At 43.0% G+C, this 72,089-nt stretch overlaps 2 protein-coding genes across 2 annotated transcripts; one reads left to right on the top strand and one right to left on the bottom strand.

Moving 5' to 3' along the window:
- Positions 1-4,679: 4,679 nt before the first annotated feature.
- Positions 4,680-9,858, bottom strand: ap5m1 (adaptor related protein complex 5 subunit mu 1). The gene is made up of 8 exons (XM_083792205.1): positions 9,656-9,858; positions 8,818-9,478; positions 8,282-8,509; positions 7,941-8,080; positions 7,460-7,545; positions 6,765-6,877; positions 6,081-6,177; positions 4,680-5,974 (listed from the first exon to the last, which is right to left on the bottom strand). The coding sequence occupies exons 1-8, from the start codon at positions 9,721-9,723 to the stop codon at positions 5,892-5,894; spliced, it is 1,476 nt and encodes a 491-aa protein (XP_083648331.1). The 5' UTR covers positions 9,724-9,858; the 3' UTR covers positions 4,680-5,891.
- Positions 9,859-10,189: 331 nt separating this feature from the next.
- exoc5 (exocyst complex component 5) lies at positions 10,190-31,578 on the top strand. Its single transcript, XM_083792875.1, has 18 exons — positions 10,190-10,360; positions 10,816-10,910; positions 14,930-15,077; positions 15,412-15,606; positions 17,199-17,263; positions 17,427-17,455; positions 17,579-17,688; positions 19,206-19,250; positions 19,359-19,499; positions 19,589-19,671; positions 20,035-20,244; positions 21,377-21,524; positions 22,083-22,191; positions 22,917-23,037; positions 23,142-23,228; positions 23,905-24,010; positions 25,936-26,151; positions 30,425-31,578. The coding sequence occupies exons 1-18, from the start codon at positions 10,334-10,336 to the stop codon at positions 30,611-30,613; spliced, it is 2,124 nt and encodes a 707-aa protein (XP_083649001.1). The 5' UTR covers positions 10,190-10,333; the 3' UTR covers positions 30,614-31,578.
- The last annotated feature ends 40,511 nt before the right edge of the window (positions 31,579-72,089 follow it).

Consider the following 72,089-nt stretch of genomic DNA (forward strand, 5'->3'; position numbering starts at 1 on the left):
GAAATAAGGCTAAACTGTACAGGAAAGAAAGACCCCCACACACAAAGGAAGCAGCAAGTGAACTTACTGTAGAAGTGGGGGCGGGGTGGGGGGTAGTTTAGAATCTGCTATAAGATGTACTACATATATACATCAGCATTATCAGCATTAGAACCCCTTTTGCAACTATCCTTCCCCTGTCTTTAATCTTCTGCTCTGCAATGTGGAGCTTTTCTAGCCAACTTCAAAATCTTGCAGTTCTCCAATCAGTCTCTTTTCCACAGTGGGCTTTGCAGGCATCCCCGTCCTGAAGAACTCTTGTTTCCTGATGCTCATCCACCCAAATAATCTCCTTGAATATCAGCTGTGTTTGAGCCATCCTCTTTTGAGCCATCTGTTCCCGGAATTTCTCTTCCATTGCTCTTGCTCTAGCATCCTAAAATAGTTTTCCTTCAAGATGGATGTTTCCTTCAACAACTTCACATTTAATGAGTCAGTCTCTTGCAGTTCCTGGAACTCATTCTCTGCTCTTTTCACCTGTTCCTCCATGTCTTCAATCTTCTGCTCTGCAATATGGAGCTTTCCAGCCAAAGCCTGTAGTTCTTCAAGCATTTCCCTTCTCTCCTTCTCCCAGTTCAGCCCCTTTGTAGCCATCTCTTCCCTGGCACTGTCCAGTCGGTACAGGAGTCCTCTATTCTCCTCTGTGATGTTCCTGTATAATCTCTGGTTTTCCATTTGAATGCAAACAGTCTCTCTAAGGTTGACAATCTCCTCATCTTTCTTTTTCTTCTCTTCTACCATTTCCTCCATTACCTTTTGGTTTAAGAGGTGAGTCTGTTGCATTACCTGGAACTCATTCCCTGCTGTTCTCAGATGCTCCTCTGTGTCTTTAATCTTATGCTCTGCAACACAGAGCCTTACAGTCCAAGCTTGCTGTTCTCCAATAAGTTCCTTTTTCTCCTCATCCCACTTCACCTCTTTTGTAGCCATCTCTGTCCTGAAGCACTCTTGAATTTCCTTCCTCTCATTTGCCCAAAGAGTCTCCTTGGTTCTGAATTCCTTATTGATATGACTCAGCTGTGACCGTATTTCTTGCCTGAAGTTCTCTCGGATAGCATCATTACCACGTTCCATGAGCATGCATTTTTCCTCCAACGATTTTATGTTTATGAGTTGAGTTTGTTGCACTGCCTGGAACTCAGACCACACACTTTTCATCTGTTTCTCTACGTCTTTAATCTTCTGCTCTGCAGTGCGAAGCTTTTCAGCCAAAGCTTTCTGTTCGCCAATCAGATCCATTTTCTCAAAGTCCCAGATCTCCTCCATTGCAGCCATCTCTTTCCTAAAGAACTCTTGTATTTCCTTCCGCTCATTTTCCCAAATATTCTCCTTCGTTATGAATTCTGTCTTGATGTGGTCCAGCTGTGATTGGAGTTTATCACTATTCTCCTTTTGAGCCATCTGTTCCTTGAATTTCTCTTGGATAGCATCCTGACCACGTTCCATCAAGATGAATTTTTCCTTCAACACCTTTTGCTTTAAGAGGTGAGTCTGTTGCATTGCCTGAAAGCTATCCTCAGCTGTTCTCAGATGTTCCCCCATGTCTCTAATCTTCTGCTTTGCAAAGCGGAGATGTTCAGCCAAAGCTTTCTGTTCTGCAAACGATTCTCTTTTCTCCTTGTCCCATTTCTCCTCCTTTGCAGCCATCTCTATCCTGAAGCGCTCTTGTATTCCCTTACGCTCATTTGCCCAGATCATCTCCTTGGTTCTGAATTCTGTCTTCATGTGGTTCAGTTGTGATTGTAGTTGTTTATCAATGCTATGCTCCTTTTGAGCCAATTCTTTGCTGAATTGCTCTCGGATAGCATTCGTCTCATGTTCCTTCAAGATGCATTTTTCCTCCAACAACTTTACATTACAGAGGTGAGTCTCTTGCATTGTCTGGAACTCATTCTCTGCTGTTCTCAGACGTTCTGACATGTCTTTAATATTCTGCTCTGCAACACAGAGCTTTTCATCCAAAGCTTGGTGTTCTCTAATCAGTTCCCTTTTCTCTTTGTCCCAGTTCTCTTCCTTTGTTGTTATCTCTGCCCTAAAGCACTGTTCGATATCCTTACGATGATTTTCCCAAATATTCTCCTTTTTTCTGAATTCTGTTGTGATGTGGTTCAGCTGTGACTGCAGTTGTTGATCAAGGAGATGCTCCTTTTCAGCTATCTGTTCCCTGAATTGCTCTTTGACAGCATCCTGGTTGCATTTCATCAAAATGCATTTTTCCTCAAACACCTTTTGGTTTAAGAGGTGAGTCTGTTGCATTGCCTGAAAGTCATTCTCTGTTGTTCTCAGATGTTCCTCCATATCTTTGATCTTCTGCTCTGCAACACAGAGATTTCCAGCCAAGGCTTCTTGTTCCCCAATCAGTTCTCTTTTCTCCTCATCCCAATTCTCCTCCTTTAGAGCCATCTCTATCCTGAAGCACTCTTGTATTTCCTTCCGCTCGTTTGTCCAAATAATTTCCTTGGTTCTGTATTCTGTTGTGATCTGGCTCAGCTGTGATTGGAGTGGTTTATCAAAGCCATAATCCTTTTGAGTCATGTGTTCCCTGAAGAGCTCTCGGATAGCATTCTTATCACGTTCCATCAAGTTGCATTTTTCTTCAGTCACATTTTTATTTAAGGTGTCAGTGTTTTGCGTTGATTGATACAATGATATATTATTCCCTGCTGTTTTCAGATGGTTCTCCCAGAAGTTTAAAATCTTCTGCTCTGCATTGTGGAGCTTTCCAGACAAATCTTGCTGTTCTCCAGTCAGTTCCTTTTTCTCCTTATCCCATGTATCCTCCTTTGCAGCCATCTCTAGCCTGAAGCACTCTTGTATTTCATTACGTTCATTTGCCCAAGGAATCTCCTTGGTTCTGAATTCTGCTTTGATGTGGTTCGGCTGTGATTGTAGTCTTTTATCCATCAGCTTCTTTTGAACCATTTGTTCCCTGAATTGCTCTCGGATAGCAGCATCTTTATCACGTTCCATCAAGTTGCATTTCTCCCCCAACACCTTTTTGTTCAAGAGGTTCGTCTGTTCCCCTGCCTGGAACTCATTCACTGCTATTCTCACACGTTCCTCCATGTCTTTAATCTTCTGCTCTGCAACACGGAGATTTCCAGACATAACTTGCCGTTCTCCAATCAGTTCCTTTTTCTCCTTTGCAGCGATCCCGGTCCTGAAACACTCTTGGTTAAACTCCAGGTCAAAGTTTTTGGAGTTAAACTTCAATTGCTCCTTAATGGCTACGGTATATCCTGACTTCTTGTTTACACTTTGCAACTGTACCAAAGACATCCTCTCTATCATAGATGTGTTACTGAGCCATATAACGCAAACTCATATATGGTATTGGTGACGTCACAGACTTACGCGCCATATACACTAAAGCTGATTGGTTTATTACTGGCCAATCAGCAAAGCTGGTGTAACTTGCCATTTGATTGATTATTTGACTAAATCCATTTATATAACAGGGGTGCTCAAATCTACCAGTCACAACGGCTGTGCAGGTAGAGTGGTAGACCACATGACATTCCCTATATATATATATATATATATATATATATATGCATAGCAGCACCACTCAAAAACAAAAGTCACACCTGTGTGAAGTGAGGGGCACTCTTATCATCCATTCTTTGTCGATGGGACAGAAATAGCCGATTTGCTCGTCTACATACTGTATGACGTAAATTCACCATTGTCAATGGGAATTTAATGTTTGTGTAAGACGAAAATCTACACTAGCTGAATATAGGAGGGGCTAGCACCACTCAAAAACTAAAATTACTGTGCTGGTCATCAAATTATTGATTTAAGAAATCCCCTTCATGGCGTAGCTGTATGTAATTGATCGATAATGGGTTTTTTTGTGAACTACTTAAATCCAGCATAACAAATACATGTCAAATATGAATCAAGAGCTCCCAAGCTCCTGTTGTCTTTGCTCATGCATCAGTTTGAGCCGTAATTAAAACGTTTATTTTCTCCAACAAAATAAATGTTTTTAAAGTAGCAATGTACGCCTGGTTAGAAGACACTTAGGATCACACTGAGAGCTGCGTTGGATTATAATCAGATTTTTGAGGGGCACTAGGCTAGCCCCTCCAACGCTTGCCTTTGTGTTCTGGCCGTGATGTCATGTGTGTGGCCAGGTCTATGGACTTTTTATGGTGAAAGGTGCCCCTCATTAACTTTCAAAAACTTCCGGGGTAATTTCAACATTGTGTCCACCCCAGAAAGTAGTTTGATTCAATATATTTAGATTATATAAATAGTTGATATTCATTTGATTAGTGGATTCGAATGTTAACCTATATCAAACAGTAGGTTCTACTGGAGCCATTTTCTGATGTGGCGTTGGTCGCATACTAACCCTAACTCTAACCTCAGTCTTAACCGGCCATATAAGTAAACAAAGTGAAGTTGTTGTATAGCGCAGTTTCACAATGTTTTCGTTTCCTAATCGCAGGCAGTAGGCTCCAGTAAGTAACCTACTGGTGATTATGGCTTGATAACATTCAAAGTGGGTGATTTGATCAGACATGTCCCCTTCCTGTATAAGCTCATTAACTTCAAACCCCATGCATGACTAATTGAAAACACACATTCTGCTTGTAGTCTGATATAATCATTCTAATGCATAAGGTGCCCTTTATTCCTTCTACATTCAAATCCATATTTCTACCAGTAAAATTATTATTCTTACTTCAATTGTTAAGTTATACATGAATTATAATTATGGATGTCCCTTTTTTCCTTTCCGATCCCGATACCACAATTTAGATAGCGAATACCGATACCAGAGAATAACACATATAATAATTAAAAAAAAAGAAAAAATATCTTATTTTGAAGACCGACTGGGAATAGTGTTTATAGCTATATACAGTATTTCGTGTTGTGTTTATAGCAGACTCCTCACTCAAATGTGCACTTGCAGTTTGGGCAACTCCACATGCCCCAACATTTTATTTACCTGCAATAGTGTCAACCCCTTACCCCTGTGTCGGATCTGTGGTTAGACTGGCATATTTGCCGATACCGATATGACAAAATAAGGGCCGATCCGATACATTATCGGGACATCTCTAATTATAATGAATAACAAAATATATTTCATCTTTAATTACATTAAAGGGTCAATACATAACTATGTTCATTGCAATGTCCAAACTACAAGAATAACATTGGCAACGCATCTAGTGTGCAATCTTGTGATAACACTGAAATGTCTCAGTGGAAGAGCAAGGAGAACCGGATTGCAACCACTGCAGACGTGTATTGGGGTAGTTTTCGACCCTTTTCATATCAAGGTCCATTGTTTATGCAGCATTTGAGCCATGGCACCTCGTGACATTTAGCCTCTCAGTCCCAAAACTAAAGAATATTTTGTTATCATTGGATAAGATTTTGTCCACAATTCCATGCTCTATTGATGTAGTACCACAGGAGAGACAACAGGCAAACTATCAAAAGAAAAACATTCTCTAATTGTGTAGACGTAAATTAAATAAGCAGATGTTTAACAGTAATGTAACTCTTGAGAGCGTAAAATGGTTTCATTTTACACTCGAGAGTTAAAGATCTAATATAAGGGTCCATTTGGTTACCAACTCTGCATTTAGCTGGGGACCACCTGGAACCCCCTCAAGGACCACTGGTTGAAAATCACAGGTTTTCACCTGTGGTTGGTGCCTGGTGCCTGCTCCACCATACAGATTGGTTAAAATAATCCCAGATTGTAACATTTGTAATAATGCATTATTATTTTACTGTAATCCCTATCATGGGATCATAGATCTAATCTAGATAAAAGTACTGTATATCGTTGACATATTTGTCCATCTCGTCTCCACATGTCCATCCTACAGCATCATATGCCCAGATGATATTGGTGCAGCAGAAGTTGAGTTCCATATGAAGTACTCTTTCGACTTTAGTTCTCGAGCTGCAGGTAGGAAATGTTTTGTTTTTTTAGTTTTCAAAACCTTAACTAACATACTGTAGACAAAGAGTGATTCAATTCCAAAACATAATACAGACTTGACACTTACATGTTACAATGCGAGGTTTAGCAGAAGAGTACACCTGCACTGAATGCTGGTCCACACAGCAGCCAGACAGGGTCAAATCAGGCACTTTGAAGTATAACTGGAAAACAAGGAAGGTTGGCAGAGTTAAACGCACAACTCCACTACCTGCATTGACTTCAGCAGTTGAGCTTGTACAGTATGTTCTCAAGATGCAAAAATGTTGATTAAACAAACGTTGTCTTTAACTCCAAAGCTTGGTGATGTTAAAGACAGATTAATAGATATCACGAGGTGTGTGAGAAAGCGTGGTGGATTCACAACACTGCAAACTGAAGCTTTAGTAATAATACTTTTCAATTATTAAGCACCTTTTAATGGTGCCAGATTATCTAGTTACAATTTTAAGGTAAATTGCCACAACAGTAGATTTATAAAGTAGAACCAATGAGTCATGTTATTTCTTAGTTTTATTTTCATTGTTGCTAAAACAATAAAATAATAAATAAGGGTATGTGGTGGCCAGGAATGTATTAGTTACCACCACACTAGAAATGTGATTGTTGTTATTGCTATTGCTGCATTTACCCATCCTAACTATTAGGAGCAGTGGGTGTTATAAACTCAGTGGGGTTAAATGCCTTGCTCAGGGACACTTTGACACTGGGCTCAGTGCACAGGCGGAGTCCTGGGAGGCGAACTACGTACTTTGATGTAAGCTGTAAGTTCAGTGCACAGCGGGTCTGTAGGTCCTGGGAGCTGCCCTGTGAAGCCAATGCTACCCTCCATTGTGACCTCACGACATTTAGGAAACTTTTGTCCTGGAAAGCAGCGGACAAAATTCAATCATTCATTTTCAGTCCAAATACGTCATACATTGAGAAAATAATGATTATTTTCATAACTGATTAATCTGTAGAATTGACATCATGAGATTATGCAATTAATCTATGCTATCTAATAGGTTTAGACCACGAAATAGTGTTAAAAATAAAAATAAAAAAATACTATGGTAAATTTTCATCACACGCCATCTGCACTCAAATAATATAGAAATTGCTTCATCTAGATTCTAGAAACTTCATTTTATAATATCGGAAAAAAGACAAGCCTGCTTAGACAATAAAATTGAAAGTGAAATATCCCTTTAAGTAAGTCAGAGGCTTATTGTCGGTATCAGCCAGGGTGCGGGAGTCTATCCCCGTTTCATTGCACTAGACCTCTGGGAGATGGAATGCTGAGGTGGAGCGCAACACCTACCATCAGCTCACAGTACTTATCGCACGACATCAAGCCATGCTACTCATACGCTGAGTTGGCTGTAGCATTATTAGAACTTTTAACATGACACATCATTAAACCAATTATTTACTGAATGTTTTATTAGATGGATGTAAACCTACCGAGGACCCAAACCAACAGGTTCTTCTCCTTGGACACCTCCAACTGCCCAGAGCTTACCTTCACATCTACACTACCCATCTGGTCCCTGGAAGGAGACAGAGACCACACTGCATATGTGATAACTCATCATTCACACTGCAGCAACATTACTCACATTATAATGCAAGAGTTTTTGCAATGCCTGGCATTTCAAACCAACTGTTTTGTGTTAACACATTATACTCTACAGAGGAAGAGAGATTAACTACTTTGTACTGTTTTCTCTTACATGGAGTATTTTTGGTTGTCTATTGCAGTACATTGGTACTGTATAGCGCCTTACATTCATGTCATATTACAGCACGCAAATTAATAACAATATTGAAATAAAAGTTATGGTATAAAAAACAAACATGATTACATCAAGATGTTGATGAGGTCCATAAATATCATAATGAATGAGGATACATTATTTCTAGCTGTCCTCCTACTGTTGGTTACCTATTAAAGAAGGGCAGGTGTGCTTCACAGTACTCAAAGCTATTCTTCACACTCTCATGAAGTTTGAGCGTTACTGACAAGCGCAGCTGGTTATCATCTTCTTTCAATTGATAGGAACCGAGGATGGGCGGTATGGGGACCTAAAAAGACAAATATGAATCAGTCAATTAAGAGTGGGCTGTCCTCGATTTCAGAAATTCGACTAAATCAAATAGAAATTGTAAAATTGTGTACATTTTATATAGCGTTCACAAGAAGATGTGCATAGAAACCAACTAATCTACTAACAAAGACCAAACTGACCGATTCATCAGCCATAGGAATCATGCCAGGTTTACTACCTGCGATGTGTAACTGCACAGTCTGAAGGGCTCCAGAGGAGGTGAGAAGGGGAACTTGTAAGGGCCAGAGAAAGCAGAGCTGTCGCAGTTATCCACGCTGCTGGCAGTGAGAATACTGGCATCCAATGATGTCACACAGGGGTGGATCTGGATATCTTGTAGCGGTGAGCCATTTGGTGGCAGAGTGAGTGTCACCGTCACGTTCGGCATCACACCTTCAACTTCACACTGATGATGACCGAAGGACAAAATAAAGTACGATAAGAGAATAAAATATAAGAATAGTTATATTCTTCTAAGTGGAGTGCTCCTGAACTTTTTTTATCTAATATTTGTTTTCATAGTCATTAAACGAGAGTAAGAGAAAAGACAATGCAGTTATACTTGGCAACAATTATTTGTCATTTTTGTCCTAATAACAATGGTTAATTGTTGGTACTTAATTTAACCTAGATTATCTTGAAAATCATTATGTTTGGCGAGTGACACCATCATGCAACAGATTATAAGCTCCACATGGTGTACTTAGTGCTTACTTTGCAAGTCACAGTTCCATAGACGTCCCAGAGGTCCTGTCTATTCCGATTTCCATACTGCATGGAACGGACTATCTCTACCAGTGTCACGTTCACCACAGCTCGACCCTTGTGTAGCCCTGTCTTCCAGGCCGGTTGCTTCTGGGTCCCAGCAGGAGCTGGTACCGCTGATGTAGCAGGGGCCCCAGCCTGAGGGACATCCAGTGGGGTGCCAAGTGGACAAACTTGCAGAAGGACGGAGGGCATCATAGCCAGACGAGATGCAAGACCCTCACTGTCAGGCTTAGTCCCCGAGCCACAGAGAAATGTCTGTAAGCCGGCCAGTAGAGTGAGGCCCTGAGAGACAGAGAGCAGGCTGGATAGAGGTGGCCGGGGATCTGGGGGGGCCTCTACCAGAGGCAGACAAGCAAGGATGAGTGGCCCTTGTGAAATGGCCAACACTGGCCAGAGGATTCCCCTTCCCGGCCGCTCCACGTGCAGCTCCAGAGCTGGTGAGCGCTGATGGTGGAGGCAGTCATCTCTCGAAGCTACAAAAGGTTTGTCTAAGTCCACCAAACCCAGCTCGGTTAATAGGAGCTGGAGCAAAATGCTGTCTTCTGGAACTACCACATGCAAGGAACCTGCCAGAGACTTTGCACGGTGCTCAACTGTAGGGAACCTCCTGTGGGATAACATGATTTTACAATGATTTGAATATAATCTGATTAGAAAATTATCAAAAAGCAATACAACAGGAACAGGGTAGTGGATGACAAGCTATTGGGCAATGTCCGCACCAATTAGGAAAAGAAAGGGGGAAGTGAACGGTTTGACAGCAATAGAAATCAAAGCTACAAACCTTGAGAAACGAACAGACACATTTTCTCCCTTCTCGTGAGAAATAATCCATAATGCACGTAGACTCATTTGGTCAGAAATACTGACTTCAACTGATCACTAATGCTGCTTAACAGTAACGTATTCTCATGCTGTCAAATGTCAATATAACGACTTTAAAGATACATGTTTTTGCTTCAAGTAGCTACTTCCTATTGTTTCATGTGACAGTCAGAGCCAATCAGGTGACTTGTGCGCATGCGTGTTTGCGATCAGCTCTTGCTGCGTTCCAGACACGACGGAGAGTAGGAATTTCAGCTTAATCGACCTATGCATGGCGATCTAGTAATTAAGTTATTTTCGTTGTTCTCAGTTTCAGGACTACAAACTTGCATTATATAGCTAGTAGCCTACAGTTACTGTTACTAACTGTTTGCACAACTTTAGTTATTATTATTCAGACTACGACCGTTCCGATGCAATTGCAAATTCCCACTTCCCGAGACATGTTGAACGCAGCATATCCCCACCCTTTTCCCCATACAGGAAGCGGGGTCGCTAACTAGCTGGATCTATGCTGTCAACAAAGGGCAACACTGCAGGGAAAGCAGCAAATCTATCGGGAGGTCGGCAGTGTTGCCGATTCACCATCCCTCAAGTCTAAACAGCATCTCCCTGCGTTGCTAGCCGACTATTGAACATGGCAACTACAGCTCAGCTGTTCGAGGTGAAATGACTGGTGCACTAAAGTGCTGTGTTAGCAGGGTAGCTAGGTGGCTAGTTGTCGTTAGCTTCATGTATCAGCCAGGAATATTGAATAATGTCACTCTGACTACAGACTGGGCAAGGTTGTTTGTCCAGTGTGGAGAGAGGTGAATGAGAAAATGACCTGCAGATTAATTATTGTCGGCCGTAGAATTTGCATCACGCAGCTCAATTTAATAACGTACCAGTGCTATATTTATGAGTTCATTGAGTTGTGGTGTTACCGTGTTAGCTAATGTTAGAATGAGCGTATGTTCTTTAATCTAAAAAATGTGGGTAATAAATAATACAGTTTAGTCCTAAGTGAGCAACATAACGTGAATCCGGTTTAAAGGTCGCTTATGTGGGCGTGGTGTTGTTTTTTTTTTTGCATGGCAGTTTTGTACATTTGTTTACTTGGCACTTGCCTCCCTCCAGGAGCCTTTTGATGCAGATGAGTACATTGAAAGGTTGGCATGGAGAACACCAGGAGGAGGATCCAAAGGAGGTGCAGAGGCCTTTGATCCTAAAAGGTAGGCTATAGTGTTGTTTACACCAGTAGACAGTGGTTCTCGGGCGGGGAGTCGGGGACACCAAACCAGGGGTCCTTTAGTGGGTTTCAGGGGGTCCCCAGGTAAATGTGAGATATTTATAGCAACTAAATAGACGCTGGTGGGGTAAAGTAGACCCTTCAAGCAGTTACCATTACTTTCAGAGTGTGCCGCCTGAGCTGTGCGCATGCAAGGTCACTTCAGTGAGTGAGAGATTGCTACTGTATATATTGTCAGGGCAGAGAGTGACACGTCAGAATTCTCCAGGATAGACCAGCTCTCTGTCCTGCGCTTCGCGGGGCCCCCAAATCTGTGGACTGATATTGATCGAATCCGAATTCGTGATGTAACAGGTCGTATTTGCTTTCATATATGTCTTTGCTGTTCACATGTATATCACATGACCATTCAATTTGGGATAATTGTGGGCAATCAATAAATGCCAGATCTTGTGAATCCATAATTTTAAGTGTACAGCCTGTTTATTGGACTATTAGATAACCCTCTCACAGGATGGCGCATCAACGCTTATTACAGGTCTGTAAATCTGAGAGTGTACACATTTCTAGGGGGGCAGTGGTGGCCGAACGGTTTGCGGAGCGGTCTTGATATCGGAAGGTCGCTAGTTCGTATCCCCGGACCGGCACGTTAAAATTACCACCACTGAAGTTCCCTTGAACAGAGCAGGGCCTGGCTGTAAACAAGTTATTGAGCTTAGTCCAGTTACCCTGGGTAAACATAGTAACTTTCTTTCTTTCTTTTTCTTCTCCAAATGGTGTCCGTGACCTAATCATTTGGCTATGCATAAAGTTTGAGAATGCCACTGATTTACACCCACCACTACTCATAGACTTGTCTCATTTTCCTATGGATGGCAGCATAGCAAAAACAATCCAACTGATAGGCACAGTTGGGGCACATGTATGGAGTGGCTACCAATATGTTCTGCCTCCACTTATGAAGCATCATAATGTGATAATGTTATTGTTTACTATCAGAAAAGCGTTTGATAGCACATTTATCCAAAGTGCTTTACAATGTGCATTACACACACACACCCCAACGGCACGGCACTTTGACACTAACCCAGGGAGAGTAGTCTCCTTCATAGTTTAGTTAACATCTGTATTTACATCCTATTTTCAATGGATTCTGGAGAAACTCAACTTTTCAGATGCTCATAATTTCAACACATGGGGCAGTCCATTATGGATTCATTTAGTTTTTCCCAGATTATTAGTAATTATTTCTATGCCTCTTTATTTGTGATATATCTACCCGTTTGGAACCTCACCCTCCAGTATTAGCTCCGAGATGAGGTCCTGCGTTACCCTATCCCGGCAGAGGTAGAGTCCATCTAAATGCAGTGAAGATCACCTTTTTCGCAACATTATATACAAAAAACCATGGTAGTCCCAGACACCTACAGATGTTTGAGGTTTGGCTGGAAAGTAACATTTTTACGACGGGGTTAAAAAATCAATAAATCGACTACCAGTAAATACATTTAGTCAGCCTGTGCCATGTTTTCCCATTCAACCTGGAAGACCCCCCCCAACGTCATGTGGTAGTACTGGTAGTGGTAGTACTGCTCCCGATTCGGCTACGATGGGAAAACATGGCACATGCTGTCTGATTACATTTTGAATTGACTTTCAAATGACTTTCCGGTGACACCTCAAACATCTAGGTGTCTGGGACTACCTTTAATTTGTGTATACGATGCGAAAACGGTGATCTTCACTGCATTTCGACGGACTCTGCCGGGATAGGGTAACGCGGGACTTCATCTCAGAGCTAATAGCATAGGGTGAAGTTCCAAACGGGGCTACTTGTGAAGTTGTGATACATATCTAAAGATAATGTTTATAATATTAATTTAATAATATAGTATACACATACAATTCACAGAAATAAAATACATCCCATGTTGTGTCTCTACTATGACATCATTTCTTAAATACCGTAGCATAATGGACCATGAACTCCAATATTTGATTCATTGAGCTATAGTTGATTCATTGATGTATATAAAAGAGTAACAACAAAAATATTGATTAATAGAAAAATATGTTAAAATTATCACAAAATAAATTGTCGATTGATACAGCCCTATTTAGGAACCCACTCCGTGGAGATAGTTTTTGCGCAATTGTGTGATTGAAGCAATAACAAAATGGCTAGTTGATTGTGTTTTATATCCTAGTTGCACTCACTATTCATTCTGAGAAATATCAGCTAGTATTTATAAACTGTATTCTGAAAAATAAAATTCCAGAATAAGGGATCTCAGACTATAGTCTGAGAACATTTTTGGACCAATACTACATTTGTTTCTGTTTTGGAGAGAGCTTGCTGGGTTTGTAGTTGACGGGAATCATTCTACATTGTTGGAATAAAGTTTGAGTTTGGTGAGAATGTTGCTTGGTCTTATGTTTACATTTGGTAGCCAACTTCCATCCATCCATCCATCCATCCATCCTTTCTTAATACTTTCTTAATCACAAATACTACACAGTAGGCCTTTGGAAGAACCCCAACTAACTATTATGTCGATCCATGCAGCCTTATCTGCTTCCTCCACAAAACTGTTGCCACAACCTCCTATCAAGCTCTATTTAAACCTTAGTGAAGAGTCAGAGACGACGTATGGAGGCCACCATACTGTGAGTCACCAACCAGGGAATGAGAAGGGAAGAGAGACGTCCTTAATCTGTAGCCAGTGCAGAGGGAATTAGTCAAGAGATTATATACTCATCATTTTAGGATGTTTCCCACTCGTGAAATGTAGTGCTGACTTAGAACTCTTGCTCGGCCGTCCTGATGGCACTTAAAATGCAGCTGACGAGGCTCCTAGTTTTCAGAGCTTCTTAAGTCTAGGGACCCAGGAATTAAAACACCCAGTTACACACCATTCTGTAACTATTAACTGTAAGTGTTGGGTCAGTGGGACAGATTTAACCCCGCTTTTCAACAATTTCTCCTCCAGACTTAACATTTACATGAATTTGTTTTGTGTTTTACATGACGTTTGTCATGGATCTTAGTTTACTTGATCTGATTTTAATTCATTTGTCCTCTGCATTTAACCCATCCCAATGAGTAGTGAGCAGCACTTGGGGACCAACTCAGTTGAATTTCCAGAACCTTGGTCAAGGGCACTGCCAGTAGTATACCTAGCATGCATGTCCTTTGGTGTGGGGGGGAAATCGGAGTACCCAGAGGAATGTGTGTGTGGGCTGTGTGGGGGGGCAGGCAGGCAGGCATACATACCCACAGACTGGTTGTTGGAGGGTTCCAACAACTTGGATGCCCAAAAAGCCTGGAAAAGTATTGTAGTGTCTCTGCTATAATCGGCAGCCGTCATATATGGCGAGACGCTGCTACTTATACCCATAGATAGATGCTGGGTGACATGCCTCAGTGATGTAATTTGGTTTTCAATGTAATGAGTCCCGGGATGGTCTTTTAGATGAGTCCCAAGGACATTGTATTATGAGTCCCACTTCAACGACTTTGGGAGTCATATTTTGATTTATCTTTTTACAAATTGCAGCATTTAACTCCCATCTCATTTTATATGGTTATAATGTGGTTATATTCATGTAGAAAACGGAAGAAGAAATGATTGTTATAGCTAAAGCTAGCAAAATAAACTAGAATAAAAAACATTAGTACAGTAGTGCATCCCATGGATGCAGAGGTTGTTGTTTTATTGCGTCCCTTAACTATAAACTGTGTTTTGGGATGCAATATGCACCCTATTTTAATCTCTGACAGCTAGTGTAACTCTACTGCACCTTTACTATTTGTGTCCTTGTATGCATCTCCTTTGTGTGGACATAAATAAAGTGTGTGTGTGTGTGTGTGTGTGTGTGTGTGTGTGTGTGTGTGTGTGTGTGTGTCTGTCTGTCTCTGTCACGTGTGTGTGTGTGTGTGTGTGTGTGTATGTGTATGTGACAATTTTGTATGATTTTTGCCTATTTCTTCCACACTGACAGGCTGCTGGAGGAGTTTGAGAATCACATAGAAGAGCTGAAGCAACTGGACGAGAAGATCCAGCGCCGTGTGGAGAAGCTTGAACATCAGTGTCACCGTGAGGCTAAGGAATTTGCACATAAAGTACAAGACCTACAGAGGAGCAATCAGGTGAGGTGGATGGATAATGTACCGTAGATATCTTTCGATCCTCCTTGAGATGATTTTTCTCCTTGCTCTTAACGAAACGTATTTTTGATGAAGAAAAACGATGGAGCTCAGCTAGCACAAAAATGAATTTCACTCACTTCTTTACACCTGTGATGTGATCATGTGACGATTTATTCTGAATCAGATTCTAACGTGTCCTGTACAATCCGTGCAAATCCTTGTACTGTACGCCCGGCACGCACATATGTTTGCTTTCACTTTGTTGGCTGTCCTGTCACTTGATCTTTATGCACAGACACTACTTTACAAACAGTCCGGCTCTGTGTCCCTTCAGGTGGCCTTTCAGCATTTCCAGGAACTGGACGAGCACATCAGCTATGTGGCCACCAAAGTGTGTCACCTGGGAGACCAGTTGGAGGGAGTGAACACGCCTCGACAGAGGGCCGTGGAGGCTCAGCGTCTCATGACCTACTTCAACGAGTTCTTGGACGGGGAGCTTCGCAGCGACGTATTCAACAATCCCGAGAAGGTTAGTACACTGCACTACACACACCTAACTGTCCTACCATCCATCCACCGCCAGGGGTGCCGCCTTGTTTGTTTTGTTGTGGAGGCCCCGCTGTGATTGTTACTGTAGGTGAAACGCACGTGAACAGGATTATAATGGAAATGATTTACATTCATTTGCCAAGTTCATCCCTTTAGTTTGATCCCTCGGCTAATTTGGATTAATAAACTGTCAGTTGCTTTCAAAGTTTCTGATAATAGCTGGCTGATTGACTAGCGTGGGTGTCAACATGCTCATGTCAAGCCTAATTGCATTAATTGTAGAGTCAGAGTGAGCCTGTTTCTCTCAATTTACAGTACGTCACATTAACCCATTCTGGGTGGGAACCCCTTTTGGTGTTAGCATCATGTTATGCTTTAGCTATTGAAAAATAGCAGATCTACAAGCTCATAGCGTGCCACCGAGTGGCGTGCTACGAGCTTGGAGGTCTGCTATTTTTGAACGACTGACATAGAAACATAGCTTTTTCAGAAAACTGTCAGGATGTAGAAGACATTTTTAGAATCGTCCTCGGGTCTAAATGGGTTAAAGACAAGGTACTCCAATGTGCATCTCTGCTGAATGCAGACCAAGTTTATATTAGACAAATTACCCTACTGTTGTTGACCCCTAAAAGCATTGACATTGGGATATTGTAGTTGGTTTCTAGAGAGGTTGGGATGCTCCAGATGAATTCCTGCTTGGAGGAGAATCATTAGTGGTGCTGGAGCAGAGCGGGGGTGGGGGGAGGTCAATCCCAGAGACGAGAGCTGTAGATGGGGCTAGGCTTTCGGAGAGGCATACAGGAATATCTGACCAGATTCTTTTTCCTGAGCATACCTCCAGACGAGGGGGAAAGAGGAAAGCTGCAAGTGAATAGCTGAAGGGGGATGGCTCTGCTAATCCTTCTGAAAGGGAGGGCTGGGCCGCCAGCGTGGAGACAAGTGCTGCTAAACCCTGACTGCAGGGAGACGGCTACATTACTTACATGGGATTTAGCTAATCTTAGCTGGGGGACAGATACTTAGAAAACCTTCGCCGAGCAGAAAGACTGGATCCTCCTCACGGGAGCAGAGTAATGATGTTAGCTGAGGCAGGCATCTGCGGGAACAGAGGAGTTGCGGACGGCGGGCCTTTCGTAGGTCCGGAGCTTTTTCAGCCAGCATGTATGTCATGGGGAGGTAGGGGGGCGTGGGGAGGGTTCTCGACAGGGGCCTCTTTTTTTAGACCGATATCCCTGGCCGGACAGATTATTGAAGGCGATTTACACTCCTGTGGGATTACAGCCTATTCAGAAAAAAAGCATGCTAATAAAGAGTTGGACGTGCTGCTAAGTCAGAGCTGCTGCTGCCACCACTGCTTCTGCCGATGCTCAGGTGAGCAGCGTCTGCTTGTTATCAGCTCCATGGCCAACAGGGGGAGGTGGCGGAGGGCCGCTCTAAGATGATGATTGAGTCGTTTTCCAGTGGCCTGTCTGCTCTGCCAGTTTGGATGTCCACCTCTCAGTGTCCACTCAGGGTCTCTCTCTCTCTCTCTCTCTCTCTCTCTCCTTTGTTCACCTCGCTCCTCATCAGATTAAGGAGGCGGCTGATATCATTCAGAAGCTGCATCTCATTGCCCAAGAACTGCCATTCGACAGGTGAGTCAGGTGTCCTAGAGCTAGAGGCAGCTTTAGGCCAAATATGGATCAACGATGCTTTGGTGTTAGAATAATACATTGTAAAAGTTACTGAAAAATGCATACATTTGTACTGTAGGCTCAAAGATGTAATTGACTGAATCATTTTGTTCTAATTTCACAGATTTGCAGATGTCAAGGCAAAGATTGCAAGTGAGTTGTATTTCAACTATAGTCATTAAATTATCCAGGGCACAAGGTCACAAGAAATTAAATAAATAAAACATTTTGTGTGTGTGTGTGTGTGTGTGGTTTTTGTGTGTGTTTTTTCCCCAGGTAAGTACCATGACCTGGAGCGTCAATTGATCCAGGAGTTCACCGCCGCCCAGCGTAGGGGTGAGATTGGACGTATGCGGGAGGTTGCAGCGGTTCTGTTACATTTCAAGGTGATCCAGAGACATTCTGCAATCATTACATTACTCCATCCTCTTGTTCTCTTCAGCATTACATTATGAACCACTTTCACCCTAGCATCCCTATTTTGAGCATTATGAACCACTTTCACCCTAGCATCCCTATTTTGAGCATGTCGTCATAGGTAATAGTTGTTAACAGTTTGACTGTTTTTTACGATTAACCCGCATTTTAATCAACCCCCCTTCACTGCCGAGATTGTTGTATTACCTTTAGAGCATACGCTGAATTATTTGGGCTTTTAATCCGCGAAAATCCATCAAAAAAAGCTCCCGTGGTTTGTTATGATCTGTGTGTAGCATCCACCATCTTGGTGCACCCGGAAGACGCACACAAGATTGGTTTCAATGAGGCGTTGCACCCAATGCATTTCCATTGGCCTCAATTTCCCAGAAGCCCTAGCAGCCCACAGCATGTGACGATTTCCGGTTTCGTCATCACAGCGAAGGCATCCAGTCTCATACTCCGCGACGAAGACGGATTTTCTTTTGATTCATTACATTACGGCGGATTAAACACATAAAACAAAAGGCGGGTATGTCCGATACGGCAGCGACATTAACCTGGAGTAATCCATTCCCGGCACGGAAACTGTTAAGGAACATTTTAAAACGGCCTGTTTATTTGTTTCCACATAAAGATGAATCGTAAATGTATACAAATAAACTAAGACAAACTAGAATGGTATAAATTAAACAATACTGTTTTTATGCAACACTGTCGTACGTAAAAGTATAAAATGGGGCATAACCAGACAACATAGCTAATAATAGCATTTGCTAATTGTGAGATTGTAGATCGGCTAGTTTAACTGTTTAACCCATTTAGACTGGGAACCTCTATACTGCACCGAAGTATCTGTAGAGGGCGCTAAATCCACTGGTTCATGTACTTTTTATTTGCATTGTAATCCACATAGGGGGATTTTAGATCACCTCATATAACTTGAACTGTGTTTGAAAAATAAACAAATCATCCCTGCCGTTTCACTCATATGGATATGAAGAATCAAATGACTGAGAGAAAACGCTATTGTTACTGCTGCTGAATTAGTTACATTTTAGCTAGAAACAGACATGAAATACGATTGACTGACAATCATAAACGATACAGAGACACCTCCCTGACAATTTCGCTGAGACAGTTTGTTCATTTTTGGGCCACAATTCTTATATGAGATTATTTTAAGATGACCCCATGTTATTCTCCATAGAGAAAAACTTCCATGAACCGGGGGATGAGCGAGTGACGTCAGGCCTTTGGCGCTTTATACCTTTTATTTTCAATCTGGGAACCCCTTTTGGGATTGTATATAGTAGCATCAATGTACAGTATATAGTAGCATCAATTGTTTTGTATTTTCTATTTTTGAATAAATACGTTTTTCATGTCTAAATGGGTTAAAAACGTTTATGTGGTTATTGCTAATATGGAAGTGCAGTGTCAATGTTGCATTGATGGAGAGGTAACACGTCTCTTTCTGTAACAGGGTTATGCACACTGTGTGGACGTCTACATCAAACAGTGTCAGGAAGTGAGTGGTACAGTGTTCCCCATACTCTCAAATAATATCCCAAGTATCTCTTATTATAGCCAGTATTATGCACAGGCCACAAATTACCCCTTCTGTTTATCTACCCAGGGGGCATACATGAGGAACGATGTGTTTGAAGACACCGCAGTCCTCTGCCAGAGAGTCAACAAGCAAGTGGGGGAGGTCTTCAGCAGCCCGGAAGCCGTTATGGCCAAACTCATCCAAAACATCTTTGAGAACAAACTACAGGTGTACTATTTGCAATTGTCATTGTGTATTGGCTAGATCCCACCATAACTTGTGTTGTTCTGTTAGACTGATAGCTTTTGTGTTTACAGGCCCACGTGAGAGAAAAACTGGACGAGACCCGACACTCTGACGTGGAACAATACCTCAAGCACCTTTATGACCTTTACACAAAGTAATTCATGTATTTCTTTTTATTCAGTGAATCCCTATTCGTCGTCATATGGACAATAGCGAAAGTTGCCAATCTACAAGCTCATAACGACGTGTTTTGTGATGTGGTGCATTGTGAGCTTGCACCAGTCTATAATGACATTCCCAAAATTGCGATGCCAGGTTGAAAGCGGTTAAAAAGGTTATTTTCAATTAAAAAACTTAACTTTGTCTGCTTGACACAAATTCACAGTGAACCGTAAAACATTTAAATTTGAAAACAAAGAACAAATAGTCTAACAAGGCAACAGTACACGTGACACGTCACTCGACAAACGATGACATATATAAAAAGTGACTTCATCACAATGTTTGTGCCCTCCAGGACCACAGCGTTGACACACAAGCTGACGGAGTTCAACCTAGGCTCAGACAAACACACCTTCCTGTCCAAACTCATCAAGAGCATCTTCTCCTCCTACCTCGAGAGCTACATCGACATGGAGAGAGACTACCTTCGCACTCGCAGTGCCTCGATCCTGCAACGCTTCTACGACTCAAAGAACCACCAGAAGCGCCCCATTGGCGGCGGCAGGTGGGATTCAGGTTTCACTCTCAATGCCGTTGGAGTGTGAAACCCAAAATACACTGACAATGGTCCTTTTATGTTAACTTCAGTACGGTTGAGTTTCCCACATAAGTAGGGTGAGAACCCGCCAACACTTGGCTCACCAAACCTCCTGAATCTGCTCTGTTTTGTAATCTATTCATTATTATGATGTATTTATTTATTTATTAAGCAGTTTATTACGCACACTTTTAAGTGCTTCAGCTTTACATAAAACTTGAAAAAGATAAAACTTGAAAAGATAAAAACTTGATTTGGGTGTAACATATAGTGAGAAATAACAGCATTAAGGGAATCAAACAATATTGCATAATGTTAAATTATGGAAAGGCCTTTTAGATAAAAGTTTTAAGAAGGGATTTAAAAGAAAATGGTGATTTGCAAGCCTGAGCTCCTCAGCCTTGTCATTCCAGAGCTGTGGAGCCCTGACAGCAAAGTCACGGTCACTTGTCTTCAGCCTCCATTCAGGAATAACCAGCAGGTTCCAGTTAGGACTCAAATGTAATCACATGTAGTCAAACAGCTTAAAACAATCAGTCAAATCTTAAAAGCCAGTGTAGCGTTATAGAAGTAATGCGTTCACGTGTCCTGGTTTTAGTTAAGTGACCCCACCAATATTCCTACAAACCAAACGGATCCACAGACGTCAGACGACGCCATAGCCACAATATTACACACTGCCCTCTCCCACCTGAAGAAAAGGAACTCCTATGCGAGAATGATGCTGTTTAGAGATTACAGCTCAGAGTTAAAAATGCTAATATACCCCCAGTGTATTCTGTACAATGTAGAGCTTATTATGCGTTTTTAAGACATGTTAAAACAAACACTATTGCAATAGGCTTGAAGAAATAGAAGCTTGTATGATTATTTTGGTGTCTAAAACTCAAAGTTGATCTGATCCTATATTCCTGAGATTATAAAAATATCTGTGAATGAGTCCGTTAATGTGGCTCTCAAAGTTTAGGTTGGGATTAAATAAAACCAAGGTTTTCGGCTACACATCTGTGACATTGTTGGATATAGGTCCAAGTGAAGACTAAAGTTTAAAGTCTGTAGCGAGTCTAATCCCTCCTTTTCTCGCTGTCCCCTCCCGCAGTATCCAGGAGCTGAAGGAGCGAATAAGACAGCGCACCAACTTGCCCCTGGGCCCGAGCATTGACACCCATGGAGAGACCTTCCTGTCCCAAGAGGTGGTGGTTAACCTTCTGCAGGAGACACGACATGCCTTTGAAAGATGCAACAAGGTGAAAATCCCCTGTTCATGGGAGTATTCTGTATTTTTGTCAAAGGAAATAAAACGGACACATTTAAAATGCTCGCACACGAGCACAGGGCTACTACAGACTCAGTCTGAAGAAGAGCCTTGTGCTCGAAACATCACAGATAATTTTGGTGCAATAAAAAAAGCATCTGTCAGCTCGGACTGGCATAGCGTTCCGGGCAACTAGTGGCTGCGTGTCGTGGGTTTGAGTCCCGATTACCTTTGCTGCTTGTCTTCCTCCCATCTCTCTCCCCGTTTCCTGTCAAGCTACTGTATCTATATCCATCAAAAAAGGCAAACAGCCCCCCAAAAAATATATATAAAACAAATACACATCTGTCGCAATGGAGCCCTCAGTGCTCATCGCTCAGCACCTGGCCAAACGTGAACTGGGGATGTGCATGTGTTGCTCTCTTTTCGTGCATTTATGTCAAGTCAACATACAGTATGCAAGGGCAAATCCTGTCTTTGCCGAGTGAAGAAACCCTCTTCAGCTGAGTGCAAATTGCATCGCCATTCTCTTCTTTTTGCTGTGATCCAGTTGTCAGATCCTGCAGACTTGCCCAAGAATGCCTTCTCCATCTTCCTGCTACTGGTGGAGCACCTGTGTATGGATCACATCGACTACGCCCTGGAGATTGGCCTCTCGGGTATGTCTATCTCAACTACCTCCCTGGAGCACAGCCATCATCAAAGAATGTCTCAGCAAGTGGTTGTTGATTGGTATTGAACAAAGTTCACTAGCAGATGACTTGTATAGCAGATGATAGATGGAGCCCGCACAACCACAAGTACAAATATACTTTCTTTATTGAGAAATCTGATATCTGAAATCTTATATAGGCGTTGACACTAAAGCTTGCCCACCAGCCCCTCGCAGGTAAATAAAACGTTTGGGCAGGTGGAGTCTGCTTTCAGGTTGCCCGACCAGGCAAGTGCTCGTTTGAGAGGGTATGCAGCAATCTATAAACACAACACGCAATATCTGTCTAAACACAAATATAAAATAGTCATATTCATGTGACATTTTTTATCACACAGTTGAACGGATATTCAAATTCTACCTACAATTTTATAATGGACAATTTGGGCAAGTGCCTCTGAGACCTTAGTGTCAACCACTGTTATATAGCACCATTTTCCAAAGCATGTTACAATGTATTCATGGAGTCAATGTACAGTGGAGGCAGCCATGCAAGGCACTGCTTGACAGAGAAGTTAAGGCCGGCGGTTCAGTGTCTTGCTCATGGACACTTCGACATGATGCCAGTAGCGGGGATCAAACATTGAACCCAGAAGCTAATTCCCCCCACTGTTAATCCACCTTTTTGTGTACGCTAATCATTCATCCTGTTCCTCTTGCTTTGAACTACAGCTATCCCCTCAGCAGATGCCAAGAACGCCAACCTGTACTTTCTGGATGTAGTCCAGCAGGCCAACACGATCTTCCACCTGTTCGACAAGCAGTTCAACGACCACCTTATGCCTCTCATAAGGTCAGCTCATTCAAATCAGTGCTTCCTGCTGGAAGCTGTTAGCTCCTCACCTAGATTTGTTTTTTGCAGTCAAAAGTAGGAACCTCTGACATTTTTGTCTACAGCTCCTCCCCAAAGTTGGCAGAGTGTCTGCACAAGAAGAAAGAAGTGATCGAACAAATGGAAGTCAAACTGGATACAGGCATTGACAGGTCAGTTTTCCAACTATATAGTAAATATAACGGATTTAGCAAGAATGCTAATTTCCATCTGTAGTCCGACTCCCCATACAGAAAACAATCAAAGGAATTTTGCGCAAAGTGTGTCTGGACTGCACGTCTGCACCTCACATTCCCCTCTGGTGATAGCCCTTGTACTGATGCCCGTGTCGGGCTTCCGTTTTATAATTGTTTAATGAGCTTCCAGTTATCAAAGTTATCAAAAATAGGAAGCTGCAGTGATGTTTATTTTTATTTTTATATATATATACCTTTATGGCTCTTTTATATAGCTTAAATGTCGTCATACCAGAAACGGTACTCTATGTGAGAGAAGATCATACATTGCAAATGTGTCCTTCTGTTTTAGCATTTATATGTAGACTCAAATTAACCCGTTTTGACCTGAGATCAGATTCTAAAAATGTCTGTTTGAAAATGACAGTTTTCTGAAAAAGCTATGTTTCTATGTCAGTCGTTCTTCGATAAAAAAAAAATAGCAGACCTACAAGCTCGTAGTGCGCCACTCGGTGGCGCGCTATGAGATTGTAGATCTGCTATTTTTCAATAGCTAAAGCACAAGATAATGCTAACGCCAAAAGGGGTTCCCGCCCCAAATTGGGTTAATGCGCCCACTACACCAGTTCATATTCTCTATACATCCATCCAGAACAATTAACTGCATGGTGGGCCAGATGAAGTACATCCTGACGGAGCAGAAGAAGACCGACTTCAGGCCAGAGGATGAGAACAACGTCATGATCCAGTACACTGCAGTAAGGGAACGCACAGCCATAGCTTCTCGTTTTGACTTGGCTCACATGCAAAACTAAACAAATGAGAAAGCAAGGTGGGCATCACAACATCCTGGGCACCTTGGAAGAGTGGGCTCTAGGGAGATGTGGGCACCTAGAAGAGTGGGCACCTGGAAAAGTGGCCACTAGGGAAATGTGGGCAACTGCAAGAGTGGGAACGTTATTTGTTAGTTGAGCATGTACAGTAGGCTACATGAACAGAACATGACAATGTTGCATCTATGCAACCAATGAAACAATAATTATTATTTGAACTAGTCCATACCCAGGGATGTGAGCACTCAGGGGAAAGTAGCCATGAAAGTGCATGGTAGGCCACCACTGGTGCTTTAGAGTCGGGATTTAAAATATAGCATCCGGAGACAGTCTATCCCTCTTCCATTCACTCTTCTCTGACTGAGACTAATGTTGCGTTCACACGGGGCAGATTAAACTATGCAGTCTACCATTCATTGTCAAAGGAAGCCATGCGGCATGATGTTGCAAAGGCGCAACGACGCATGTAGCCGCTCCAAATAAATTCACAACGCGTCTTTGCATCGTTTCATCTACCCGTGTGGCATATTGCAGTATTGCATATTGCATCTGTTCTAATGTGCTGATCAATCAGGTTTTTTTCCTGTGGTGATAATATACATTTCTCAATAGGTCACACATTGCTTCTTAATATGTCCAGTTTCAAAAGTCGTTTGACAAAATAAAACAGGCATGTATTTCTATGACTCGATCTCTGCCTATCACCGACAGTTACAACACACATATACACACGGACCGTGCAGCTCATCATTCACAGAGAGAGACGTTTTTCTCCGGCTCGCCTCGTTGATGTGAACCGCAGAGAGATGGCACAATAAAGCTGTGATGCTCTGGTCCGTTGCATCATTGAGCAACCAATCTTCTACACGCTAACGCTATTGGCACCAAGAGTTAACACAATGTGGATTTGAACAGTGCATGTGTTAATGTGTGTGTGTGTGTGTGTGTGTGCTATGGTGATTATATCCAAAGAGCCCTCCTCATAAAACGCAGTGTTTGTGTGTGTGTGTACACTGCGTTTTTAAACACCCTAAACGCAAGTCTTTTATAAGTTTCTTTGTGTATGTGTTCTAAACATGACGACAGAGGGCTGCAACCACAGATCCACAGATCCCATAGGCCGAACTGCCAATCTCCGGGGTTGACACAAAATGCTAATAAACGGCTTACACGGGAAAGTGAAAAAACGGGCATTGTCATTTTGTGTATATGCTAATGGTCAATGCCCATGATCAATTGGTCAACCTGCTGAGGAGAAGCATGCGGGACAGACTTTACGTGTGACTGACTGACGGACAGACAGAGGTGTCCTTAACTATACTGTATGTAGGATTGTGGTGAAACTACAGGAGACTAATCTATAAACACAACACGCGATATCTGTCTAAACACAAATATAAAATTGTCATATTCATGTGACTCAGACTACTGAGTGTGTGACAGCACTGAAATTCAGTCTTACAGGCACTTACAGAGTGCCCACTCTTCCTAATGCCCAGTTTCACTGGTGCCAACTCTTCCCAAAAAGATGGTTACCAGATTTACCTAGTGCCCACCTTTCCTGTATTTGGCACATCTCTGCAGTGATTGAGGCTTGTCATAATAGAAGAACATTCTCATGAGTTAAAATATGCCAGTGGGCTTAAGCACAGCCAAACGACTTAAAGTTTATAATCCCACCCTTACTCCCTCACATATCCAGTACCCATACTGTGTGTGTGTGTGTGTGTGTGTGTGTGTGTGTGAGAGAGAGAATCTTGTGTGTGTATTCGAATATCTTTGCTAATCTATCTGCCTATGTATGATCTGCCATATGATGATTATGTTACGTGACCTGTGCTCCTCTGCAGGCCTGCTCCAAGGTGTGTCTGTACGTTAGCCGACAGGTGGAGCGCGTGCGGAAGTCCATGGACGGGAAGAACGTGGACACGGTGTTGACGGAGCTGGGCGTGCGCTTCCACAGGCTAATTCACGAGCACCTACAGCAATACAGCTACAGCTCCATGGGAGGCATGCTGGCCATCTGCGACGTGGCCGAATACCGACGATGCGCCAAGGACTACAAGGTGCGGGGGTGGGGGGGCATGGTGACTTCTATGGATGTACAAGACATAAGGAACACACGTCAAACCATTTCCAAGTCCTTTAACTCATTGAAGGTCAAGTACTGATTTGACAGATTTTTCACAAAGACCCTCCAGGCCAAAATCGTTTAACTTTTTAAAGGGGCTTAAATTGATAACGTTATAATCATGACTTAAGACAAATCTTACAACTCTCGTTCTAAACAAATAGAACAAATTTATGGTGGCCTGTGCTGAACTATTGCTACTGCCATTTAGCGGTGGATGACAAAACAAAAAAGATACTACAACATGGTACGTCCAGGGGAGAGTTGTGATCTGTACCTCGTTTCTGCCTTGATTAGTAGATGTGGCTCAGGAGGGGAGATGGGTTAATTAATGAATAGATTTTAAATTATTAGTTTATTTATTCATTTTAAACATTTCAAAAATGTGTGCATGGGGTGGGGAAAACAGTATTCTGTGTACACTCGAGTCACACCAAAGGGAATTCATACAGTACATTTGATGTATAAGCTGTGTTACAAGACTGGTGGGTAACATAGTCCAGTGTTTCCCAACCTTTTTTGTCCCAGGGAACACTTTTCGTGTGTGTGTGTGTGTGTGTGTATATATATATATATATATATATATATATATATATATATATATATTATTTTTTTTAACTTTTTTTCCACATGACGTATGAAACGACAAGTGCAGTGTGCATTATTTTATGGCTTGCCCATTTTCTCTCTTTTGAATAATTCTGTGCAATTAGCACATTCAACACAAACAACTGTTTCCATAAAACAGACTAACATAGGCTACTTCTCTATAATTGCGAGAGCAATGCGTTTGTGGCGCAAACTTTGACTAATATTGTTTTAGAGCAGTGGTTCTCAAACATTTTCATGCCAAGAGCAAAGGACCCCCATCCCCCAATATCTTTTCAATATACAAAAATAATCCCAAAATCGCTTATAAACAGATTTGGCAACACTGGCCAGAAACGACCAGTGTTGCTTCTTTTTGTCTTATTTTGTATAGACCTAGGTGGCTTGTTTCTGCCATAGAGTTATACTGGCAACACCTCTGGCTTCTAGCTGGTCTGGATATGTGCTGCTCGTCGACTCGTCTGTGTGTGTGTCAGTCCCAGCTCCGTGACTGGGAGATGGGACAGTGGATAGTCTGGATAGAACTTTCTGTTACAGTTAAATCCATATAAAAGTACCACACAACTGAAAAGTATTGCGACTGTGACCGCAAGTTAGAAACGTGTGTGGCTATAATGAGGCACAGCTGTTTACAATGCGATGCAAAATTAACAGCGGGGGTTTTGCTTTTGGTCTGGATGGATGAATTGCACAGGTTTATCAAGCGCTTTTTTGGACTGCAACGTACGGTGGAGTCTATTGTTCCGCCGTTGTTGTTGTCACACGTCTAATTAGACGTGTTACAACAACGACGCAACAATAGGAAGCCTGCAGCTCAGTAGCCATTGCTTTCGGGGGAGGGATAGTGTTATTTCGGTCAAATCAGGCGGAACACCTGGACACATCAAACGGCACACCAAAGCTCCGCGACACACAGGTTGGGAAACATAGTCAATCATGGGCTGTTGTGTGGGGGTGGGTGGGTGGTGTAGTGGTACAAATAAAGGCCCGGCCCCAGTAAAAGCCCAGGTAAAGAAAACATATTAAATTACCCTAAGGGCTCTGGTGGACAGTTCACAATAATTTTCATAGTAGTAGTTATTCATGTACAACAACATTCATACTTCATCGTACTACTCACCATTGCTCAGTTTCGAGTTTCAATAGAAACTGAGCAAAAGAGAGAAGGGAAGTTGTTGATAGTCGGGTTGTGGCTGTGGGTGCCTCCGTGGCCGACAGCAGTGCATACAGAGCAATACAGTTGTAAACAAAGTATTTGATCCGCCATGGTGGATGAGTATTCTGCTAGTAACTACCATCCAGTTATGTAATCATTTGACTCTCAAACCGATGTTAACAGGTGCTGGTCTTTCAGTGCACAGCAGCCCAGGTCTATGACATCTCTGCTAAAACTCTGCTGTCTCCTGCCTCTTGTTTCAAGATTCTAACAACGGCAAAACCACTGCATGTGTGATGTTTGAGAAATGTATTTGACATCACCCACTTGTCAAAGGAGTGCCTTTCTAGCGTTAATATATTCATCATTATTGGTATTAAATATTACAAAAATATTTAATTGAAACGTTTCCCTGTGGCATGGCCTCTACTCTCTGTAAATCTTTTTAGCTATAAATATCATTGGCTGCCAAACACGAGTTTTGTTTAGTTTAGTTTTTTTGACGCTGGATGGCGCTGTTCACTAACCTATGGGTCACCATTGGTTTCGGGTGTTCCCGGGACACGTTGATCACATGAGCCAAACTGCTTTCCCAAGCTTGTAGGAGCCGGTGGAAAAACATGCATTCCCAATGGGACAACTGCGTGCACCACTCGTTCTACACCAGAGCCTGTAGCTTTCAAACTGATCATCTCGTATGGATCAGGATTATATTCCGATTCTAGGACCCGTGAGCGTCATTTAAGGACACCCGTGTGCGGAATGGAGCGACACAGAATATTGTATGATTTTTCAAAGTTTGGTGAAAAACGCTCTGAATCCTGTCAGTGTTGCAGATTGTGAACAAAGCTGCACAAATCACATTGTGTTCAGTGGTGAAGCTGATTAACTATGTACACAAGTTCCACACTCTTCATGAGTTTCACTTTCACATTCAGGCTTTTTCATGCTGCATTTGTTTATGGCCAGAGACGGCTCTGTTTTGTGACGGCATGCACATACTGTAGCCACGAGGTGTGATTGGTCTAAGTCTGAGGAGACGGGTACACAGATGAATGGAAAAAGGGGAATATCCGCACTCTCTTAATAAAGTTTGAGTTGCCCCTAAAGGGCATGCCCCTAAAGAATATTTAATTTAAATATATTATTTTAGGGTGACTTGATTAATTGACATCAAAAGGGCCTGTTGGCTCAAACCCACAATGCAATATTTTGTTTTCAAGAGTGTTGAATCTCTAGTCTATATTCTCATAGTAATCATTGCTAAACAAGAAATGATGACATAGTAATTTGGTGAAACAAGCGCTCTCTGTTGTGCATCTGTCCCGTCCCCCAACATATTATTATTTTTGTAACGTGTTTTTTGTGTCACAACCTCGCGGCCGTTGCATTCGTTTGCGACGTTCTGTTTGTGGTTCAATCACTGTGTTTTGTTGTGGCTTTCCTGCTGTCCATGCAGATTGGCTACTTGAGTGGTGCAGACTCCCATTGGCTTAGGCAGCGTTTCAGAGTATACCATTGGCTTAGGGGGCAGTCAATCAATGTCAATGAATAGGTCGCTAATAAAAATGGCCTGTTGTATGTCAGGTATCACCTGACAAAAAGAAACAAAATACTCATTGATGGAACTCACTGATGCTTTCTATGGCATAGGCAGCTCCGGCATAAAATGTGCGCAGCTGCTGGACATGAGACTAATTAATTAGAGCGACAGAGAGAGAGAGAGTAGTATGGGTGTGCGTCAATTTAACAAAGGTGCAGGCGATCAGAAATCAGCAGAGAGTGATCGACGTTTACGCTACACTATGCTGAATTGAAGTGGACTCGGACCCAGACTTTTTTTTCCTCCCTGGAAATAAAAACGTCTGGGTTTCCGAGGCTAGGTTTCACCTGACAAAAAGAAACAAAAGAATCATTGATACAGAGGGCTGTATTTTGCGTGTCTTAAGTACCAGGTCTTATTCCCTAACTTGAGTAAACTAAAGACCTGGAGGCGTGATCAATGCTCTTTGGCCACTCAGAATAGCCAAATGGCATTGATCACTCCTCCAGGTCTTTAGTTTACTCAAGTTAGGGAATAAGACCTGGTACTTAAGACACGCAAAATACAGCCCAGAGTGTGCTGATAATGAGCACAATTTGAACTATACTGTACTGCAACATTCTTACACGGTAATCGTTATACAGTTGGAGCCAGAATGCGTTTATATTCTGGGTTTCCAGGAATATCCTGATCTCTGTATGGGGGTCTAGATTATCAGTGCTTTGGAAACTGCCCGCCGATAGGTCCAAATTGAGCTGCCCATCTGGATAGTTGGCCGATACTAGTAGCCGTCCCTAATTGGAAGTTTTACAGTAGGTGGCAAGAGTTTTGCTCATTTTGTATTTGTCCCAACAGGTGCCTCTGGTGCTGCAGCTGTTCATTTTGTATTTGTCCCAACAGGTGCCTCTGGTGCTGCAGCTGTTCGACACGCTCCACGCTCTCTGCAACCTCCTGGTGGTCGCCCCTGACAACCTGAAGCAGGTCTGCTCGGGCGAGCAGCTGACAAACCTGGACCGGAACCTCTTGCATGCCTTCGTCCAGCTGAGAGTAGACTACCGCTCGGCCCGACTGGGTCGCCACTTCAGTTAATGACCGACTCAGCCGTCCGCTGCCCTCCGTCCAATCACATTGTTGCCCCCGTGCTTTCAGACAATGCACCTCAGAGCTCATTTCCCCGCTTCAGAGCATTATTTCATGTTGGATTGTCTCTCAGGCATATGGAATTTTCCAGGATTGCTTTGTCCATTCAACGAGACAAAGGCTGCAGCCTCCTTCAATCTGGGATTTGTGCATTTTTATGTCTAATGTCTATGGACTGAACTTTATTTGTTTTTAAATACTAATCCAACACCAATCCACGTGGGTTATAATTTAACCTGCTAGTAAACGGGCAACATTGATTTCCTTGAACACAAAGAAACAGACTTGTTGTTTTGATTGTGCCAAATATATGAATCTTAAAATGTGGTTGCACTTGTGCACAGGAACAGACTGTAACGCTGCTGTAAAAGGAAGGTTATGACCGTTGTCTTGGGACAGCCACAGACTGTAGACATCTCAGCCGAGCATGAGATAAGACACATGACCACCTCTTTAACCCTCCACCCCTGACTTCAGAGCGGAGTTCGAGAGGGCACCACTACAGAGAACTGTGATGTGAGCCGTAAGCAGGTCTGAGAACCCCCTTGGGAGATTTGGGTGGTCCCAAATTAGGCTGAGATGACTGGTGTGATGGGTCAGTGAATATCTGTCACTGTAATTGCACAGATCAACACCTGCTCATCCAGCGGTGCCCGCACTCCCATGTCCTCCATTGTTGACTGGATCAGCGGCGTTTCTGGGTCAGGGCTTGTTGAAATGCTGGCCCCTGCTGATTAAGGAATCAAACTTGTGTGGAGTTCTTCACACAGGGATTATTGAAGGTTCACTGTCACCGTCTCTGTTCTCAGCATGGAGACCATTCATTTGCCTGAAACTGCGTGCTATGCTAACCTGTTCCCAGTGTACCGCTGTTTACCTTAATCAATGACTCATTAAAAAGATGTGATTCATCACGGTACCTTTTTTATTTTTATCCTAGTATCCCTCTCCCTTTAGCAAACCGCCGGGATCCGGAAATTGAAAAGTTCCCCCCGCTCTCTGGGCGAGTGTCACTTTCAAAGTGAGACGAAAATGTGCAACTTCCTTTTCTATGGAAGTCATCAAGTATTCATGGGAATTCTTGCCACCAGAGTAAAGTTCTTTGTGAGTCTTCAGGAAGTGAACAGAGCGGAGGGGATTAGATATCTACTGGTTGATGAAATGTGTGCAGTAGTCATGGACTGAGGCAAGCTGGGGAGATAGAGACGGCTGAGAGCTCTGCTTCAGCTCCGGCTGGCTGCTGTTGTGTAGAAGGTACACACTGCACTGTGCAAAGTCAAACAACATAATTAATTAGGCTAATATTAATATTATCAATGCCACATAAATTCAATTCTACCAGCCCTAATCACAACTGGATAGCTTGTAAAAAATATTTTGTTAGGCCCTGATGCAAACACTGGTTCTTTTCCAAACATTTGAAAACTATTTGTTTTTGCCGTGATTAATGTGTGCACCACAGGAAGGGGCTGGGGAAGCCAGGCCCGGCCAGGGACGATAACTGGTGTTGAGACGAAGGCAGAGGCACAGTCTGGCCCCAGGGACTCCCAGCCCAGGCAGATGGAAGAGGGGGAGGTATGTGGTGTTTTGCAGGGGGTGTTTGAGCAGGTGGAGGGGATTAGTAATACTGTCAACACTGGATAGCTGGATAAGACTGTCCTCTCTTACTCGTCAACCCGAACACAGTTGAGCGGCTCTTTCATATACACATTCAAACGTGTAATGACACAAACACACACACACATACATACACACACACACACACACACACACACACAGGGGCATCGTCTAGCTGGAGAGGAGAAGCGAACTTGTCCAGGGGTTGAAATGACTGCTGCTGTTTATGTTTCACAACATTCTGTTTGCCTGTAGGCAAAAGTACCAGGCACCAACCTTTGAGTACCATAGTAATTATCATGTACCTCACAACACCTTCAGTACCATAATGTAATTGGTTAAGTCATGAAGCAATGCAAAACTTGTGCAATAAGGCTGTACCTCTGTCCACCAGACAGCTGAAGCAGGTCAGCTATGCACAAGTCTAGGTTGCCTTGTTAATCCTGCATTTGTGCCTTTTATCTGAGTATTGTGGCATTGAACACTGTCATTATAGCCTCACTCATAGGTTGGTATTGTAGGCATCCGTTTCCCTGTCTGCATAATATAGGCCGTGTTTAGATTTTACAGTTGTACTGTTTGAGTTACACGAATAATTGCTGTTGAGCCTGATTTATACAAAGCATAAATTGCAACACGTGAGGTTTTAGATTGGCTATAAGCATGGGATTACTCCTGCAGTTAAAGTACTTTTTTATCTGTTGGTCAGCTGCAATTTGCTCATTGCTTACAAGCTATGACACTTAAAGTAAATAGTCAAATTATGTTTTCATCTACTGAGCAGAGCACCAATATATTACCATATTCCATTCAGAGTGTTCCTCTGCCTTCCATCCCCACTTGTTGAGCTGTCTGCCTGTCTGTCTCCCCTACAACAGATTACCAAGCATCATTTCCTGTTTGTCCACTCTTCCTACAAAACCTACAAGTCCTCCACCATCCCACAAATCCCTGCTTTCGGCACATCACGCCCCCTGACTAGGCCGGCCCTCCCTCCGCCTCCTGGAGCACTGACAATAAAGCATTACAGCAGTCAATCCATGTCAACAACAGCTTTGCTTAATTCCTGCTAAACACGTTTAAGCTAAATCTTCACCTAATGATGCATAATGATCAGCACTTGCTCTTTAGTCTGCCGGTAGCTTGTATCAATTTCAGTGGTTTATTTTACCCGCCTTTAGAAAGATGACTCAGGTGGTCTGGCTACACCAGCCAGCCTGGGAGCACTTAACAATACCCTTCCATTTCAATTAGTAGTAATTATCGCCCCCATTGCAGAGTACTTTGTATTCATGCTGCACACCTCAGTTGAGTTTCCGGCGAATAGACTGTAAAGGTGTGTTACATGCATCTGTGTCCCCAAAATTAACTTGCTGTGATGCAGCTGTTGCCCTAGCCATGACCTCTTGCCCACATGTCAGGGCCAAAATGGCACAGGTGCCATGCCACCTATGCTACTTGGGCAGCCGGGAGCTACGCTGAGCAGGATGCAAATAGTGCCAACTCTGACTCTCTCTCCTCCAGGGCTGCAGTTTTACATTATGAAGGTCTGGTTGTCCGTTGGGGCTAAACGGAGCCCTCCCTTGATTCATGATGCTCTGCCTCCCCTTTGATGATGACTAAACCAATGTGCTACTCTTGTTCCTCCCCTGTCCCTTCTCTCCCATAAAAAACTCTATTAATACACTGCCATTGTGGAGCGTTTTCCGGAGCCGTTTCCTGGCTCCATGCCTCTGCCATGTTCACTCGTGGCCGGGCTCGTCTGTTTGACTGCTCCACAGGAACAGACTGGCACTCTAGCTGAGGACTCCGGGGCCTGCACATGTAACCTACTAAACACGTCTGTGTGGGAGGAATCGGACTGCTTCCTCCTCGCAAGAAATCACACGGTACGTTTACAATACGGCCTTGCAGTACATAAGTGCATCGCTTTCTTTGTATATATTATATATACATACAAATGCACTCACACACTTAAACATACTATATGCCGACGGCATACACACAACAGTACATGCACACTGCTAAATGGACAGATGCAGTTCAAGTACATACACAATATACCTTAAAAGTATATAGTCGGTGTATAAAATATATATTACGGTCACATCAACACTGACAGACTAGTAGAGCAAGAAACTAGTCAAGGGGATTAACCACTTCCAACCTGGCATCCCTATCATGTCATTTATTTATAGGCAACATTTTTCAGATAAACTAAATTGAAAGGAGTTCTGAACACTCACAGGGAAAACATCCTTTACTTCTAGGGATGTCCGATATTATCAGCCGATATTTGCATATAATAAAGACGACATGTAATTTCGGAAAATATCGTTATCGGTTTTATTTAATTTTAGAAATTCTGAAGTTTGTTTTTATTTGGAAAACATTACATTTATAAATGCATCCAGCGGGGCATCACAATAAAATTAGGCATAATCTGTTAACCACTTGCTGTTGATATCTGTATCGGAAATTAGGAGTTGGACAATATCGGATATTGGAACAAGTCAATATCGGACATATCTAGTTACTGTGAGCTCATTGGCCATATTCACACCATTTTGCTCTTAATAGTGGGGGGTTGACTTATAACAGTGGTTCTCTTTTTATTTATTTAATTATTATCCCACGATTTTGCAACCCATTTTTTTCACCCAGTGTCAATTATCTAATGTAATCCTGGGTTCTACACTTCCTCTGCCAACCTGGCGGGGCAGCGGACTGACCTCATGCTTCCTCCAATGCATGAGGAGTCCAAGCCACTTCTTTTCACCTGACGGGGAGACTTTCCTCGGCCGGACGTAGCGCGTGAAAGGAACACGTTATTCCGACCAGTTCCTTTCCCCTCCATCAGGCGCCCCGGAGACCAGGATTTAGTATAGCAGTGGTTCTCAAAGTGATGTGGGTTCCCGGCAAAATGATGAACAGTTTACTACAAGCTCACAATGTGTCACATCGTGATGCGTTGAGCTTGTACATTAGCTATTGTAGAAACATTTGGAAAAATCTTTTAAAATTGTGAAAACAATGTTTTTATTTTTAAACAAATCTTCTCTTATGAGGGTCCATGGGAGAAAAATATTTTCAGATGGAAATCTGTGGCCAAATACATTTCAATTTGGGCGTCATTAACATGAAAATGTTTGATAATCACTAATGTAGCGCAAGAGAGTGTGACGTAAGGGGAAAATGGCCATCATGTGAATATGGTCAGTGGCCTGTCTAACCCACTGATGTTGAGCCAAGCATTGCATGCTTACCAGAGAGAAACAAATGAGGTCTCTCTCTCCGCTGAAGATGAAACACTACATCACCAAAGCATGTGCATTTGTCTAATCAAGCTTCAGCCTCCAGCTGCATTGAATGTAAATGAATGCGTGCGTGCGTGCGTGCGTGCGTGCGTCTGTGTGCGTGCGTGCATGCGTGTGTCAGCCAGCCTCCCACTGGCTGGCTGCTTGATGATGAAACTCTGCAGAGAGCGTCGGACACAAGTAGGGGGCACTAGTGTTCCAGTGATTCTGTCGTCCCCTGTGGAGCCCTCTCTCTTCCTTAGAGCTCCTCACAATGGGGCTCTGCCTGAGGGAGGGAGGGAAGGGGGGGGGTTGCTTTTTTAGGTCTGTGAGCCCATATCCCTTAATCCCTAGCCATGATTGACAATCATGATTTAGGGTATATGGTGTCCCATTCTAATCCACGAGCAATGATTTCATTTGCATACCTACCGTGCGTGGCCTCATTTTGCAGGAAACGGCTGCCTTTGTAAGTGATACAGAGAGAGAGAGAACTGAAGAGTGTGCGTGCATTTGAGAATAATGCCTAATTTAGGCTCCGTCGCACAACAGTGTCGCATGCCGAAAATGGCAGACCTACAAGCTCACAAGATGTCGCATCCGTGATGCCTTGTGATCTTGTAGGTCAGCTTCGTTTGGTGCGCAACACCGTTGAGTGAAAAAGTCTGAATCAGGCTTTAAGAAGGAAAGACAGAATGGATGGTAGAATCCAGAAAACGAATTGTCTTTTTCTTTTTTTTTTCCTCCAAAAAGGAAGATGATAGCAGTCTCTGTACCTAACCAAATCTTCTCTAGAGGCAGTGAAATCCTGAGTGTTAGTTTCACTTTGCGAGTAAAAGTTAAACACTCAAGATTTTGCTTGTCCTCTAACACTTTCCCCTGACACAGAGATTCACAAACAGGCAAGCGTGCCCGCTCGCACACAACCATTTTGTATGCACGCATACACAAATGCAAACACAAACTCTCAAGCGTAAATGCAAGTATATGCAGAAATGCAGTGAAACAAGACTTATTTAGAGATGTATGGAGACAGGGAGGAACACACAGAGATGCTCCCTCACACGTTGCAAAACTAAATTGGTATTTGCTCATTTTATATCCAAGTCAGGCTTAATTATAATCATGGGAGTTTGGGAGTTACCGTATAATCTCTAGAAGGTATTAAGAATTACCCAGAGCACACCACAGCAAAAAGAGACAAATAAAAATACGTACAATTATTTCCCAGTCATAACACCCAAGGGAGTCTGAATCAAATAATGCTTCCTGTTTGCTATGCCCGCAGAGAGCGTTCATCCATCCCGTTTATCTGCTGTGGAAGTGGGACAGAAGTGAAGCTCAGGGGTCAGCAGGGTCACACACGGAGAGGTAAAGAACTACTATCTAAACAATAACCTTTATGTTCTATGATGACAGATAATGCTACATACAGGTATCAAAATAACTAACAATTTTAAAAGACTGCAACATAAATGTTTCTGTTATAGTCTTTTAAAATTGTTACTTATTTTGTGTGTGTGCGTGCGTGCAGGTTTGTAAAGAGAGAGATGAGAATATCACTGATTCATATAGATATGTCCTCAAAAATAATGTATGATTACATCTAAATGGCTACATTTTTAATGGCATTCTCATTCTTTAGCTTACCGTACTCCTATTATTATCAGTACATCTTGTATCAATATAATGGCATATCTTATATGATATTACAGAAAACAAATCATCTTGGGTCAAATTATACTATTGCAAGATGTCACAATGTCATTATTTTCTATCAAACACTGGCTTATATAGTGAATACATAAAGCCAAGGACTTAACATAGCAGTCATTCGCTATCAATGATTCAAATTGTTCATATTCAGTGTTACCGTCCGTACCACACATTTGTATAACAAAGGTGCCATTCAACATGTAAATGTCACAAGGTCATAATCCCCATTTATCTCATTCGAATCCCTGAGACAAAGATACTCAGGTTATCAAGTGCTTACAGTAGAGGGAGTAGATAGCAATGATTTCCCCACCGCCTTGAGTGATCACCAATGTATTTAACCATCCATCCATTCTGACTGACTGAGCCTGGTCGTGGTCAGGTCCCTGTGACAGAGAACTTCCCTTTGGAGCACTAACAGTCTGATAATCTCCCCTTATCTCTAGTGTGTTTAGTGCCTGGTTAACCACTTAAACCCTATATACTTAAATATGGCCCATCTACAAGCTCACAGCCTGTTGTATGACACGTTGCGAGTATTGTAGATAAAAATAAATAAAATATAATTGTCACCTAAACCAGGTAGAAAGGAACAGGCTCTCTGTTTAATGTGTGTGAGTCCACTTATCCGCTGTAGGGGAATGGCAATAATACATTATGTAAACTCTTTTACAAAGAGAAATGTGATATGCCGGTCAAAAAAGCAATACGTCACCATCCGAACGCGTGTTATGCCTTATGCAAGTTGTTATTGTCTCCACCAGGCCGAAGGCATGGGGAGAGAGTATGTTTTGCACTACGTCTGTGTGTGAGTCCATGTGTCCGTGTGCAGGTGGATTTTTGCAAAACACATTTTTGGAACAAAATGCCTCAAATCATCCAATTGCCATCCAAGGCGTAAGAAGAAATGGCATCCTTTTCACATTGGCCTATTATAGACCTGTGCCCCGGGCACTTTATCTAGTTATTATTTTGTTTTTATTTAGCACAGTATAAAAACTAGATAAAGTTCTCACAGGTCTCCACCAGGGCAGGTTAGGTTGGTGCTATAATAGGCCAATGTGAAAAGGGTGCCATTTCTTCTTACGTCTTGGATGGCAATTTGATGATTTGAGCCATTTTGTTCCAAAGATTTGTTTAGCAAAAATCCACCTCTTGGTGGCGCTATAAAAGGCCAATGTGAAAAGGGTGGGATATATTCCTCAGCCTAGTAGGAAAGTCTGTGAAAGATTTCACGTAAATTGCACACTGCGTTCATGATTTGAGGCTCTTTGAACACATGACAGTGTGTAACGATTTGTGGAATTTTTGGAGGAGTAAGTACTGGAGGAGTAATATATAAAAAAATGTTTTTTAAAAGTCGGCCTCCTGGTGGCGCTATAACAGGCCGCTCTGAATTTTTTTTTGGCATCGACCGGGTTAACGGTGCCGGAGATTAGCTGTACACAGACGGACACACACACACACACACACACACACACACGGACGGAGTGCAAAACATACTCTCTCCCCATGCCTTCGGCCTGGTGGAGACAACGATACAATAATTTAGAAAAGGGAAAGTGCTAGGATGAGGCAAAAAGCATAAAGTGTAACTTAGAATGGAGATTTTGACCTATTTCCAATGCAATTTCACATTAATAAATTGATTTCCCAGAGTGCCATGATTTTTGTACTTTTTCTCGTTTTGTATGTGTCTATGGAGTTAACGTTACTCTAATAGACCCCTGGGTGTGGTTATTATAATCAAATGTCTTCCCTGTGTATTTTTGCTTTCTTCCTGAAAGCCGAAAGCTTTTGGGCCCTATTTTCTATTTTCCTATACCCCTTATCTCTAAACTTCTTTGCCTTTTTTACTATTTTGATTTTTTTTTTTGAATAGTTCAAATATCCTTTCTACAAGCTCACAATGTGTCGATGTAGATCGGCTAGTTGAACAATTTTAAAATCTTATTCAAAATAGTAAAAAGAAAAGGCAAAGAAGGCCTGGGCCGTGGCTCAGCGGTCCAGAAATAAAAAATGTAAATCACACCCGTGTGAACTAGTGAGGGGTGCTAATATATTAAAGTCTAACTCATGTTGATTAGGTGATGTAAAACAAATCGTGACAAAACAAACCTTAAATTATCTTAATTGTTAATGGCATTTAATGTTTGTTTTAGGGACAAGATGACAAAAATAAAGGAAAAAGCCATAAACAAACATTAAAAAAGGCAAAGAAGTTTAGGGATAAGGGGCAAGGCACTGGCACAAATGGGGCCCTTTGAGTCAAAAGGCCCAATCCAAATACACAACATTCTGTGATATCATAACCCTAACCCCTCCCTCATTATCATACAACAGCTGTGGCTTAAATTCAGGTTAAGGTGAAAACCAGGTGTACTGAACATGAAAACATAATTTTAACACTTTCTGTACACATAAAAAAAGCAGAACTTTAAAGGTTCTGTTCCCAGATGTGTGGTGGTCAGTCAACCACCCATCCACAGCATAGGTTTGTGTCTGCTTGGCCCCAGCCTTGTGGCCGAGACCAGGTTACAGACCTGACCCGTCCCCAACATGTCGGTTTGGGAGGTGGTGGTGTGATTAATCATCACACTTCTACAGCTAAGCTCTCTGCCCCACGCCATCTGCAATCAAACTATTTACAAGGCCTGGCCTAATTGATTCCTCTCCCACTCCCTCCCTCTCGCTTTATCTCTTTACCTCCTTAATTTTGTTATTAAGTGTGCGAGAGAGGCAAGAAGAAACCACCTCTTTTCCCCCCATTTTGAGGAATTATACTCTTGTACTTGATCCAGCTAACAGGATTTTCTTAAATTACTTTATAAAAGACCATCTTTTAACTTTCTTCTTTCTCTGCCGATCCATTCATTAGCAGGTCTGCCTCAAGGCCTGCTCACATCAATTTCTTGGGTTAAAGTTACAAAGTTAGGCAGCTCAGCTCGACGCTCAGGGTGGTTTGTGGATGAGAGGGGGAGGTGACTTGGGGTGGAAAAAGGGGGTGAATTATTAATTTCTGAAGTATTAGAAAAATAAAGAGATTGAATTAAGAGTATTGGTCCTCTGTTATCCAGCATGGCTGCTAGCCTCAGGGACTTACTGTGGTGGAGGACATTATGCAAATGATCTCTTTCTCATTCTCTCTCTCTATTCTCCTATCTTCCTCTTCCTTCCTCCCTCCCTCATTCAGTCTCTCTTCTCTCTCACTGCCTCTGTTGCAGTCTATCCCTGCTCCCGTATAATCTCTCTCTGTGTCATTCTAATCTCCATCAGTCAGTAGAGACGGAAAGAGAATAGTGTCTCCTGACACCAAAGCACTCTCTCTCTTTCTCTCACTCTGTCTATCATCTCTCACTCTCTTCCTCATTCATCAAGTGTTGATTACATTCCCCCCCCCAAAAAAATGAGCAAATTTTAAACAAAAAGGAAGGATGCAAGACATCTAAACTTACAAAAAAAGGCAGGGTTATGATATTGTTCCTGATGGGTTTTGCATAAATACGAACGGCATTTCCAGGCATTAGCAAATCGACCAATCTCCTAAACCAAATCCAGACAGCTTGGCTGGATGGTGAATATTTTCACATGTGACACAGAACTAAAACAGGTTAATGTTGGGTTAAAGCTATTCCCCGATTGTAATCCATAGAATCAACCCAGAAACCTGATAGGTGAAACTTTGGTCAATATTGATTTTCATTTAGCAAGGGCATTCTGCAGTAAATAGCCTTGTAGTCCTGTTCATTAAGCCTCCATTAGTTGATGAAGGATGGAGCAGGGGACTGTGTATGGTAAGGAGGGAGGAAGAGGTGATGGAGAGCAGGTAGCAAGGTAGGAGTCAGTGACAAGGCCGGTAATCTTACAGCATGGTGGGGGGGGGGGGGGGGCGTCTCTGTGCCAGCGGCGTACTGCAGCACTAGACGCAGAACAAGACAGGTTTGATGTCGGCAAATATTAGCTCTGTGCAGGACGTGGGTGTATATTGTCTTTGACAAGCTCATTGCATATTCAAAGGCAGATGTTCCCGTGGCAGAAGATGAGGACAAGGAAGAGGACGGGCGGGCGGTGTGAATGAAAAGGCCCGGGACGGCAGCGTCGCTCTCGGAGGAGCAAGTAATTGGCCCCTCGGCGGTGACAGAGAGAGAAAACGAGACGCTCGTATACACAACCCCCACTGCAGCACTTCCCCCCCCCCCCCCTGTTCCCGTCTCTGTGTCTCTCGCTCTGAGATCTGATAAAGGTAAACGTGTAGCAAATTTGTCATTTGATGAGGGAGGATTTCCACAAACAGAGCTGACATGATGAGGCTGTGATCTGCCTGTATGAGACTCAGCAGGGGCCCAGGCAGGCAGAGATCTCAATCCGCCCCTCTGCCCCCCCCCCCCCCCCCTCCCCGTCTCTGTCTCTCGCTCACACACAGTCCCCACACATGTACACACTTGGCTGTGTGCACACAGAGACTCAGCCTCAGTAATTGCCGCCTGCCATCCGTATCTCTCTCCTTCTCCATCTCAGAGTCCCTCGCTCCGGTGCCGTCTATCTCTCCTCCTCAGAGACGTATACTCTCTTTCTCTGTTCCTACAAAAAAAATTCCGCCGTCGAATTAAAAAAGGGCCCCGGCCTCCCCTTGCCTCCCCTCTCCTCAACATCACACTCCATTCCTGACTCTTGCACTTATCTCCGGACGCCATGCCGGCAGGCTGTTCAATTATCCACACTCACCTACAGTACAGTATAGCTCCCCTTCTCACCCACACAGAACATTTTCAAATATTCCCAGTGCCGTATCGGTGAGTTAAAGGGGGTTAATGGTCAATGGAGATGCTGCATGTGCAGTTGATAACAGCCTAAGTGGTATAATACAGGGACTTAAGTATGGGGAGGACTAACTTCAATGAAACCTTGTGAAGACGGCTTATCAAGGTTCTTTGGAAATCAATCAGAGGTTGATCTGTATTATCAGCATCACTCCTCCACAGAGATTATATGAGCATGCTCTTTCAAAGTGATCACGGGACTCTTTCAGTGTCGTCAAAAAACACATCAATCTCATCCTACTTCACCTAATTACCCTGCACTCCTCTGTTCCACATCACCCCCCTCTATCTAAAAGCCAGTCTGTCGGTCTCTTCTCTGTCCATCTGATCTAAGAGGGAGTCACTGAGTTCCAGCCTCCTTCACTCAGGAGTAATGGTCCTGCCTCTGCCCAGTCCCATGACTTTAATCCCAGGACTGAGGATCCAGGCTGCTGCCCGAAACCCCACCCCGCCCCACCCGCCCCCACTCCCCTCCATACTGCCGTATCAATGCCCTTCTGTGTCTCTGGATTGGTCTTTGGTAGCGTTAACCCTTTAGTGTAACCGACATTTTCTGGAAGCATCTGCCCTGTGTGTGTGTTTGTGTTTTATTTTTTATTTTTTTAACACAAGCACCGTCTGCAAATCAGGTCCAGTAAAAAACAGTGTAGCTAATTGCATCTGAGACCATCGCCAAGACTGTAGCCCAGTGTAGTCTATGCACTCAAACTCACACTCGCCTACACCCGCACACACACACTCGCTCTTTGGGGAGAGGGTCCCCAGACTGTTTATCAAGGCACAGCACCCTGGAACGTCATTAGAAAAAGAAGAAAAAAAAGGCTCGGCTGCCTGGGAGAGGTCTGCCATGGCTAGAGAGAGAAGGGGTTCAGAGGATAGCTGAACTTTGTTAATGGAGTGTTTCTGTGTGAGAGTCACTCAGCTTTGAAAGCCAAGCCCCCCGGGTGAGGACTCTGAAGCGCAGGAATCAGACATGCACAATCAGTTCCACTCCTTAAATCTCCTCTAGAATCATATCTATTTGAACAGCCCTTTCCTTAATTTATTTCTCTATCAGTTGGTGGGTTGTGATCCGGGAATAGGAGACACACTGAATGGTGAGACGGAGAAGGTTTTCTTCTCTTTTCTTTCACTTGTGTGTTTCTGCCCTGGCTCAGATTTTCTCTCCCTCGTGCATGCTTGTGAATGCAACGTGTACTCCCTTCTGCCTATCTTTCCCCCTCTCTGCCCTTACCATCCATTTAGGCTGCGCCTCTGACTAATTTGCCCATCACGCTCACTGTCGGGTCGTTTACGGTTGAAGCTGTTTTGACGTGTCTCGCTCGGCTCGGTCTCTCTCCACACTGGCACCGTCTCCGCTGTGATTAGGAATATTCTGATAATAAAGGCAAACGCCAAAAGTCAACGGCCAAGGCAGCAAGAGAGTCACTGCGTGAGAAAGTCATGTTATACTCTTTGCATGCTCTAGACTGTTTTGCATGCAGGGAATTGTGTATAAGAGGAACTGTTTTTTATTTAAATGCATTTTCTAACTAGAACAAAACTGTACTGTCTACAACAGTACAGTCCTTGGCCAGTGGAATGGTATGTCCTCATGATTGTAAGGACTCAACCTACACTGTACATTTTACAGGATTTTACAGTGATCCTCAGTGATAATATAACTCGGAGTGTACACCTTGAACCAAATGAACCCATACAGGGCCATTTGGACACTCTGATTTACAGACCGGCAAGGGTCTATTTGGTTCATACTGTAACTATCAATCATTTAGCTGGGGCCCCCTGGAACCCACTCAAGGACCCCTGGAGTTATCTGGACCCCTCATTGAGACCCAATGATTTACCCAGCCATCACAACCAGCCTGTGATTTGTAACTGAGGCGATCTGGAGGACTTGGCCCCCCGAAGGGTGTAAGCCGGCCTGCATCCGTGGGTCAATGGAGTGTGCCTGTACCTAGTCGTGGCTAGCATGGCTGTGTGGGCGCGCGTGTACGCACGTGGCCTCCGTTGGAGGACGTCCATGAGCACAAAGCCACCGACTCACTCCAGAGGTCACCCTTCCGACAATCCACCGTGGAAGAAAAGGCCGCCATTGAAGAATGTGCAGCGCCACCGCGGCAAAATTCCACCCTCGCTGGACTCGCCGAGTGATTAGCTGGGGATTAAAATATTTGCTGTGCAAATGTCTGCCTTTTCTGTCTGACCCAACACCATAGTTCAAAGATATGGGCTCCCTTCTCTTTATGTGACATCTTGAGACCACACCCTTCGTTTTGTAATACCTCCTGTTCAAGCGTTGAAGTTCACTGATGTTTATTATTAATAGCTTTGATTTACATACTAAGATACTATACACATGAACACGTGCTGTATGCCAGCTTATGCTGAATAGGCTTGTTCAGTCATATGAAATGTTGAGAATGCTAGTGAAGTGTTAATGGGTCATGTGCCCCATTGAAACGCCGATACTAACTGAGGGGCCCAAATGGCCCATAAACACGCAACCTGTGGATTACAAACACTCTCCCATTAGTTGCTCAAACAATTATCACGAGACATTACATTTCAGCTTGCATACAAAACACATTATTTCTGGGCTTATTACAAAATAACACCTTGTAACAAACAATATTACTTAATTGTGATTGACAGTGATTGACATTGAAATATCAAGAATCAAGAGGGTTTATTTGTTATGTATGTATGTATGGCAGGCATGTTCTGCAAGACTATATACCAACAACAATATAATTTACAATAGAAAATAATTGAGAATACTGGATTGTAAAAGAGAGTAAAGAAAGAAAGTAAAGATTTAAAAAGTACAGGCACGAGTCGCACGACACACAATCTTCTGTAAAGAAATCCGTAGCAAAAAGTAAGAGTCTGTCTCATTTGTGTCAAATAGTAAAATGTTAATGTTTTGTGTCTCCAGTCAGTCTGTCATTTGCTGTGCAGCTTAATTACATCATGGATTAGTCTTCCAGCTTCAGGAGAGACTTGTTCATGCTAGCAATCAAGCTGGATCAGCCCAGCACATATGAATATGTATACGATACGTACATATTTAATTCAGTGTGGAATAATACAAGTCTACTGTCTTAAGTAATACAGTCAGAAAACTGATTGAGGATATACGTCCAAAAGCTAATAAAATGTCTTCTGAAAAGTTGTGAAAAAAAAAGGGGGGGGGGGGTCCATTACAGTTGTTCCTACCAAGTCGTTAGGAAAAAAAACTGTTTTTCTTTTTAAAGTTTCCATATAAAGTGCTAAATTAAGGGCAGATGAGGGGACGCTGCCAAATACATTATTGCCCCTCAGGGTCAATAAGCAACATGCACCCTGAGGTCTTACACCACTCAGCAAATTAAGAGCGGACTGTGTGGCTGGGGCTTCCACCTTAACAGCCTCCACCTCTCTGCATAACAATGCAAGCTGCACTGCCACCACCGTGCATTCATCTCAGCTCTATGCCTGGTCTTGTTATTCTTTTATTATGAGCCCAGGCCTGCTAACTTGGGGGGCTAATATTGTTTTGCTTCCGACAGTCATTTGGCACAGAGTGTTCTTAATTTTCTAGCAGCAGCCCCCCTGCCCCCACCCCCTCCAAACTACCTTTCCTTTGTGTCCTGTGAGGGTGAGGGCAGACACACGTCGGCGAAATGCTAAGGTTTAATTACTTTTCGTTGAATTAATTAAAGAGGAAAAACTCGTTCTTGGGGAACAAAAGTGAGGCTGGCTGGAGGCAGTGGTCGAGGATGGGCGTGGGGCACAGGGAAAGCGTCATAGCAGCCTGGCAGACACGGGGGATTTAATTTAGAGTGGGTCTCCTGGAGGGCCCGGGCCTCACACGGACCACTCTGAAGGTCTTATTGGTACCAGCCAGGTCCACAGCCATCCATCACTGTCACGCCACCCTTGGAAGCCAGGGCACACTGGGGCGGGACGGCGTTGATGCTAGTGAGCTGTGGAATCCAATGCACACCGTCTGTTAACTTGTGGGATGGGTGCTTTAAGTGGGAACACCACTAGTTTAGCCACTTAAGAAGCCCTATATACTTCATCATTGTACGTTGTACAACAAATAGCACAATTAGCCAATATTAAAGCTCATATTTGTACATCCTCGGAATCTGAGGGGGAAAAAAACATTATTTTCTGTGATGGATTTGCTTTGCATACTGTAGCTTAAAAGCTGCACCATTAACAGTGGAGTGTGAATTTGTGGAGACAAGCATTCATTCTCTGTGGATGTAACTATAGTATATTGGTCTGCAACCCAAATTAAGCATTCTGATTCAGGGTAGTTCTTGTTGGTGATTAGAGGAGCCACTTGTGTTTGTGAATGAGACAATGTTGACAAAGCGTACATTTTGAACGAAGACAGACATCGATGTGTCTTTGACCACTGACCGTGTCTTTTCCGTGCTCACCGCAATCGCTCAATCGCATCACGGAAAGGGAAATTGCAAAAGCTGTGTTGAAAACGCAGAGGTGAAGTCAGTGACGTATCACGGCCACAAAGCACAGGCGGAAACGACACTTTTACTCCGCAATCCGCATACATCACGGTCTATATCTTGGCCAACTGCACTGCAGACGAAGTTGTGCGTGCATAAAGTGTGCTCTTCTCAATTGTATATATATTCACAGAGTGATTTCAGAGCGAACGTTCTGGTATTGTTGTCTATGCCAACATTTCATCAATCCTTGTGTGTGTGACGATTGTGTGATTGTGCATGTGTTATCAATGGTTAGAACCATTCTAACTTGGTGATGGAAGCCTGCATCAGTGACTAAAATTGGACTGCCAAACGTTATGTTCTGGGCTTTCTCCAGACCTTTGCAGGACTATTATCTCTCCTTTTTATTTGGTAACCCCAGCTCACTCACACAAATAGTACAGTACGAGTCCTGAGTGGAAGTGGCAGTGGCTCAGAAGGTTAGAGTGGTTCCCGGTTTGGCTTCTGGCTTTATGTCGAAGCATCCTTGAGTTCTCATTAAACCCCTATCTCTTCCAATGAGCAGGGTGGAGGTCTTGGTTGTCTCTGCTGTGTGAATGGGTAAATGTGAAAAAGGTGGTACAGAAATACAGAAATACAGACCATGTCACCATGCGCTCAGTATTAAATAAACACTCAAGATTTTGCTGCGTTTGTTATACTCATTCATTTTGCAAATTTCTCTCTCTCTCTGTGTGTGTGTATGTGTGTTGCTCTCTCTCTCCCCCAATGAAGTGAAGTGAGATTCCTTTGAGCATTGTGATAACATACAGAGCCTGCCAGTAGAAGACGACCACGTGATATGTTGCAGTGTATTTGTTTCCATGTATTTGTGTATGTGTGCTTATGGCAAAAAGGGGGGAAGGGGTGCTTGGATACTACATCCATCCAACCAAGTGTGCATGGCGGCAATATCACCCATTTAGATGTCTCTAATCCTGCAGGAATATGAATTAGGCTGGAATGAATCAGTTCTCAAATGAGTAGGTGTTTTGAGGAAAGCGAGGCGCTGCTGTATCACAGGCTGTAGCCGGTGAACGACAATCCACAATGAAGAACACAAAGAGGAAATGTGAGAGATCCTGCCAGAATCCAATGCCAATGAGATCTGAGACAATACGTTCAGTAAAACAAACACCATCGAGGCATTGTTGAGGATTTTTTTTCTTCTTCTTTTTTGGCTTAATGTGAGGAAATTCTCGCGGCAATCTCCTGTATAGATTGTGCACACTTTTTGAAGTTTTATTTTTTATTCTTTTTCGCTTTTGTTTGTTTGCCTTGTTTTGCCAATTTTTTGTTCAAGAGCTCAGAAAAAGTTAGACAAAATCTGAAAGGAATCTGTGCAAGAAAATTGTGCTATTTAAAGATAAGTTCTTTGAGTTCTTTGTTGAAACAATGAGTGAAAGTCATAGTTTGAGGTTTGGACCCTATACATCATTAACTTTCGTTAAAGGGATGTCCAGTGTTGTGGAAGCCAACTCGTTTTCATTGGTTTTACTGATAACAACTGAAAGACTTTATGCTGATGACTTTGATGCAGCAAGAAACCCTGACTACATTTAAGTTTGCATGATTGAGCTTAATGTTGAGGGCTAAATGGAACCAACATGTTGGTGTCATCAGTGCCAGTGATTCTGTGATCAAAGCAGCGGCTCCTGCAGCGTTTGGGTTTGTCCATGTGTGTGTGTGTGTGTGAGAGCTGAGGAGCTGGTGCTGAACTAATGCCTAGCATCAGTGGGGTGTAGAGTGACTGCTACCGGGTGGCCACGCAGCCCTTTAGCTCCGTGTCTCCATGTCTCTCTGCCCACCCACAGAATGGAGGTGTTCAAATCTCCATCGGGACAAATCTGCATCTCTCTGCCACATGGTGCTCTCTCTCTCTCTCTCTCTCTCTCTCTCTCTCTCTCTCTCTCTCTCTCTCTCTCTCTCTCACATACACACACACACACAGAGCTTCATTCCACCTCCACTCCGACTGATTATAGTGATGGCAGTTGCGTTTTTTGCGTTGTGTTTCAGATTATTCTTTTACCCACTTAAACGCTACATACTTTATGTGTCAAATAGCAGATATCGGAAATTCAAGCTCACAACGCATTGCGACGCAGTGTGGCATAATGCAACTCTCACAAAAAGGTACCAGAATGTATGCATGCAGTACGCTCGTGCTGTAAGTAGCATCATAACATGGTGAGGTGCAGCACAGGGATGGAGGGGGCACTGGCTCTGTAGCTACGCTAATGAATTCCCAATTAAAAGCAGTGTAGCATAGCTGTCATCTATAAGTGTGCACTGTTTTAGAGGTAAAAATCTGTCTGTCCCTCCACCCCCCCCCCCCCCCCCCCCCTTAATCACACTATCAAGTTGTGAGATCAATAAAGCTTAGTGTCTAAGCTCTGTTTTATTTTAGGGGGGAAAATAGAGGCAGTGTACTCTGTAAATGTTCTTACTGATACATGTGAATTTCTTTGCACTCAAATTAAGCAGGATTAAGGGATGGGGGGCGGGGGCCACCGGCCTCTTCAGGCTCCGGATCATGTGACAAGAGCTGAATGTGGTCAGCTAGCTTTCTGCCCCACAGTGGCAGCAGCCAGGCGTGGGAGTTTCAAAGGCTCATGTATGGTTTGGTGACAAAAATACAGTGTTTTCTACTTAAAAACATACATCAGGCTTCTGTTAGTATATTGAGAGCACCTGATAATACATGCACATAGGAAAAGTTTGTATCCTGTTGAAATCTCATGCCAAACTCATAACTTGTCTATAGCTTTCTGTTTGCCGCAGCCTATAACAGAGTATTTCTTTATTTTGAATTGGCTTATAATGCTCCTTGTATTAATGGTAAAGGTTTTATATAAAGCGCTTTACCTTCTTGACTTCAACAAAACAATACAAATAACTCCCCTCGCCTTGTCTTAAAAGAACACCTCTTGCAATATACAACTGATTTTTTTGTAAACTGTACTGTCAAAGCAAATGGAGAGAAATTGCGGCGAGCTTTGCAGTGTGTATCCAAGTTTTGTACACAGAATTATACAGTCTCCTGATTCTGTCTCTAAAGACAGACAGACTCACATACACCTATGTTTATGTATCCATCTATCTCTCTCTCTCTAATGAAAGCAGCCAGGGCTAGAGAATGCATGAGGCCATAATGTGAGGAGGCCCCAGCAAGTTGAAATAGCTTAACGCTCCAAAAGAAATGAGACCCAGGCACTTATTTGTCAGTGTGTCTGCCTGCTCGCTTCCCCGTCTCCGTGCCGGGTGTGAATATGCATGAGGATTTGAGAGGTATAAATAGCGAAGGTGTCCATATTGCCACTGCGTTTTCCATCAGCACAGAGAAAGGCTTTAATGGGCTTATTATGAACTGCATTACATCACCAACGGCCAATTACAAATTCCTTGAGGATAGAAGTGAAGGCAGCAGCGCATATTCTTCAACAAAGTTATGCAACTGGCTGAGGAGTCATGCGCCCACAGCGAAGGTTGAGCTGAATGCAGCGCTATATAGGAACCGTTCAATGGACAGGTGTCGCCATCTTGAGAGGTTCTCGCTATTACTTTCAATGGGCTGACGTCACGTTCTCTTTCTTGATAGGCTGAACGTACCACTCCTATAGTCTGAATGTAGCACTTCTTTGACAATGCATTGCTCCTATAGGCTGAATGTAGCACTTTGACTGAATGCACTGCTCCTATAGGCTGAATGTAGCACTTCTTTGACTGAATGCATTGTTCCTATAGGCTGAATGGACCACTTCTTTGACTGAATGCATTGTTCCTATAGGCTGAATGGACCACTTCTTTGACTGAATGCATTGTTCCTATAGGCTGAATGCACCACTTCTTTGACTGAATGCACTGCTCCTATAGGCTGAATGCACCACTTCTTTGACTGAATGCACTGCTCCTATAGGCTGAATGCACCACTTCTTTGACTGAATGCACTGCTCCTATAAGCTGAATGCACTCTTCCTATAGACTAATTCAGAAACGGTCACAGTTTACGTATTTCCTGTAGGCGGAGCCGACATAGCTGCGGGGTAAACCTGCACCTCTTCTACTACAGTGAACTGTAGCCAGCACGCCTGACTGATGTTAGTCTGCCTCAAACGTTATACTCTTTTACCTGCTTTTTACTAACACTAACATTACAAAGATACCCAGAACATCGGGATGAACCTGTGTAGTTTATGGCTGCTCCAACAGTAGTGGCAACATAAAAAAAAAAGAAAAAAAAAACGGAATGTCAAAATATCCACCTCGGTGGCTGAGAGCAGAGCCATAGAAGCAGTGGCTGTAAACACATAGGCTGTACTTTATACCTCATACTAAGCATTTAAAGTACCATATACTCGGTCCGACCGACTCAACACCGTACACACAAACGGATTGATTTACCCAGGGTATAGCACAAGTGCTAATTTTCAGCAACACCCTGCACATAGAAAGGCACAGACAGACAGATTAAAACCTGGGAGCTGACCAGTACAACTACAGCCTTATACTGTTAGCCACTGAGCAGCTCCACTGGAGCAGTTGGGGGTTCAGTGACTTGCTCAAGGGCACTTCAGCTGTGGGTGCTCCTTTAAGCAGCGCTGTGGGGTTTGTTATGGTAATGTCTGAGTCAGAGTGCAGTTTAGATTTCCGCCGGCCGGCCCTCCATTAAGCCAATGTTGTTTTTTTGCCTTTATTGATAGACTACAGTAGTAGGACTCAAACCCATGACAATGCTGCCACTGCCAGGCTGGACCACCAGCGCAGGTGCCCAGATGGCTAAGCCAGCCAATTTAAAATGTAATATAGGATACGTATACTAGGACGGTGCCTCTTTGGTGCCGGCCTACTCAGGGCCATGCATGTTGTTAACAATGCAAGTTGGGATAATACAGTACATGGTCATCTCATCATTTACATTTTGTGATTCAACCTCTCTCTCATACTCTCATACTTTACAAGTTTGAAATCATCCTGTCAGAGGCTTTATGAGCTATACACCCTGGACAAATGTCTGTGTGACTGACACAATTTGTAAATTATAGTGTATAGTATAGATGGATACTACGAGTTATGCCAAAGCAAGATTAGTGTATGAATCTCACTTGTGAATTAAATGGAAACAGAATTCTAATATGTTCTGATATCCTGATAATATTACACTGAATTATAGCATTATTCCAGGCTTCTAATAGGTCAGAAGTAGCTGTTGAGTTAAAGAACAACATTAGAATATCATGAGAAAGAAATTACTTTTACGCTCTTGCATGAGAATTGGATCCCTCTGAGTGTTTCTGAATATGATCTTTGCTTATAGTGTTTGAATTTGTTTACCAGCATGCACCCTGCTCCAGTTCTACCCATAGTTCCTATCAGGGCCTCTCCCAGTCAGACATGTTCCACTTTCTCTTTCATGGCTCTGACTTTGACCCACTTTGATTCACTGTACCTGGTTGGTCTTCAAGATCTCATCAGAGCCCTTTGTTCAGCCCGGGGGACAGAAAATGTAAAAGCATTGAAGTTTCCCAATTCAAGATTACGGACAGAAGGCCAAAGATTAAAACACAGCCATCTTTCATAGGAACGCAAAAAACAACAACATGGAGGTTGAGTCATCATTGGAAAATGTTCATCAGACAACGGTCGCAACCAGAGAGGGTTACAAGCAAAAAGCCCTCCTCCTGTATGGCCGAGGAGAATGAGCACAGCTGTGGGAGATGAACATGGGAGATACGACCAGGGCCAATGAATGAGAGAAAAAGAGCGAAGAGATAAGTGAAGGAGGGTGGGCGAGAAGGAGATGAAGCGGTGATCTCATGATAAGCCTGCGAGAGAGAGAGAGAGAGAGAGAGAGAGCGCTCAGAGTCCTCCTTGGGAGCGCGGACAGAGGAGGCAGGCAGGCAATGCAACGGGAACCCCTGCCACCAGCAGGACCTGGGCTCCAGCAGAGGGCCTACCACAGGGTATAGGTGCCAGTGCAGATGCAGACCAAACGGGGCGAAGGATAGAAAACAATCGGGCAGGGGGCAGCAGGCTGGGCGTGAGGGGAGGGCGAGATAGAGGGAGAGAGGGAGCTGGGGAGCGAGTACCATCCCCGCCGTTCTTTATCGTAGTCATTGATCGTGGCGTGTGTGCATTGATCCAAGTCGACCATCTGCTAGAGTTAGATAAGCGTGCGAGGGCCTGGGCATTGTGCTGTCACTCATGGAGCGCGCACTAAGAGAGGGAGCGAGAGAGAGAGAGAGGGAGGCCGAGCGAGATAGAGGGAGAGCGAGATCCAGAAAGGGGGGAGTGGTGATGTTGAGGAAGGAGGGGTGCTTTGGCTGCAGGGAATTATGGGGGCAGGATTAGCCTCCTCACTTGCAGGAAACAGAATTTTAAACGGCTGTCTCCTGGCTCCCTCACACACAGACGCATGCATCTCCCCCACCTTCACCCAGTCTCCCATCCACCCCCCCCCCTCCCCCTGCCCTGACTCCCTTCACACTCTCTATTACAGTCAACTTCATCAGAGGCGCTACAGTGCACGTGACCCCCAGAGGCAGCAGGGCAGACAGACAGCCTCCGTAACTTACAGTAGATGGACCAAACCCTCAGTGTTCATTTATGGACCCAAAGTTGTATGGACACAAATGATCCCTTACAGTTTTATATCTAAATGTGGCATACAAATGAACCCTGTTAAATGAACACTGGAGGATTTTAGATTCTCTGTTCCATGACAGAGAGTACAGGGGATGCCCTTAAATAGTTATTACTCCCTCTGTTATCAGACTTAAATCTCCTAGTGTTGAGCAAGTGTCATCATCATTAAATGGCTAGGGCATTTTTTGGTTGTTATTTATTTTTATTTTTATCACAGATCAACATCTTTAGATCTCCCCAATACTTTTCATTATTGAAATGCAAAGCCCTGGGAATTGCAGCGTTGGTGGCATAGAAATACATTTAAATATTGCATACTGAAATAATGGCCTTATCAGCAAAGGCGTGAAAAGTGAGCAGACCCATGTGGAAATATCAAAATGGTTGATGAATGCAATGTTATACAGAGGCACTGAATTGCAATTCACATTTCATTGATCACTTCATAACAATCATTTTTTCATACTCCAGAACACAGAGACCGTGGAATAAAAGAGTCCCCGCTGTTTGGAGTTGTTCACAAATGGCTGCTTTTTTGTTTTATTGACTAATCCGGCTGGATTTAGGAAGAAACAATATTGTGGATCACAGTCGGCATTCGCAGACAGGGGTAAGCCTGTGTGTATTCGGCTGAGTAACACCTGTCTCTTTCTGGTTTGCGGCCATTCTATACAGAAGAAATATTTTGGTTGCCTCTGAGTTTCATTCTATTAACAACATCACTGTCCTGAATGTTCTGGCTGTTTGTATTGTAACCATTGCCCTGGGAAACGACAAACTTTAACTATTTGCTAGCAAACCTACAAAAATGTATATTACTAGTAGGTATTGCTATAATTTTACATTTGCTAGTGTTGCAGACAGCTCACAGGATGTTGACAAGGGTTTCACACGTCTCCTAGCAACAATAGAATGTCAAAGCCATCTATAAAATAGCGACTGCTGCAGCATCAGGGCCGACCTGAGGGGGAGAGTGGCAGCAGGGAGTGTGTTCTGGCAGCCAAGGAGGCTACCATGCCCCCGCTCTCCACCCACACCCCGCTCTCCACCCAGACCTCGCCCCATCTTCTGTGCAACTGTCTTTATGTCTATTCTGCGCTGTTGTTGCAACTTTTTCTTTGCTCCATTTTCGCCTATAGAATTTGCACATTGGGGTCCAACTCACAAGACTGCTGCATTGTGGAAGGGTGGGGGTGTTTTATTTTATTTTATGTGGAGGCGAGCGGGGTATGGACGGATTAGTGTGGCCGGTTGGATCATCTTACAGCCGCCGACCACCCCCCCCCCCACCCTGCCCCCCCTCCGCCCAGTCTCCTGGACAATGGGGATTAAAACTTCTCTTATTCTTTGGGCCCAAACGGCAGGACGACAAAGACAGTATTCCTCTGGGTCTTTTAACACCGGGCTGCACAGCTGAAGTTGTGGACGGGGTGGGGCGGTGAGGAGGGGGATAGTGGGGGCCCGAGCAGGGGTCTTTCACAGAAAATTAATCCTATGGAATTTTCTCCTCATTGCAAATGGAGATTTGTAGCTTTTGCTATCGTGCTCGATCTCACATAACACGTCGGCATGGCTCAATAGAGGATAGCAGCATCCGGTGGAGTGTTTCCTTCTGAGGCGCCCAGGGAATGGACACAGCTGATATTTATCTACAGACACACAGCGGCACCACATCAAAGGCAAGGTGTCAATGACTCATTTACACTTGATGTGATTGAGTAATTCTATTTAATTTACACTGGCGTCCCTCTGCCAACACAGGGTCAAGCCAGCGTTCACCACATCCAATGTTCTAAATGGGCCACCGTCTCTTCTCCATCATTTCACCTCACAGAGCGGGACTTTATTGTTCACACAGATTGGACACTTGGAGAGAGAAGATGCCCTAACCCTAAACTGACCACTTTAAATGCAACGCGTTATGTCAACCCGTTGCCAATTTCTGCTCTGCTTTTTTCATTTGATAAAGACCAGTTATAGGCCTGCCTAAATGCCCTCCTCCCATCATAATGTGGACTAGTGTGTATACACAGTGCATTTGCCTGGCCTGATAGGTCACTGCTGCAACTCATCTGAATGTCAATAACCCAGCTATTCCAACCTGATTGCTGCACAGTGTGCCACTGCTCCAAGTAGACAAAGGTTACTCCTAGACTCAATTATGTCTGGATCTGAAATCACTCTTCCCTCATCACATTGTATTGTGTTGCCAAAGTTGGTTGGCTTTATCCCACCAGAGGAAACTCACAATGTCATTCCGTTCTCTTTCACTGATGAATGGAGAAATGCAGTGTTGTCTTTGGGGGGAGTTTGACGCCGAGCAATTTCCAACAAATTACAAACTAGCCCCCCCCCCACACACACACACACACACACACACGTGTGATGCTAAATTGTTTCTCTAATAAATAAATAAATGCATCTTTTGATTGTGAGGGTGGGGATATTTTAAATATATGCATATTATCTTTCTCTCTTTCTCACCCTAGCCTCTCTCCTCTCAACAACCCCCATCCCATCCCAACCACCACCCTCACTCCAATTGCTCCTCTTCCTCTCTCTCCTCTCCCCATGGTCTTGTGCTCTCTCTCGTCCTCTCTCTCTCTCTCTCTCTTTGCAGTAAATAAAAGATTAAATGACTGTTCTAAAAACACCGACTGGTCACCAGAAGATAATTGTTTCAGCTTTGTTTACTGAGCGTGAGTGTTTTCCCCCTTTTTACTCCCTTTTCTTCTTCATTGTGCCCATAATTAAAATTCCTTTATTTTCAAAGTAGTTCTGAGGAGGGAGCTAAATTGCCTTTTCTGTGTTTATGTTGTCATTAGTCCACTGTTAGGAAGGGTGGAGGATGGGAGACAGCAGCACTGTCCTTGGGCTGGATAGGAAGATCAACGTGTGTGTGTGTGTGTGTGTGTGTGTGTGTGTGTGTGTGTGTGTGTGTGCGTGCGTGCGTGTGGCTTGTGCATGTGCATGCATGCGTGTGTGTGTGTGTGTGTATGTGTGTGTGTGTGTGCACATATACATACGTATACGGTGACAAATTAACCACTTAAACCGACCCATCTATGCTTAGTAAGACGGACCTGAATTACAACTGTACTTGGACCGCTTTTTTCCTTCTAAAATAGCATTGTGAGCTTGTAGATCTGCTATAGTTTTTGGCTATTGTTCACCCCTTAATGCATGTTCGCCAACCTTAATGCACATTGTTCACCAACCTTAATGCATGTTCACCAGCCTTAAGGCATGTTCACCAACCTTAATGCATGTTCACCAACCTTAATGCATGTTCACCAACTTTAATGCTTGTTCGCCAACCTTAATGCATGTTCACCAACTTTAATGCATGTTCGCCAACCTTAATGCATGTTCACCAACCTTAATGCATGTTCACCAACCTTAATGCATGTTCACCAGCCTTAATGCATGTTCACCAACCTTAATGCATGTTCACCAACCTTAATGCATGTTCACCAGCCTTAATGCATGTTCACCAACCTTAATGCATGTTCACCAGCCTTAATGCATGTTCACCAACCTTAATGCATGTTCACCAACCTTAATGCATGTTCACCAGCCTTAATGCATGTTCACCAACTTTAATGCATGTTCGCCAACCTTAATGCATGTTCACCAACCTTAATGCATGTTCACCAGCCTTAATGCATGTTCACCCACTTTAATGCATGTCCGCCAACCTTAATGCATGTTCACCAACCTTAATGCATGTTCACCAGCCTTAATGCATGTTCACCAACCTTAATGCATGTTCACCAACCTTAATGCATGTTCACCAGCCTTAATGCATGTTCACCAACTTTAATGCATGTTCGCCAACCTTAATGCATGTTCACCAACCTTAATGCATGTTCACCAACCTTAATGCATGTTCACCAGCCTTAATGCATGTTCACCAACCTTAATGCATGTTCACCAGCCTTAATGCATGTTCACCAACCTTAATGCATGTTCACCAGCCTTATTGCGGAGGAATTGCGGAGTGTTGCTCGTTTGTGATCTGTTCTTTCAAAAAATGATGAAAAACGGCGCGCTATAGTATGCCGAACGGTAGGGGCTATAGCATAACATTTTCACTGTCCTTCTGAAAGGTGCAGTGTTTGAACCTCCTAAAGTGTGCATTGTTTTTTAACATCCTAATGGAACTCCTAAAGAACCTCTATATTCTGAAAGGTGGGTTAAGTCAGACATTCTCAACTGCATCACTTATGCCTGTGTGGCTCATGAGTAAAGTCCAGTGTTTGTACACCAAAGGTTGCGAGTTCGAGCCTGCCACAGGACATTTTCACTGTCCATTCTTTATTCTGACAGGCTGGTTAAATATAAGTTCCCGATTGTACCTTACATGCCAGTGTGGCGCAGGTGATAAGCCTGGGGTTTATAAGCAGAACATTCCGGGTTCAACTCTCCTGAAGAACATTTTCACTGTCCATCTAAATTCTAAACGGCTGGTTAAATATAAGTTCCCGATTGTACCTTACATGCCAATGTGGCTCAAAAGATAAATCTGAGGTTCGTAATCCAAAGGTTACTGGTTCAAAACTCAAACAAAACTAATACTCAACCAAAGCTGCAGTAATTTGAATTTTTCAAGGCTAGAATAGAAAATAAAAACTCAAAAGCACCAGGGGACATCTGCTGAATGCCCCAAGGTGCCTTGTGGGGCGGCAGTGGCTCAGGGGTAGAGTGCCTGGATGGTAACCGTAAGGTTGCCAGTTCAAACCCGGGCTCCCCCAGAGTTACTGTCGAAGTGTCCTTGAGCAAGACACTGAACCCCTAATTGCTCCCGATGTGCTAGTTGGTGCCTTGCATGGTTTCCGCTGCCATCGGTGTATGAATGGGTGAATGTAATGCACAATCTCTGTAAAGCGCCTTGGATAAAGGCGCTACGCGCCTTTATCCAAGGTGCTTTACAGAGATTGTGCATGCACCATTTACCATTTATGTTAAATTGGACATTTTCATGGTAAAAGGTTAGCTGGACAGGGTTCTTTCAGACATAAGCCCCAACCATTACATCTCAGGAAACAGGGGGAGAGAGCACCGTCTCCCAATGGTCCTCCAGCACCTTGATGTCATGACATGGGACTTGAACCTGCCAACTGTCTGTAGCAGAGGCAACGGGTCAAGCGCTCCACACCATTGAGCCAAGGCACCTTTGGGCAATCAGTAGATGTCTCCTGGTGCTTTTGAGTTTTTATTTTTTATTCAAGCCTTGAAAAGTTCAAATTACTGCAGCATTGAGCTGTAGGAGGAACAGGACTTGAACATGGAATGTCTGTACTGAAAGCCTGATGATTAGACCACTGCACCATCAGTCAGACACTCTCAGGCAAAGTCTCCTGGTAATTTTGAAGTGATCTTTTGTGCGTTAGCCTTCAGTAAAGTTTAAATAACACAGACTCATATTAATCAGATGTTTCTTAGCACTGTTGTTGAGGTCTTCTTTTGTATGATAGTGTAACAGCCGGGAATCAAACCCTGGTCTCCCACGTGGAAAGCCAACATCTTAACCACTACGACAATTAGAGTTTTGAGGTAGTCAGGCTGAGGCTGTGAGCCACTGCTAGAATAGCAGTAAATGAAGCTCAATAACTAGCATTAAACTTTAGGAAGAGTGGGATTTGAACATGAACTCTCTGTGCTGAATAGCCCCTACTACACCATCACTCAGTAACATCTGCCTCTTTGTACTGTTGAAGCGATCATTTGTATGTTAGCCTTCAGATAGTAAAGTTGAAAGAATCAAGAGTTGAACATAGACTCACGTTCATCAGAGTGTAACACCCAGGAATCGAACACAGGTCCCCTGCACTGAAGGCCAACATCTTAACCACTAAGCCAAAGCAACTGCCTATGGCTCAGGGGAGATATGAGACTTTTGAGGTTATCAGGCTGAGGCTGTGAGCCTTCAGTTAATACACCTCTAAATGTTCAAATCCCTGTTCTCCTATAGCTTAATGCTGGAGTGTTTCAACTTTACCAACTGAGGGCTAACACACACAATTACCAGGAGATGTTCACTGTGTGTCTGACTGATGGTGCAATGGTCTAATGATCAGTCTCTCTGTACGGACATTCTATGTTCAAGTCCCATTGCTCCTATATATAGCACAATGTTAATGTTTCTCATCCTCCGCAACACCCATTCTCATACACCGCTATACTTTTAAGTATGTTGCGGTAGAGAGAACGTCATCATTTTGGACCATGGGCTATAGCCCATATCGTACGGCATACTATAGCACGCCGTTTTTCATCATTTTTGAGGATTTGAAAGAAATGAAAAAGAAAAAAAAGAACGATGGATTATAGCCCATTGTTTTTTTTGTTTTTTTTTTTATCCTCGTTTTTCATCATTTTTTTACCATCCCACTGAGCAATAGCCGGCTATTAGACGTGCGTCTAAAAATGTGATAAAAAACGTCTAAAAATAGACGTCTAAAAAACGTCTAAAAATAGTCTTGTTTTAGACGTCTATTTTTAGACGTTTTTTAGATGTCTAAAACAAGACTATTTTTAGACTTGTTTTAGACGTTTATAAACAGAACATTCAGGGTTCTACTCTCCTGAAGAACATTTTCACTGTCCATCTAAATTCTAAACGGATGGTTAAATATAAGTTCCCGATTGTACCTGACATACCAGTGTGGCACACTAGATAAACCTGGGGTTTATAAGCAGAACATTCCGGGTTCAACTCTCCTGAAGAACATTTTCACTGTCCATCTAAATTCTAAACGGCTGGTTAAATATAAGTTCCCGATTGTACCTTACATGCCAATGTGGCTCAAAAGATAAATCTGAGGTTCGTAATCCAAAGGTTACTGGTTCAAAACTCAAACAAAACTAATACTCAACCAAAGCTGCAGTAATTTGAATTTTTCAAGGCTAGAATAGAAAATAAAAACTCAAAAGCACCAGGGGACATCTGCTGAATGCCCCAAGGTGCCTTGTGGGGCGGCAGTGGCTCAGGGGTAGAGTGCCTGGATGGTAACCGTAAGGTTGCCAGTTCAAACCCGGGCTCCCCCAGAGTTACTGTCGAAGTGTCCTTGAGCAAGACACTGAACCCCTAATTGCTCCCGATGTGCTAGTTGGTGCCTTGCATGGTTTCCGCTGCCATCGGTGTATGAATGGGTGAATGTAATGCACAATCTCTGTAAAGCACCTTGGATAAAGGCGCGTAGCGCCTTTATCCAAGGCGCTTTACAGAGATTGTGCATGCACCATTTACCATTTATGTTAAATTGGACATTTTCATGGTAAAAGGTTAGCTGGACAGGGTTCTTTCAGACATAAGCCCCAACCGTTACATCTCAGGAAACAGGGGGAGAGAGCACCGTCTCCCGATGGTCCTCCAGCACCTTGATGTCATGACATGGGACTTGAACCTGCCAACTGTCTGTAGCAGAGGCAACGGGTCAAGCGCTCCACACCATTGAGCCAAGGCACCTTTGGGCAATCAGTAGATGTCTCCTGGTGCTTTTGAGTTTTTATTTTTTATTCAAGCCTTGAAAAGTTCAAATTACTGCAGCATTGAGCTGTAGGAGGAACAGGACTTGAACATGGAATGTCTGTACTGAAAGCCTGATGATTAGACCACTGCACCATCAGTCAGACACTCTCAGGCAAAGTCTCCTGGTAATTTTGAAGTGATCTTTTGTGCGTTAGCCTTCAGTAAAGTTTAAATAACACAGACTCATATTAATCAGATGTTTCTTAGCACTGTTGTTGAGGTCTTCTTTTGTATGATAGTGTAACAGCCGGGAATCGAACCCTGGTCTCCCACGTGGAAAGCCAACATCTTAACCACTACGACAATTAGAGTTTTGAGGTAGTCAGGCTGAGGCTGTGAGCCACTGCTAGAATAGCAGTAAATGAAGCTCAATAACTAGCATTAAACTTTAGGAAGAGTGGGATTTGAACATGAACTCTCTGTGCTGAATAGCCCCTACTACACCATCACTCAGTAACATCTGCCTCTTTGTACTGTTGAAGCGATCATTTGTATGTTAGCCTTCAGATAGTAAAGTTGAAAGAATCAAGAGTTGAACATAGACTCACGTTCATCAGAGTGTAACACCCAGGAATCAAACACAGGTCCCCTGCACTGAAGGCCAACATCTTAACCACTAAGCCAAAGCAACTGCCTATGGCTCAGGGGAGATATGAGACTTTTGAGGTTATCAGGCTGAGGCTGTGAGCCTTCAGTTAATACACCTCTAAATGTTCAAATCCCTGTTCTCCTATAGCTTAATGCTGGAGTGTTTCAACTTTACCAACTGAGGGCTAACACACACAATTACCAGGAGATGTTCACTGTGTGTCTGACTGATGGTGCAATGGTCTAATGGTCAGTCTCTCTGTACGGACATTCTATGTTCAAGTCCCATTGCTCCTATATATAGCACAATGTTAATGTTTCTCATCCTCCGCAACACCCATTCTCATACACCGCTATACTTTTAAGTATGTTGCGGTAGAGAGAACGTCATCATTTTGGACCATGGGCTATAGCCCATATCGTACGGCATACTATAGCACGCCGTTTTTCATCATTTTTGAGGATTTGAAAGAAATGAAAAAGAAAAAAAAAAACGATGGATTATAGCCCATTGTTTTTTTAATCCTCGTTTTTCATCATTTTTTTACCATCCCACTGAGCAATAGCCGGCTATTAGACGTGCGTCTAAAAATGTGATAAAAAACGTCTAAAAATAGACGTCTAAAAAACGTCTAAAAATAGTCTTGTTTTAGACGTCTATTTTTAGACGTTTTTTAGACGTCTAAAACAAGACTATTTTTAGACTTGTTTTAGACGTTTATAAACAGAACATTCAGGGTTCTACTCTCCTGAAGAACATTTTCACTGTCCATCTAAATTCTAAACGGATGGTTAAATATAAGTTCCCGATTGTACCTGACATACCAGTGTGGCACACTAGATAAACCTGGGGTTTATAAGCAGAACATTCCGGGTTCAACTCTCCTGAAGAACATTTTCACTGTCCATCTAAATTCTAAACGGCTGGTTAAATATAAGTTCCCGATTGTACCTTACATGCCAATGTGGCTCAAAAGATAAATCTGAGGTTCGTAATCCAAAGGTTACTGGTTCAAAACTCAAACAAAACTAATACTCAACCAAAGCTGCAGTAATTTGAATTTTTCAAGGCTAGAATAGAAAATAAAAACTCAAAAGCACCAGGGGACATCTGCTGAATGCCCCAAGGTGCCTTGTGGGGCGGCAGTGGCTCAGGGGTAGAGTGCCTGGATGGTAACCGTAAGGTTGCCAGTTCAAACCCGGGCTCCCCCAGAGTTACTGTCGAAGTGTCCTTGAGCAAGACACTGAACCCCTAATTGCTCCTGATGTGCTAGTTGGTGCCTTGCATGGTTTCCGCTGCCATCGGTGTATGAATGGGTGAATGTAATGCACAATCTCTGTAAAGCACCTTGGATAAAGGCGCGTAGCGCCTTTATCCAAGGCGCTTTACAGAGATTGTGCATGCACCATTTACCATTTATGTTAAATTGGACATTTTCATGGTAAAAGGTTAGCTGGACAGGGTTCTTTCAGACATAAGCCCCAACCGTTACATCTCAGGAAACAGGGGGAGAGAGCACCGTCTCCCGATGGTCCTCCAGCACCTTGATGTCATGACATGGGACTTGAACCTGCCAACTGTCTGTAGCAGAGGCAACGGGTCAAGCGCTCCACACCATTGAGCCAAGGCACCTTTGGGCAATCAGTAGATGTCTCCTGGTGCTTTTGAGTTTTTATTTTTTATTCAAGCCTTGAAAAGTTCAAATTACTGCAGCATTGAGCTGTAGGAGGAACAGGACTTGAACATGGAATGTCTGTACTGAAAGCCTGATGATTAGACCACTGCACCATCAGTCAGACACTCTCAGGCAAAGTCTCCTGGTAATTTTGAAGTGATCTTTTGTGCGTTAGCCTTCAGTAAAGTTTAAATAACACAGACTCATATTAATCAGATGTTTCTTAGCACTGTTGTTGAGGTCTTCTTTTGTATGATAGTGTAACAGCCGGGAATCGAACCCTGGTCTCCCACGTGGAAAGCCAACATCTTAACCACTACGACAATTAGAGTTTTGAGGTAGTCAGGCTGAGGCTGTGAGCCACTGCTAGAATAGCAGTAAATGAAGCTCAATAACTAGCATTAAACTTTAGGAAGAGTGGGATTTGAACATGAACTCTCTGTGCTGAATAGCCCCTACTACACCATCACTCAGTAACATCTGCCTCTTTGTACTGTTGAAGCGATCATTTGTATGTTAGCCTTCAGATAGTAAAGTTGAAAGAATCAAGAGTTGAACATAGACTCACGTTCATCAGAGTGTAACACCCAGGAATCAAACACAGGTCCCCTGCACTGAAGGCCAACATCTTAACCACTAAGCCAAAGCAACTGCCTATGGCTCAGGGGAGATATGAGACTTTTGAGGTTATCAGGCTGAGGCTGTGAGCCTTCAGTTAATACACCTCTAAATGTTCAAATCCCTGTTCTCCTATAGCTTAATGCTGGAGTGTTTCAACTTTACCAACTGAGGGCTAACACACACAATTACCAGGAGATGTTCACTGTGTGTCTGACTGATGGTGCAATGGTCTAATGGTCAGTCTCTCTGTACGGACATTCTATGTTCAAGTCCCATTGCTCCTATATATAGCACAATGTTAATGTTTCTCATCCTCCGCAACACCCATTCTCATACACCGCTATACTTTTAAGTATGTTGCGGTAGAGAGAACGTCATCATTTTGGACCATGGGCTATAGCCCATATCGTACGGCATACTATAGCACGCCGTTTTTCATCATTTTTGAGGATTTGAAAGAAATGAAAAAGAAAAAAAAAAACGATGGATTATAGCCCATTGTTTTTTTGATTTTTTTTTTAATCCTCGTTTTTCATCATTTTTTTACCATCCCACTGAGCAATAGCCGGCTATTAGACGTGCGTCTAAAAATGTGATAAAAAACGTCTAAAAATAGACGTCTAAAAAACGTCTAAAAATAGTCTTGTTTTAGACGTCTATTTTTAGACGTTTTTTAGACGTCTAAAACAAGACTATTTTTAGACTTGTTTTAGACGTTTATAAACAGAACATTCAGGGTTCTACTCTCCTGAAGAACATTTTCACTGTCCATCTAAATTCTAAACGGATGGTTAAATATAAGTTCCCGATTGTACCTGACATACCAGTGTGGCACACTAGATAAACCTGGGGTTTATAAGCAGAACATTCCGGGTTCAACTCTCCTGAAGAACATTTTCACTGTCCATCTAAATTCTAAACGGCTGGTTAAATATAAGTTCCCGATTGTACCTTACATGCCAATGTGGCTCAAAAGATAAATCTGAGGTTCGTAATCCAAAGGTTACTGGTTCAAAACTCAAACAAAACTAATACTCAACCAAAGCTGCAGTAATTTGAATTTTTCAAGGCTAGAATAGAAAATAAAAACTCAAAAGCACCAGGGGACATCTGCTGAATGCCCCAAGGTGCCTTGTGGGGCGGCAGTGGCTCAGGGGTAGAGTGCCTGGATGGTAACCGTAAGGTTGCCAGTTCAAACCCGGGCTCCCCCAGAGTTACTGTCGAAGTGTCCTTGAGCAAGACACTGAACCCCTAATTGCTCCTGATGTGCTAGTTGGTGCCTTGCATGGTTTCCGCTGCCATCGGTGTATGAATGGGTGAATGTAATGCACAATCTCTGTAAAGCACCTTGGATAAAGGCGCGTAGCGCCTTTATCCAAGGCGCTTTACAGAGATTGTGCATGCACCATTTACCATTTATGTTAAATTGGACATTTTCATGGTAAAAGGTTAGCTGGACAGGGTTCTTTCAGACATAAGCCCCAACCGTTACATCTCAGGAAACAGGGGGAGAGAGCACCGTCTCCCGATGGTCCTCCAGCACCTTGATGTCATGACATGGGACTTGAACCTGCCAACTGTCTGTAGCAGAGGCAACGGGTCAAGCGCTCCACACCATTGAGCCAAGGCACCTTTGGGCAATCAGTAGATGTCTCCTGGTGCTTTTGAGTTTTTATTTTTTATTCAAGCCTTGAAAAGTTCAAATTACTGCAGCATTGAGCTGTAGGAGGAACAGGACTTGAACATGGAATGTCTGTACTGAAAGCCTGATGATTAGACCACTGCACCATCAGTCAGACACTCTCAGGCAAAGTCTCCTGGTAATTTTGAAGTGATCTTTTGTGCGTTAGCCTTCAGTAAAGTTTAAATAACACAGACTCATATTAATCAGATGTTTCTTAGCACTGTTGTTGAGGTCTTCTTTTGTATGATAGTGTAACAGCCGGGAATCGAACCCTGGTCTCCCACGTGGAAAGCCAACATCTTAACCACTACGACAATTAGAGTTTTGAGGTAGTCAGGCTGAGGCTGTGAGCCACTGCTAGAATAGCAGTAAATGAAGCTCAATAACTAGCATTAAACTTTAGGAAGAGTGGGATTTGAACATGAACTCTCTGTGCTGAATAGCCCCTACTACACCATCACTCAGTAACATCTGCCTCTTTGTACTGTTGAAGCGATCATTTGTATGTTAGCCTTCAGATAGTAAAGTTGAAAGAATCAAGAGTTGAACATAGACTCACGTTCATCAGAGTGTAACACCCAGGAATCAAACACAGGTCCCCTGCACTGAAGGCCAACATCTTAACCACTAAGCCAAAGCAACTGCCTATGGCTCAGGGGAGATATGAGACTTTTGAGGTTATCAGGCTGAGGCTGTGAGCCTTCAGTTAATACACCTCTAAATGTTCAAATCCCTGTTCTCCTATAGCTTAATGCTGGAGTGTTTCAACTTTACCAACTGAGGGCTAACACACACAATTACCAGGAGATGTTCACTGTGTGTCTGACTGATGGTGCAATGGTCTAATGGTCAGTCTCTCTGTACGGACATTCTATGTTCAAGTCCCATTGCTCCTATATATAGCACAATGTTAATGTTTCTCATCCTCCGCAACACCCATTCTCATACACCGCTATACTTTTAAGTATGTTGCGGTAGAGAGAACGTCATCATTTTGGACCATGGGCTATAGCCCATATCGTACGGCATACTATAGCACGCCGTTTTTCATCATTTTTGAGGATTTGAAAGAAATGAAAAAGAAAAAAAAAAACGATGGATTATAGCCCATTGTTTTTTTGATTTTTTTTTTAATCCTCGTTTTTCATCATTTTTTTACCATCCCACTGAGCAATAGCCGGCTATTAGACGTGCGTCTAAAAATGTGATAAAAAACGTCTAAAAATAGACGTCTAAAAAACGTCTAAAAATAGTCTTGTTTTAGACGTCTATTTTTAGACGTTTTTTAGACGTCTAAAACAAGACTATTTTTAGACTTGTTTTAGACGTTTATAAACAGAACATTCAGGGTTCTACTCTCCTGAAGAACATTTTCACTGTCCATCTAAATTCTAAACGGATGGTTAAATATAAGTTCCCGATTGTACCTGACATACCAGTGTGGCACACTAGATAAACCTGGGGTTTATAAGCAGAACATTCCGGGTTCAACTCTCCTGAAGAACATTTTCACTGTCCATCTAAATTCTAAACGGCTGGTTAAATATAAGTTCCCGATTGTACCTTACATGCCAATGTGGCTCAAAAGATAAATCTGAGGTTCGTAATCCAAAGGTTACTGGTTCAAAACTCAAACAAAACTAATACTCAACCAAAGCTGCAGTAATTTGAATTTTTCAAGGCTAGAATAGAAAATAAAAACTCAAAAGCACCAGGGGACATCTGCTGAATGCCCCAAGGTGCCTTGTGGGGCGGCAGTGGCTCAGGGGTAGAGTGCCTGGATGGTAACCGTAAGGTTGCCAGTTCAAACCCGGGCTCCCCCAGAGTTACTGTCGAAGTGTCCTTGAGCAAGACACTGAACCCCTAATTGCTCCCGATGTGCTAGTTGGTGCCTTGCATGGTTTCCGCTGCCATCGGTGTATGAATGGGTGAATGTAATGCACAATCTCTGTAAAGCACCTTGGATAAAGGCGCGTAGCGCCTTTATCCAAGGCGCTTTACAGAGATTGTGCATGCACCATTCACCATTTATGTTAAATTGGACATTTTCATGGTAAAAGGTTAGCTGGACAGGGTTCTTTCAGACATAAGCCCCAACCGTTACATCTCAGGAAACAGGGGGAGAGAGCACCGTCTCCCGATGGTCCTCCAGCACCTTGATGTCATGACATGGGACTTGAACCTGCCAACTGTCTGTAGCAGAGGCAACGGGTCAAGCGCTCCACACCATTGAGCCAAGGCACCTTTGGGCAATCAGTAGATGTCTCCTGGTGCTTTTGAGTTTTTATTTTTTATTCAAGCCTTGAAAAGTTCAAATTACTGCAGCATTGAGCTGTAGGAGGAACAGGACTTGAACATGGAATGTCTGTACTGAAAGCCTGATGATTAGACCACTGCACCATCAGTCAGACACTCTCAGGCAAAGTCTCCTGGTAATTTTGAAGTGATCTTTTGTGCGTTAGCCTTCAGTAAAGTTTAAATAACACAGACTCATATTAATCAGATGTTTCTTAGCACTGTTGTTGAGGTCTTCTTTTGTATGATAGTGTAACAGCCGGGAATCGAACCCTGGTCTCCCACGTGGAAAGCCAACATCTTAACCACTACGACAATTAGAGTTTTGAGGTAGTCAGGCTGAGGCTGTGAGCCACTGCTAGAATAGCAGTAAATGAAGCTCAATAACTAGCATTAAACTTTAGGAAGAGTGGGATTTGAACATGAACTCTCTGTGCTGAATAGCCCCTACTACACCATCACTCAGTAACATCTGCCTCTTTGTACTGTTGAAGCGATCATTTGTATGTTAGCCTTCAGATAGTAAAGTTGAAAGAATCAAGAGTTGAACATAGACTCACGTTCATCAGAGTGTAACACCCAGGAATCAAACACAGGTCCCCTGCACTGAAGGCCAACATCTTAACCACTAAGCCAAAGCAACTGCCTATGGCTCAGGGGAGATATGAGACTTTTGAGGTTATCAGGCTGAGGCTGTGAGCCTTCAGTTAATACACCTCTAAATGTTCAAATCCCTGTTCTCCTATAGCTTAATGCTGGAGTGTTTCAACTTTACCAACTGAGGGCTAACACACACAATTACCAGGAGATGTTCACTGTGTGTCTGACTGATGGTGCAATGGTCTAATGGTCAGTCTCTCTGTACGGACATTCTATGTTCAAGTCCCATTGCTCCTATATATAGCACAATGTTAATGTTTCTCATCCTCCGCAACACCCATTCTCATACACCGCTATACTTTTAAGTATGTTGCGGTAGAGAGAACGTCATCATTTTGGACCATGGGCTATAGCCCATATCGTACGGCATACTATAGCACGCCGTTTTTCATCATTTTTGAGGATTTGAAAGAAATGAAAAAGAAAAAAAAAAACGATGGATTATAGCCCATTGTTTTTTTGATTTTTTTTTTAATCCTCGTTTTTCATCATTTTTTTACCATCCCACTGAGCAATAGCCGGCTATTAGACGTGCGTCTAAAAATGTGATAAAAAACGTCTAAAAATAGACGTCTAAAAAACGTCTAAAAATAGTCTTGTTTTAGACGTCTATTTTTAGACGTTTTTTAGACGTCTAAAACAAGACTATTTTTAGACTTGTTTTAGACGTTTATAAACAGAACATTCAGGGTTCTACTCTCCTGAAGAACATTTTCACTGTCCATCTAAATTCTAAACGGATGGTTAAATATAAGTTCCCGATTGTACCTGACATACCAGTGTGGCACACTAGATAAACCTGGGGTTTATAAGCAGAACATTCCGGGTTCAACTCTCCTGAAGAACATTTTCACTGTCCATCTAAATTCTAAACGGCTGGTTAAATATAAGTTCCCGATTGTACCTTACATGCCAATGTGGCTCAAAAGATAAATCTGAGGTTCGTAATCCAAAGGTTACTGGTTCAAAACTCAAACAAAACTAATACTCAACCAAAGCTGCAGTAATTTGAATTTTTCAAGGCTAGAATAGAAAATAAAAACTCAAAAGCACCAGGGGACATCTGCTGAATGCCCCAAGGTGCCTTGTGGGGCGGCAGTGGCTCAGGGGTAGAGTGCCTGGATGGTAACCGTAAGGTTGCCAGTTCAAACCCGGGCTCCCCCAGAGTTACTGTCGAAGTGTCCTTGAGCAAGACACTGAACCCCTAATTGCTCCCGATGTGCTAGTTGGTGCCTTGCATGGTTTCCGCTGCCATCGGTGTATGAATGGGTGAGGCGCTTTACAGAGATTGTGCATGCACCATTTACCATTTATGTTAAATTGGACATTTTCATGGTAAAAGGTTAGCTGGACAGGGTTCTTTCAGACATAAGCCCCAACCGTTACATCTCAGGAAACAGGGGGAGAGAGCACCGTCTCCCGATGGTCCTCCAGCACCTTGATGTCATGACATGGGACTTGAACCTGCCAACTGTCTGTAGCAGAGGCAACGGGTCAAGCGCTCCACACCATTGAGCCAAGGCACCTTTGGGCAATCAGTAGATGTCTCCTGGTGCTTTTGAGTTTTTATTTTTTATTCAAGCCTTGAAAAGTTCAAATTACTGCAGCATTGAGCTGTAGGAGGAACAGGACTTGAACATGGAATGTCTGTACTGAAAGCCTGATGATTAGACCACTGCACCATCAGTCAGACACTCTCAGGCAAAGTCTCCTGGTAATTTTGAAGTGATCTTTTGTGCGTTAGCCTTCAGTAAAGTTTAAATAACACAGACTCATATTAATCAGATGTTTCTTAGCACTGTTGTTGAGGTCTTCTTTTGTATGATAGTGTAACAGCCGGGAATCGAACCCTGGTCTCCCACGTGGAAAGCCAACATCTTAACCACTACGACAATTAGAGTTTTGAGGTAGTCAGGCTGAGGCTGTGAGCCACTGCTAGAATAGCAGTAAATGAAGCTCAATAACTAGCATTAAACTTTAGGAAGAGTGGGATTTGAACATGAACTCTCTGTGCTGAATAGCCCCTACTACACCATCACTCAGTAACATCTGCCTCTTTGTACTGTTGAAGCGATCATTTGTATGTTAGCCTTCAGATAGTAAAGTTGAAAGAATCAAGAGTTGAACATAGACTCACGTTCATCAGAGTGTAACACCCAGGAATCGAACACAGGTCCCCTGCACTGAAGGCCAACATCTTAACCACTAAGCCAAAGCAACTGCCTATGGCTCAGGGGAGATATGAGACTTTTGAGGTTATCAGGCTGAGGCTGTGAGCCTTCAGTTAATACACCTCTAAATGTTCAAATCCCTGTTCTCCTATAGCTTAATGCTGGAGTGTTTCAACTTTACCAACTGAGGGCTAACACACACAATTACCAGGAGATGTTCACTGTGTGTCTGACTGATGGTGCAATGGTCTAATGATCAGTCTCTCTGTACGGACATTCTATGTTCAAGTCCCATTGCTCCTATATATAGCACAATGTTAATGTTTCTCATCCTCCGCAACACCCATTCTCATACACCGCTATACTTTTAAGTATGTTGCGGTAGAGAGAACGTCATCATTTTGGACCATGGGCTATAGCCCATATCGTACGGCATACTATAGCACGCCGTTTTTCATCATTTTTGAGGATTTGAAAAAAATAAAAAAAATAAAAAAAACATGGGTTATAGCCCATCGTTTTTTGAAATTTTGAAAAAAAAATTTAGCCTCGTTTTTCATCATTTTTGAACATGGGCTATAGCCCCTACCGTTCAGCATACTATAGCACGCCGTTTTTCATCATTTTTGAGGATTTGAAAAAAATTCAAATTTCAAAAAACATGGGCTATAGCCCATCGTTTTTTGAAAATTTGACATTTTTTTTTAGCCTCGTTTTTCATCATTTTTGAACATGGGCTATAGCCCCTACCGTTCGGCATACTATAGCACGCCGTTTTTCATCATTTTTGAGGATTTGAAAAAAATTCAAATTTCAAAAAACATGGGTTATAGCCCATCTTTTTTTGAATTTTTGATTTTTTTTTTAACCTCGTTTTTCATCATTTTTGAACATGGGCTATAGCCCCTACCGTTCGGCATACTATAGGTTTTTATTGAGATAATTGAGTTTTTTATGACACTTTATTTCAGCTGTTTTGTTTGATTTTTTTGTTTTTTTTTGTTTTTGTTTGACCTTTTGGTTGAGTATTGGTTTTATTTGAGGTTTGAACCTATGACGTTTGGTTTATGAAGCCTAGTTTTTATCTATTGAGCCACACTGGCATGTAAGGTATAATCGGGAACTTATATTTAACCAGCCTTTTAGAATTTAGATGGACAGTGAAAATGTTCTTCAGGGGACTTGAACACAGAATGTTCTGTTTATAAACCCCAGGCTTATCACCTGCTCCACACTGGCATGTCAGGTATAATCGGGAACTTATATTTAACCAGCCTTTTAGAATTTAGATGGACAGTGAAAATGTTCTTCAGGGGACTTGAACCCAGAATGTTCTGTTTATAAACCCCAGGCTTATCACCTGCGCCACACTGGCATGTCAGGTATAATCGGGAACTTATATTTAACCAGCCTTTTAGAATTTAGATGGACAGTGAAAATGTTCTTCAGGGGACTTGAACCCAGAATGTTCTGTTTATAAACCCCAGGCTTATCACCTGCACCACACTGGCATGTAAGGTACAATCGGGAACTTATATTTAACCAGCCTGTCAGAATAAAGAATGGACAGTGAAAATGTCCTGTGGCAGGCTCGAAC

The sequence above is a fragment of the Protomyctophum parallelum genome (assembly GCF_964188405.1).
Source record: "Protomyctophum parallelum genome assembly, chromosome: 20".
Classification (NCBI taxonomy): domain Eukaryota; kingdom Metazoa; phylum Chordata; class Actinopteri; order Myctophiformes; family Myctophidae; genus Protomyctophum; species Protomyctophum parallelum.

What these genes read in the sequence shown, in the direction of transcription:
- ap5m1 (XM_083792205.1), bottom strand. Translation starts at nt 9,723, where the DNA reads ATGAGTCTACGTGCATTATGGATTATTTCTCACGAGAAGGGAGAAAAT. An exon ending in CACCTGCCCTTCTTTAATAG is followed by an intron (nt 7,546 to 7,940) that starts GTAACCAACAGT and finishes GTCTCCTTCCAG; the next exon opens with GGACCAGATGGGTAGTGTAG. An exon ending in AACTTACAGCTTACATCAAA is followed by an intron (nt 6,178 to 6,764) that starts GTACGTAGTTCG and finishes CTTGTTTTCCAG; the next exon opens with TTATACTTCAAAGTGCCTGA.
- exoc5 (XM_083792875.1), top strand. Translation starts at nt 10,334, where the DNA reads ATGGCAACTACAGCTCAGCTGTTCGAG. An exon ending in ACATCAAACAGTGTCAGGAA is followed by an intron (nt 19,251 to 19,358) that starts GTGAGTGGTACA and finishes TTATCTACCCAG; the next exon opens with GGGGCATACATGAGGAACGA. An exon ending in CTTTATGACCTTTACACAAA is followed by an intron (nt 19,672 to 20,034) that starts GTAATTCATGTA and finishes TGTGCCCTCCAG; the next exon opens with GACCACAGCGTTGACACACA.